Source organism: Marmota flaviventris, chromosome 16, assembly GCF_047511675.1.
Source record: "Marmota flaviventris isolate mMarFla1 chromosome 16, mMarFla1.hap1, whole genome shotgun sequence".
NCBI classification, from domain to species: domain Eukaryota; kingdom Metazoa; phylum Chordata; class Mammalia; order Rodentia; family Sciuridae; genus Marmota; species Marmota flaviventris.
In genome coordinates, this window is record NC_092513.1 from 39425545 (window position 1) to 39497633 (window position 72089).

Genomic DNA, 72089 nt, shown 5'->3' on the forward strand with positions numbered 1-72089 from the left:
GATAATTTACCACCTTCAAGATCTCTATGGGGGTTCTATACAAGCTGTACTTAAAGGGTAGACTAGCTGGGCACAGTGGCACACACCTGTAATCCCAGCTACTCCGGAGGCTGAGAAAAGAGGGTCTCAAATCTGAGGCCAACCTCAGCAACTTACGGAGACCCTGTCTCAAAATGAAAAAGGCTGGGGATGGAGCTCAGTGGTTGAATGTCCCTGGGTTCAATCTCCAATAAATACCACAAAAGAAAAAAAGTAGACAAGTTGTGCCATTTCCTACCCCTGAGATGCACCCAAGGCATCAAATGCATGGACCCAGAGCTAGACTTGAGTACAGTGCCCTCTCCCCCTGAAAAAGCCAGGTGCCCTTCTGCTCAGTGAGTGATCTGAGATCCCTGAAGTTAAAGAACTATCTATCTTGAGTGGTCTGTTTTCACCTCACAGGCTAGTTTGAAATAAAATCTCATGGGTGTTTAAATGACCAGTGATTAATTACATCTTTCCAAAACGATTTTCCCCTGCCATCTGAGAGCTCTAAAGAAAAAACTTCCTGTACTCAGTAACTCAAATGGCAGCAAGTCCCTATTCCTCCTGTGTAATACATCTCCACACCGCAGTCCACGTTACCGAGGCTGATGGATTTGGCACTCAGACTTCAGCAGTGAGATGTGATTTCATATTAAAATTCTTAATGCCAAAGGATAACCATCCTTCCTAAGCTGTCCTATTGTTATTTATTTTTATTGTTATTTTTGTTTTATTGTTATTTATTTTTATTGGTTCTTTTTAGTTACACACACCAGCAGACTCCATTATGATATAATTATACAAACATAGTATATCTTATTCTAATTATTCTATTCTACATCTTAGTAAAATGATTATATTCACATATAAGAAGTTGGACTTTTTTATTTGTTCATCCTAGAAATCAAAAATATAAAAATTTTTAAAACTTATCTTAATTTGAGAGCCTCTTATTATGAAGCAATTATAATCTTCCCAAAACCTGGTAGTGTTAATCCCCCAAGAACTTCACTATGGAAGACCAGCAGGGTTTGTGGCACGAATGATCAGGATTCTACATAGAAAATGAAGAGATCAAACTTCCAAGGGCTGAATCCCCCTTAACCAGGATTCTTCTTGTAAACCATCCAAACCGAATAAGGAAAGGTACGTAGGCAATTGCTTTTCTAATCAGATCTTATTTTTAAAACTACTTTTAACTATTCCTCCCCCAGTTCACTGAGAATAATCTCTTTTCATCTAATATTCCTCTCCTGTTTTCCTACCCTTCCTTTCTGCCATTCCCTTTGTGTTTTCTCTTCTGTCAGGTAGCAGTTCTTACATAATGCTTATGATGAATCTGCCAGTCACTTTGCATCTGTCATGCAATTTAAACACTATTATGAGGTAAGTGTATTTACTACTCATTATAGAGATGAGGAGATTAAGGCATAGAGAGATGAAGTAATGGGTCCAAACACACAACTGGTGAGTGTGTGGCTGGCACTTGAACTCAGGCCCCATAGCTCCAGAGTCTTTACTCTCAATTGCCAACACGTGGGCAACAATTTTGCTTCTGTTGCTCAAATGACTTACTACAGCTTCCTTTGATTAGAGTGGCCACACTTGCAGGTTTCCCTGGGAGAAGCAAAACCTGCTGTCCATAGTCATTTTTTTTTTTAGTTGTTGATGAACATTTATTTTATTCATTTATTTATATGCAGTGCTGAGAATTGAACCCAGTGCCTCACACATGCTAGGCAAGCGCTCTACTACTGAGCCACAACCCCAGCCCCTGTCCATAGTCATTTTTGATAGCTCTCTTTTCACTCTCAAAATTGTCCCTGTTAGGTAAAATTATATCACATTTTGAAAGCTACCTGCTATTTATAGCTACCATTTGTTGAGTGCCTACTGTTCACCAAAAAAATTATACTTATTATCTTATCATACTTAAGAATTCCATGAGGTCATGATTGTTGTCCCCAGTTTTATAGTGAAGAAAACTGAGATGTTAGGAAACTTGTCCAAAATTGTATAATAGTAATTACTGAACAAAGATTCAAGGCCAGCCAGGTCTGTCTGATGAAAAAGCTCAAGGTCTCAGCTGCTGCCCTATGTTTGACCCTTACAAATGACAAGCAGATAGAAAATCATGTGAAATGTCACTAAATGTCCAAATGTACCATTACTGCCTGCATAGAGTTCAGCTATAGCAGCTCTTCTCATAGGGTGGTCCAGACCCTTCGACCTTTGAGATCCATTCACAGGGTCATTAGATTACAAATATTTTCATAGTAATACTAAGATGTTACTTGTCTCTTTCACTGTGTTGACATTTGAATTTATATTTTTTATAGCCCAAGAGGAGATACCACTTCACACCAACCAAAATGGTTATAATTTTTTTAAAAATGGAAAATAATGAGATTTGGCAAGGAGATGGAGAAATGGGAAGCCTCATACATTGCTAGTGGGAGTATAAAATGGTGTGATTGCTGCGAAAAACAGCTGAAACATAGAGAAGCTAAATACAAAATTATTATATGATCCAGCAGTTCTGCATCTAGGTATATTAGGAACAATAATATATACAAAAATTTGACAATATATTTATTTATCAATTCCCTATAAATACAAACACTCCCCCAAAATATGAAATAGATACTTTAACCAGCCCTATAACTATTAAGGAAATTGAATTCACAATTTTAAAACTCCCCAAAGAGAAATTCCAGACCCAAAGGGTTTGACTGTGTATTCTATTAAACATTTAAACAATTACACCAATTCTACATAGTCTTTTCAAGAAAATAAAAGAGGAGGGACATTTCCCAATTCATTTTATGAAAATAATAGTACCCGTATTCCAAAGAAAGATGTTGATGTTACCAAAATAAAAATAAACAAAAAACTATAGACCAACATCCCTGAGGAATACACACGCGCGCACACACACAAAAAAAAACAAGTAGTGTGTAGCAACATATAAAAAGGATCATATACCATGTCCAGGTATGGTTTATTCCAGGGACAAAGGCTTCCTCAATATTCAGAATCAATCAATAGAATCCACAATATTAACAGACTAAAAAGGAAAAAATCACATAACCAGATAGATCAATACAGATGAAGCATTTGACAAAATTTTATATCCACCATGAAAAAAAAAACTTCCAGAAAAATAAAAATAGGGGGTTGCTTCTTCAACTTGTTGAAGAGAACATAGGAAAAAAACCTACAGAGAACATTATATCTAATGATGAAAGACTGAATGCTTTCTTCTTAAGATGGAACTAGCAAAAGTGTTCACTTTCATCCTCTATCCAATACAGTACAAGAAGGTCTAGCCAACCCAATAAGTCAAGAAAAAGAAATAAAAGGCATGCTGATTAGAAAAGAAAAAAATTGAGCCCCCTATTTGCCGATGGCATGATGGTATAGCAAGGCTGCAGCACTCATGAATTAGTGATTTCTATATACTAGTGACGAACACAGGGATATTAAAGTTAAAAATACAACACCATTCTCCCCAAAATGAGATACATAGGTGTGACTCTAATAAAATATTTATAAACTTGCATGCTGGAACTTACACAATGTTGATGATAGATGAAACAAAAAATCCTAAGAACAGAGAGACATACTATGTTCATAGATCAGAAGATTCAATATAAAAATAATGTTAATTCTCCTCAAGTTGATGAACAGATTTAACTAATTTCTTTTGGAAATCCCAACAATAATTTTTTGTAGATACAGATAAGATTATTCTAAAATTTATCTGTAAAGGTAAAAAAGAACTAGTATAACTAAAACCAGTCTGAAAAAGAAAGAAAAAGTGAGAGGAATCAGTTTACCAGATTTCAAAACCTACTATATAACTATAATATATAGAATCAAGACTATATGGTATTGACAGAGGAAGGCTGTATAATAATCAAGACCATATAGTAATCAAGTCTACCTATATGATATTGGCAGGGGAACAGACACCCAAATCAATAAAAGAGAAGGAAACTCAGAAATAGGTCCAAGAAAATATGTTCAATAAAAGTACAAAACAATATCTATGGAGGAAAGAACCTTTTCAACAAATAGTGCTGGTACAATTGTTCATTCATGAACCAAAAACATAAACCTCTACCTGAACCCCACAAAAACAAACTCAAAATAGATCACTGATTTAAATGTAAAACTGAAAAATTATAAATGGTTTTTAAAAATAGAAAATCTTCAGAATCTAGGACAGGACAAAGAATTCTTAAACTTGCCAACACAAATGTAAGACATTAATAGGAAAAATTGATAAACCTGTTAAGAAAATGCAAAGCTACAAAATAGAAAAATATGTTTCTAAACCACCTACGTGACAGAAGGATAATATCTAGAATATATAAAGGACTTTCAAAGCCCGACAGTATAAGAATGAAAAGTCTAATTGAAGCATAAGCAAAAGACATGAAGAGATATTTCACCTCAGGGGACATTCAGATGGCAAAAAAGCATATGAAAAAATGTTAGATAACAGGCTAGAGCTGTGGCTTAGTGGGAGAGTGCTTGGCCAGCATGCATGTGGCCCTGCATGCAACACACACACACACACACACACACACACACACACACACACGGATGTTAGTCCTCATTAACAATTAGTATTGCAAATTGAAGTCACAATGAGAAATCACTATACACATGAGAAGGGCTTAAAAAAAATAGTGACAGTAAGTCAAAGAAGACATTCAGGAAAGTCTACATACGCTATGATTTCAACAATATGATAGTATAGAAAAGGCAAAACTATGAAGACACTAAAAAAAAAGACAGTGTTTGCCAGGGAGTAGTGGGGAGGGAAGGATGAACAGGCAGAATACACTATAATAGCAGATAAATGTCATTTTGCATTTCTCAAAACCCATAGAATGTACAACACCAAAAGTATATCTAATGTGGACTTTAGTTGATATTGATGTGTCAACGAAGGTTTGATTGTAACACATGTACCACTCTGGTGTAGGTTGTTGACAGTAGAGAGGCTATGTGTAGGTAGGACAGGGGTATGTGAGAAGTCTCTGCACATTCTGTTCAAATTTGTTGTGAATCTAAAACTTCCTAACAAAATTAAATCTAGTTTTTTAAAATGACAACACTAAAAGTTGGCAAGGATGCAGAGAAACTCATACATTGCTGGTGAGAATACTGTGTAACCACTTTGCAAATCAATTTGTCGATTTCTTTAAAAATGAAAGGTACAACTACCCTAGGACCCAGCCATTTTTCTCCTGGCACATATTCCAGAGAAGTGAAGACATATTCACAGAAAAATCTGTACATACATTGATAGAAGTTTTGTTTGTAATAACCAAAAATTGGAAACAACCCAGATGTCTTTCAACAAAGGAACAATGAAGCAAACTGTGGCCTGTGAGGGTATGGGTGGTAGACACCCATACCATGGATGACTGTTCTCCAATAAAAAGGAACAGACTACTGATACACACAATATCCTTGGACGTGTTTACAAAGAATTATGCTGAGGGAGGGAAGCTATTCCCAAAAGTTTCTACACTATATGAATCTATGAATAGAACATTCTTTACATGACAAAATAATGGAATTAGAGAACATATTAGTGGTTTTTTCAGAAGATAAAAAGGAGGTGAGAACAAAGAGGAAGTAAAAATGGCTACATAAAGACAACTTTATATAGGTATAGGAACTTTATATAGGATATAGATATATATTTGTAACTTCACTATATCAATGTCACTGTCCTGATTGTGCTACTGTACTTCCTATACATCCTAGTTTTTTGTTTGTTTATTTGTTTTTGGCACTAGGAATTGAACTTAGGGGCACTCGGCCACTGAGCCACATCACCAGCCCTATTTAGTATTTTATTTAGAGACAGGGTCTCACTGAGTTGCTTAGCACCTTGCCATTGCTGAGGCTGGCTTTGAACTCAAGATCCTGCTGCCTCAACTGAGCTATTGGGATTATAGGCATGCACCACCACACCTCGCTCCTATACATAACTAGTTTTGCGGGATGTTACCAGTGGGGGAAACTGAGTAAAGCACACAAGAGATCTCTCTGTATTGTTTCTTACAACTGCATGTGAATCTACAATTATCTCAGAATAAAATTTGAATAAAAACAAAAACTAAGTGAAGTGAGCCTTTCGGTACAAGGAATATTGCATTTGCTACCAATGATAAAATTTAAGATGTCAAGCAAAAATGAGAATTTTGGAAATTTTGTTTCTGCCACCATAGCAGAACAACTTCCCAAGACTTAATGAAAGTTTTAAATGGATCACTAGTGCCATTAATTAATTTCTTTTAGTTTGTTTTTTGAGGTACTGGGAGTTGAGTCCAGAAGTACTCTACCACTGATCGGCATCCCTAGCTTTTTGTTATTTTTGAACCGGGTCTCACCAAGTTGCAGCAGCTAGCCTTGAACTTCCTATCCTTCTGCCTCAGTCTCCTGAATAGCTGAGATTACAGGTGTGCTAATTTGTTGTTATTGTTGTTTTTCCGGTACTGGGCATTGAACCCAGGTGTGCTTTACCACTGAGTTACATTCCCAGCCCTTTTTATTTTTTGAGACAGAGTCTCACTAATTTGCTCAATTGTTGAGTCTGGTCTTGAACTTGAAATCCGCCTGCCCCAGCCTCCCAAGCTGATGATCCCCTATTATCCACTAGGCATGCACAACCACGCCTGGCTGTGCTAATGGTTTTTTTTTTTATTAATTAATTAATTAATTTGTTCTGATTTGTTACACATGACAACAGAATGCATTTCAGTTCATAGTACACAAATGGAGCACAATTTTTCATTTCTCTGGTTGTACACAAAGTAGAGTCACACCATCCATGTCTTCATACATGTACCTAGGGTAATGATGTCCATCTCATTCCACCTTCTTTCCTATCCCTATACCCCCTTCCTTCTTCTCCCTCCCGTTTGCCCTAGCCAAAGTTTGTCCTAATGTTTTGATACTGTAAAATGAAATATATCAGTAATTGTAAGAGCTGCATAACTCCATGAACCAATATTTTCTAAATGATCAATCTAGAATACTAAAAAAATGATGCAAAATTGAAAACTCATTGAAAAATGCAAGATAAGCCAGTAGATTGTACTGGGTGGCATACAAAAGTATATCCATTTGACCATAGATTACAACTGCAACTAACTTTTGAGAAATTATCATTTTTAAGAAATTACAATTTCTAAACCGGGCACAGTGGCATACACCTATAATCCCAGCACTTTGGAGGCTGAGACAGGAGGACTGAGAGTTCAGAGCCAGCCTCAGCAATTTAGGCGCTAAGCAACTCAGTGAGACCCTGTCTGTAAATAAAATACAAAATAGGGCTGGGGATGTGGCTCAGTGGTGGGTGCCCCTGAGTTTAGTTCCCAGTACAAAAAAAAAATTACCATTGTCAGCTATCAACAAAGTATTAAAAACAATATCTGTTTTTACCTGAAATGCTACCCAGATATACTTTCTTCTTCCAACTACTTATCTTTGCAAATTTAGATTTCTTCCTATCCTTCAACCAACATAATACATCACAACAGATTAGGTACAGAAGCATGAGAAATCAGTTAAACTAGACATTAGATATTTGCAAATAAAGAATGTAAACCAACACCCATATTTTTGCTAAACTGTCTTTTATTTTTTAAAATATTTATTTAGTTGTAATGGACATGATATTATTATTATTATTTAATTCTGTGTGGTGCTAGGGAACAAACCCAGCCCCTCACAAGTGCGAGGCAAGCGCTCTACCACTGAGCTAGAATCCCAGCCCTAAACTTTCTTTTATTTTGTCAAATATAGTCATTGTTCAGGAAAAAAAAAATTATGTTAACATGTAATGGGCTTATTCTTTTTAATGACTAATAAATACATGGTTTTAGATTTTCCCACTTTGAATTTCTAGTAAGGCAAATATTGGTCAATGGAAAGCTGGCAAGCAAAATGTCTTTGGGGTCCTCAGTGAAAATGGTCCTTTCACCCAAAACTTTGAGAACTGCCGCATGAAGAATTGAAAGTTTCTTGTTCACTATACCGGTCTGTTCAAACAGGTGCTCAGCCAAGTGCAGGTACCCAAAGGATTATGTAAGAAAACAAGAAATTAACCAGTATTGGAGACAGGCATATATATCAGGGGACAAGACAGCATTGAAACTGCTGAGATTCCATATGGAGGATCATTCTCATGGAAATTCCTGCCGATTTCTGGAGAATCCTTTGTGAGACCACTGCACTCGACCCCCAGATAGAAGGATCAGTAACTTGGAAGCTGTCTCTAATTGTTGCTTTTCCTTTTATTGATAATATTATACTTTCAGAGGAGTCGGAATGGCTTCCTATGGGAGAGAGAGAGAAAGAGAGAGAGAGAGAGAGAGAGAGAGAGAGAGAGAGAGACTGACTTTGCCAATTCAACTTTTACCTAAATAATGATTTGGAGTACACTCAGCTATTTGCAGAGAAGAACCATTTGTAGAAGAATATAAAGGTTATAATGTCTCTTAGGTGAAATCCATGATGAAGAATCCTTTTTAATTTCATCTGCTGGCTGTATTGTTGAATTGATCTTCAAAAAGTATGGTGTTGCTAAAAGGGGAAAAAAAAGAATCGATGACTTAATTTCTAAATTTAAAATCTGTCAGTTAAATGAATCACAATGAAATGGTCTGATTTTTAAATGAAGTCCCCATCAGCAGTCTCCTGGCATCCCTCCCAGCTAAGCAAGCAGCTCCCACTTGAGTCTCCAGGAAGATGCCCGCCTCTCTGGCTCTCATTATTCAGATGCTAAGACATTAGGGTAAGTGCACAAGTGGCCTCAGAAGGGTCATTGTGATTCAACCTAGTTAAAACAGTTTATAGTTCTGGAGACTCCATCACCAGTGAATGAACTGGAGAAATGGGGAGACTAAGGGAAAGGCAACTTGGTTCCTTGTCCTTGGGAATGTGTTTAAACGATCCAGAGACGAAGCAGTTGTGTTATAACGTTATGGTGGTTGGATGTGTGTGTTTCCAGTCACTATACCTACCATGTCCCTGATGCCCTGATAGTTTCACCCCTCTTACTGACTTAGCCTCCTTTTTTCCTCTTTTTTTTCTGTGTTAAATCATTTTTTATTTAATTCCTTCCAATTTTTACTAGCTAAGTCAGAGCCCTTATAACTTTACATTGGCCACTATCTAGGGGAATACTTTGCAGTCTTATCTACCTAACCAATGGGTGCTCCTGTCTAGCCCCTCTCCTACCTCCCCTACACAGCCTGACTCACCCCTACTGGTCCAGGGGACCAGTCTACAAGCATAGCTTCGGTCAGCCCAGCCTACGCATCCTGTGTCCCTTTCATTTCAGGTCATTAAAAAAAAAAAAAATCTGGAAATAGCTGTTGGAAATAAAACAACCTGAATACATTTTAAGTACTTTCCTAATAAGTTTATGAAGTAACTGATCTATTGCTCTATGCTTAGCTTTAAACATCTTCCTGACACTGAAGAAATAAGACCATAGCAAATGAGAATAAAATGTTCAACATCTTCATCCACCTTTGGACTGACTTTGCAAAATAAAAATTAGCATCTTTTTTTTCTTTCTCTCTTTCTTTCTTTTTCATTTCTTTTTTTTTTTTTTAGTTGTAGATGGACACAATATCTTTATTTATTTATCTTTATGTGGTGCTGAGGATCAAACCCAGTGTCTCACATGTGCAAGGCAGGTGCTCTACCTCTGAGCTACAGCCCCAGCCCCAACCCCAACCCTCAAAATTAGCATCTTGACACAGGGTTTTTCACTTAAAAAAAAAATCCTAAACTTAAAATATAGCATGTTGTACAATAACTTTTTTTTTTTTTGGTACCGGGGATGGAACCCAGGGGCGCTTAATGGCTGAGCCATATCCCCAACCCTTTTTTATATTTTATTTTGAGACAGGGTCTCACTAAATTGCTTAGGGCCTCACTAGGTTGTTGAGGCTGGGTTTGAACTGGTAATCCTCCTGCCTCAGCCTTCTGAGCTGCTAGAATTACAGGCGTGAACCACTGTACTCTACCTGTCCAAATAATTGGTTTTTCTTAAGAAAACATACACTTTGCTAATTACAGTATTTTTATTTTCAGGGAGATTCTAATAGGAAGTGTTTTTCTTCATTTGTTTCACTACAATTTTCAGAGACTCTAATTTGAGTGCAATCGAATTGAAAGAATTTTAAAACTTCCCTCTTAGGTAATATTCAGATTTGATGCTGTTTTCTTCAAGCTCTTCTGTAAGAATATGCAAGTGCCTGTGGCTATCAGTGGCTCTACTGCCGGCGTATCTACTGGGTGCTAGAGCACATTGCTCTTGCCTGCCCCTTCCAAACAAAAGTTTTCCTGCAAAAATTGCCCCCCCCCCAAGGCTGCTGTATTGCTCAATTTCATGTCCCCACCTTGGAGGCAGCCCCAGTGCAATGGCTGCTGTGGTGAAGTACGAAGTCCTGGCCCCTTGCCTCAAGTCAGGCCTAGGCTAAGAAGCCCTCCCGGCTCCAGAGCTCCCTGGAGCCTGGGTCAAAGCCCAGCCATGCCTACATCACACCCCGTGCTTACCCCTGTTGTGCCAGCCGCCTTCACATCATCACACCTGTTCCCAGGAGTGTTCCCAATAAATCCCCTGCACCCAACCATCCATCTCAGGTTCTGCTGCCCAAGGGATGCTCCTGAGACAATAGTTTTGAGAACCTGTTGCCAATTTTAGAGCTTTCCTGGGGAAAAATGTCAAACCCTCTGCTTGAAGATCTTGTCTTCATGATTACTTATAGAGCATTAGCTAGAATCGTCTCATTGGAAAAGCTTCCCCAAACACAGCTGCACCCTTCCTGTAGGCCTTAATTTATCCCCCACTACTTTGGAATCAAAACACTTATAAGCCTTGTTTCTCCTCTTCCAGAAAGGTGGAAATATGCAGGAGAAATCAGTGTGTCTTTCAGAGGGTCACAGACCCCCCACACCCTAGGAAAATAAATGCATAACCATATTTAATTTTGAGCATAATGAACTATCCCAAGAAGAAGGGCCATGATATCAGAGCTGTTGATTTATATTGAAAGTAATCTGAATTTATAGTCTCAAATCCATTGTTCTCAGTATAGGAAACCAAAAGAAGGTTTAAAAAAAAAAAAAGTACATAAAAAAATGCCCTAATTCTCAGCTGGATGCAGTGACACAGGCTTATAATCCTAGTGGCTTGGGAGGCTGAGGCTCGAAGATCTCAAGTTCAAAGCCAGCCTCAGCAAAAGCAAGGTGCTAAGCAACTCAGTGAGACCCTGTCTCTAAATAAAATACAAAATAGGGCTGGGGATGTGGCTCAGTGGTGGAGTGCCCCTGAGTTCAATCCCTGATACCCTCTCCTCCAAAAACAAGTCCTAATTCTCCATATGATTTCATCAATAGATTTTGAATAACTCAATAGCCAACTCAACTTACATTTTCCAGAGTGATATTCGCAATATTTGAATTTGGCCTTTGGCGATATCTCCTCCGGGTACAGTAGACACTGATGAGGGTAACTATCAGCATCAGGACAAACACAGCAGCGGTGGAAGAAACAGCAATGACAATGGTGTCACGGGTTGAACCTCTCTTCTCACACCTTTCTCCCATGTACCACCAGTCTTCCCCAGAAGGACACCTATACATGGTGAAATGACTTGGAGTTATGCATTGATATTTGACTGTGGAAATCCTCCCCATTAAATATGTTGATCACCTTTAGTCTATTCGATCACCAATAAGTCACTGACATATGAGCTACTTCACCCACTCTGGACTTAGACCCGCACCAGGAGACCAGACAGGAACAATGAAAAGGAAAAACGGAATCATTCCTAATTCAATAGAAAAACAGCAGCTGAGATGTAGCAAAGGGAAGGAGCACAACCAATAAAGAAAGTTTGCCTCTCCAACTTCTAGTTTTACACCTTGGTCAAGGTCTTCTCAGAACTTTAGTATCCTCATCTAGAAAATGGGGATAAACATACTTAAAAGGACCAGACTGTCAAAAGGAGTTGACAAGCGAGGACTTAACAAGTAACTTGTAAAGAGTCCTTTTCTTTTTCTTTTTTTTTTTTTAAGGCAATTTGAATGTAATGTGTCATATTTTTTTCACTTTAAAAGATTTTTAAATTTTTTTTCCCCATGATACTGGAGCTGGAACCCACAGCCTTGAGCATGCTAAGCATTCATTCTTTTTTAAAAAAACATTTTTCTTGATTCTTTTTAGTTATATATATTCATAGGATTCATTTTGACATAATCATAAAAGCATGGAATAGAATTTGTAGGGTTTTTTTTTTTTTTCATTAAAAGTTTTATTGTCCTTATAGGTATCTGAAGTCCCAAATGGAATGCAAAAACACTGAATATTCTGTGAGTGGTTTTGAGAGGAGAATTGACAAATTTAATTCATATGAACTATCAGCATTTAATCCTACGTTCTAACAATAAGAATGGGGCTCTCTCCCAAGTGCCCCCTTACCAGCACTCGGCCTTGCCATCCTGGACGGAGCATATGCCACCATTTTCACATACGACTACTGAGCAGAGGTCATTGGGATCAGAGGTTGGGTTACTCTGATCCGGTGTTTGAGTGAGGTCAGATCGGTCTAAGAGGGGCAACAGGAGAGAGAAACGGTGATCAGCATGTGCCTGAGTAATCATTTGGCCCTTAAGTCTCAAAATAGATGTTCAGGCTTCAGCCTTGTGAGGAATTTAGATAATTTGATGCATGGTCCACCAAAATTCAGAGGCCGTGAAATAAGGAATCAACAGAGGCAGGGCTCTCGGAGCTGAGCTCTGAGGGATTCAAACCCTTGTCACCAACCCACTAAAGACAGGTGAGAAAACCAAAGCTCAGAAATGGAAAGTGGTTAAGGACCTCGCCCGAGGTCAGGGTCTCCTGCTTGGTAGAGTAAGAGGCAGAGACTTCAAGCAAGGTACGGTGCCCTGGTAGCCTGTGCCATGTTCTTTACACTGTAATTTGTTCTCTCACTGTAATGGGACTTCTTTTTCTCTGTACCCTAAAATGTCTTCTCTTTATTAGTGTTTTTTTTTCTCAATAGTTTTTTTTCCAAAAAATATAATCTAGATTTATTCTAGTAAAAAACGGTGGTTTGAATTTCATGGTTCTAGTTTGTACCACCTCTCGTTGCAATGCGGTCTGATTTACTGAGACACAAGTGAATCTTTAAGAGTAGATGAGTTAAAATCGTACTACATCAAACATGGAAACCACCTGCATTGCTGGAAAATGTTTTTATTGATTGCCATGGATAAAAAAATTTAACAGACAATTAACTAACATGATTACTGCCAGGATATATGTGTGTACATATGTTTTCATGTATGCGTGTGCATGTGTGTATCAGATAATAGCTTGGTTTGTTTACAGATGAATTTCATGTACTTGTCTATTTTTATTTTGTAAATTATAGAGTATAATCCTAGGGAATATTATCTGTATCCTAACTTATTTCTAAAAAAATCATCCAGTCTAAAGCTTTCTACTATTGTTCCATGTGATAGTAATTAAATTCTATACCCTAGAACTTTTGTTGTTTCAAATTTAATAATTTTCATGTTGTTAATGATTTGTACCCCCCCCAAAAAAAACCCTCATTTGTACCCATTTCCTCCTACATCCTATAATATGCCTAAAAATGAAACCAGAAGAACATCAGAAATAGCCAATGGCCATAACACACACAAAAAAATTAACTTAAATAAAACTACTTTTACTGACATACCATTCGTTGTCATTAGGATATAAACATCATTTCCTTTTATGAACTCTCTGCTGTGCAGCCTGCTATGGCTTATGAAGACACTGCTCCCATAGCCTTTGTTCATCATATACTCAGTTCCATTAGGGTAAACGGTCTGTGTTCCCACTTTAGAAGGCCTGTCCCAAAAATACTTTGTATCATCTGAAAAAGCAATTTATATTAATGGATTGTATTTAGCATCAGCATGGCTTTTGGTGGTAGGAAAGAACAGGCAATGTGAAACACAAATTAGGATGGGCCCCAAATAATACAATGATGCTGTTGACCTGTGATATATTCCCTGGCAAGCCACTGGAGCTTATTCATTTATACTGTCCTAAAGGAAATAAGATTGTCTGGCAGGAAGGGCCCTGCTTAGAGTGGAGAGGACCCAAAGTCCCCTAGATGAGGATAACACACCTTTGCTTACTAACTGGTACAGAAACCCTTCTGACACTTAGAACCATGCCCCAGTGGCCTTCTGAGTTACAGATCATCCTTTTAAATTGAGTTAAAGCAATAGGTTGCTGAGAGAGTTTTCAATATTAGCATAGAATAAATTATCTCATTAATCAAATTATTCACCTGAAAGAGCAAAGTCCTTCCAACATACAAGACAGCAAGAAGCACTGCTCCTGGGAAAAGGTGAGGATCCATCAAAAGTGAGCCATTTCTTTTTGGGGTATGTGGAGGGTACTGGGGATTGAACTCAGGGCCACTGGATCACTGAGCCACATCCCTAGCCCTATTTGTATTTTATTTAGAGACAAGGTCTCACTGAGTTGCTTAGCGCCTTGCTTTTGCTGAGGATGGTTTTGAACTGGCGATCCTCCTGCTTCAGTCTCCCAGCCACTAGGATTACAGGTGTGTGCCACCCACGCCTGGCAAAACTGAGCCATTTTCAATGTCATTCAGGGAGAAAAATTTAAGGAAAGAGTGAAAAAAAATTCTAAATGTTTATAAAATTCAAAATTTGGCAATAATAGTTAGCTTGCCATAATTCTATTTTTTCCTTTGTCAGGTTTCCAGAAACAAAAGAGTATTACAATTAGAAGAGTGATCATGGCTTTCTGGGCCCTGTTTCCTTTTGAGACTGGAAAAAATGAAGAATGATTTCACTATTAGCAAATCCTCCAGAACTCTTCAATAAGAGATCACAATTCTTTCCATACCCTTCCTACCAATATTCCAGTACAACCTCCCCCCACCCCACCCCCAAGATCTTCCTCCTGATCAAAACTACCCAAATTCCAAGAGCTGAATTGTTTTTGACAACCCCAGTGGCATGATCAAGGCATTATGGGTTAGAGAAACTCAACATCTGAGAATTGTGCGTACCAGGATGTTCCAACAGCCTTCCGTACTTGATCTGTATTTATCCTCATAACAATTTATGGGAGAATTACTGCCCTACTTTCACAGCTGAGGACACTGAGACTCCAAAACATTATTCGCTCACAGTCACATAACTAATGCAAAGCAAACCTTGGATTTGAACCCAGGCACATCATACTAAAAACAACATTGCTTGAACAACAAGTCAAGGATGATCATCAATTCCCAGGGACCCAGCTAATATCTTCCCTGTTTGTCAAAGTCCTTGCTGATATTCTTAGTAGTCTCCTGCTTCAGAGACTCTGTCCTCAATAAAGACTTGCCTGTAAGCATCCCCTATTCTTAAGATTTGGAGCTCAAATTCCAAAAGTAACCAATTGTGCAATCCAATTTGTCATTCCCAAATCATCTGTCCCTCCTGGAGCAATAATTGTGTATTAGTAATAAATAAAATGAGCCACGAACCAAGCAGAAATGGGTCTGTAGTTACACTCAGCTGGTTGGACATACGCCGTCGAATGTCAGAATTTTGATCCAAGAGTGTCATCGTGATTTGTTGCCAAGGACATGGCCACTTTAAATAATCATCATTGCCTCCAGAGACCAAGTGGAGATATATCTGTGCATCTGTCGAAGGTTTTAGACTGAATTGAATCTGAAAAGCATAACCTTTAGGAGAATAAAATGGAGGGCTTAATAGAATTCCATTTTCTTTGTCAATGGTCTCTTCGAAATTCCTTATGTGCCACACATGTTCAGGGCACTGTGTTTCCGAAAGATTGATGTCATCAATAGACAGACCACCTGATGATGCACCAGAGCCCCTGAGTCCTTCAAACACCACTCTAAATTTGTTGACCATTTTCAGTGGTATGTAGTAAAGTTTCCAGATCCCAATGGGTATTTCTGCAAAAAAAAAAAAGCCATTATTTCAAAGAAGACAAAGGACTATGCATCACAGGCAAATGAACATTAGAGCTCTAATCTTCCTAGATCATCCAAGAGGTATTGCTTCCTACAGATCAGAGGTATGATCTCACTTTTCCAGCCCAGGATTTCAAGGTATTTCGGTGGAAGTCACACTGTTCTCTAGAATATCTGAATGCATATATAGTTGTTTCTCAGGGAGGTCACCCTTTGCCAGAGGTAGGTAAGCAAGCAGTAGTGTGTGACTCATGAGTTCTCCATGCCCAACTTATGAATTACCTGCCATTCTCTGGTAGCTAACAGTCAAGCAAGCTCTATACTCAACACCTGTGCCCATGACTTTGTGATATTCGGCCAATGCTGCCTTTAATATTTTTATAGTTTGATTGGTATACCTTCTTTACGTGCACAATCACCTTTTCAGCAGTATTTAAAACAGAGATCTACCAAACCCTGGAAGGTCCACATCCTACTAGGTACTCCTCAGATCACTTACTAGTGACTTAAATTTGAATTCATACATGTATTGAAAATATTTCTCTGATATTTGGTATATCACTTCTTGTCTCCCTGTCTGCAATTCCTTCTCAACTCTCATCTTGTACCCCTAGCTAGTTTCTTAAGATCCCTTTGTGTTTGCTTATCAGCGAGTCACTCACAGTTGCTAAGGAGAAGGAGTTCCCTTCAAACCTGGACAGTGATGCATATATATATTAGTATGTAGATTCATATACATATATAATATATATTTGTAATGCATATATGAGACTTCTATACATGGTTTTCATATCTACAATTATATATTGTATTTAATTTCATACATGATGTGTGTGCATACTGTGTACGTATTCTTAGTGAGATTAAGAACCACACTGCTCATAGGTGTTCACAAAGAAAAATAGCCTCTGTATTTCAGATTGTTTCTATTGTTAAGCAGAGGGGAGGAAATGGCATAACACAGCATCATGTGGGTCTATTTCATAATAGGTTTTGCTCAGTTCATCAAACCAAGAGGTCAACCTGCAGAGCACACGGTCATCTGTTTGCCAGTCCACGTTCTGCCCTTCCCTTGCCTTCCCCAGGGAACCATCCTGGCCATCTGCTTTAACAGGTGGTCAACTCAGGGCTGGGTTGAAGGATGAGTACCCGCCTCTGTACTCAGGAAGTTGCATTTAGTCCAAGTCATAACACTCAGCATCCTTTGGTGGCATTTATTTTTTAAGCTGGAAATTAAAGGAGTCCCTTTTCTAGTCAAATGGCACATGGGGTATGAGGTAATATAGGAAACTAAACAGCCTAAGTCCCAGTGTATGAACAAGGCCATTCTGAGATCAAACACAAGGTCCCCAGCAATGTTCAGGGACAGGTCCAGGGGCCCCTGAGGCCAGCTCCTCCCTCATCCATTCCATAGTTCAGTTACAATGAGCTGGCAACCCTTCCCATTGTGCTTAAGCTAGTTCTCATTGCACGGTTATTACTTGCCAAGGACTGAACTGCACAATTCCAGAGACCAAGTTATATTTATTTTTTTTCTTTTTTCCTTTTAATTTTTTTTTATTACTTTCTAAGGACTGAACTGCACAATTCCAGAAACCAAGTTATATTTCTTTTTTTCTTTTTCCTTTTAATTTTCTTTAATTCTAATTTATTATATATGACAGAGAATGCATTACAATTCATACTACACATATAGAACACAATTTTTCGTATCTCTGGTTGTACACAAAGTAAATTCACACCATTTGTGTCTTCATACATGTATTTTGGATAATGATGTCCATCTCATTCCATCATCATTTCTAACCCCATGTCCCCTCCTTTCCCCTCCAACCCCTTTGTCCTATCTAGAGTTCATCTAATTCTCTCTTGTTCCCCTTCCCTACCCCAGTATGAATCAGCCTCCTTACATCAGAGAAAACATTCATCATTTGGTTTTTTGGGATTGGCTAACTTCACTTAGCATTATATTCTCAAACTCCATCCATTTACCTGAAAATGCCATGATTTTATTCTCTTTTATTGCTGAGTAATATTCCATTATATATATATATATATATATATATATATATATATATATATATATATATATATACCATAGGTGGGTTTTTTTTTTTTTTTTAGTTTTAGTGTTTGGTGGACACAATATCTTTATTTTACATTTATGTGGTGTTGAGGATGGAACCCAGTGCCCGGTGCATGCTAGACAAGCACTCAACCACTGGAACCACAATCCCAGCCCATATACCACAGTTTTTTATCCATTCATCTACTAAAGGGCATCTAGGTTGGTTCCACCATTTAGCTATTGTGAATTGTGCTGCTATAAACATGGATGTGGCCCAGTTTTATTTTTTGAGTGTCACACAGTACAGCAAAAGCACAGTGGCACATCTCTGTAATCCTAGCAATTCAGGATGCTGAAACAAGAGGATCATAGGTTCAAAATCAGCCTCAGCAACTTAGCGAGGCCTAAGCAACTTAATGAGAGCCTGCCTTAAAGTAAAATATAAAAAAGTGCTAGGGATGTGGCTCAGTGGTTAAGCACCCGTGGGTTCAATCCCCACTATCAAAATTGGTTTGTTTTTTTTTTTTTTTCGAGAGAGACAGAGAGAGAATTTTAATATTTATTTTTTAGTTTTTTGGCAGACACAACATCTTTGTTTGTATGTGGTGCTGAGGATCGAACCCAGGCTGCACGCATGCCAGGCGAGCGCGCTACCGCTTGAGCCACATCCCCAGCCCTCAAAATTGTTTTTAAAACTAAAAAATAAAACACAGCAAAGGAGCCTCCCTTTGGCTTCCTTAAGAAACAAAGATCAAGTTGTATTCACAAAGTAGTGAGTCAGAGAAATTAAGTGCTCCTGGGTTCAATCCCTGGTACCAAAAAAAAAAAAAAAAAAGATTAAGTAGTGAGTCAGTAACCTCTGCTATATTAAGTTGCTGCATCAAATAAACAAAGAACTCTGAACCCCCAAAATAAAAATATTAATATTTACCTTTTATTTGTTTCACAAGGATCCGATGACCACTTACATCATCTGCAGCATAATTCCTGACGTATATGTTCAGGTAGTCATTTGTACTTCCACTGTTATGCAAATAAAATTCCAAGCATTGAAATTCTCTTTTAGGGTACAGCATCCTAGTTTCCATCACTGCTGTGTCCCCCTCACTCACAGAGCTACTGTTAAAATGCATGAAGAAACCAGAACCTAGTATGAGGACAAAAGAATTGAGAAAAAAAACAGATGCTGGCTAGAGGAATGTGTGTTTGTTAATAGTGATGTTAGTTAGGTTAGGCCCAATTAGTACCAGGAGGTAAATCCCCAGGGAGAAACTTCAAGAGTCTAAGCTATATCTCTAGTACTGACTGACAGAACACAACCCCAATCTATTACTTATAAAAATATTAATTACAATAGTAGCAGTTTGCTTGTGGGCACTGATCTTCACTTATCTTCATTTGCTATGAGCTGTAAAGATAAAGCAAGCTTATGTATAAAATACTAATTTAAAAAAAAAAAAATCCAATATAAGCCTTCAGGTTATACCTAAGAAGCAGGATCAAAAGACAGATATTCTGCAAGGAGCATCTTTCAAACATTCCCATCCCTGGCCAAGCTGTAAGTGGGAGTAGTTACCATCAGTAAGACAGCATGGAGAGTTGTTCCCCCTCTGGGAATGTGCAAAAGGGGAATAGAAATTCAGCCCAATGTAGAAGCTTGATTCCTCAGAAAACTTGGAATGGAACCACCATTTGACCCAGTTATCCCACTCCTTGGCATATACCCCAAGGACTTAAAATCAGCATACTACAGCGATACAGCCACATCAATGTTTACAGCAGCTCAATTCACAATAGCTAAGCTATGGAACCAACCTAGGTGACCTTCAACAGAAGAATGGATAAAGAAAATGTGATATATATACACAATGGACTATTACTCAGCCTTAAAGAGGAATGAAATTATGACATTTGCTGGTAAACAGATGGAACTGGAAACGATCATGCTAAATGAAATAAGCCAATCCCAAACAAACAAAAGCCAAATGTTTTCTCTGATTAGTGGATGTTGAGTCACAGTAGGTGGGAGCAGGGAGAAGGGAAGGTTCACTGGCTTGTGGGGCGGGGGGAGTGAGGGGAAGTGTGGAAGGATGGGAATGGGAAAGACAGTAGAATGAATCAGACATAACTTTCCTATGTTCATATATGAATACATGACCATCATGTGCAACCACAAAAATGGGAAGTTATACTCCATGTATGTATGATCTGTCAAAATACATTCTACTGTGATGTATAACTAAAAAGAACAAATAAAAAAATTTTTTAAAGTAGGGCTTGAAATCCAGGTAGGTAGAAAGCCACAGTATCTGTGTGTCCCCAGGCTAACTCAAGGTGCAGCTGTAAGTGCTTTAGGAGAAGTGAGCCTACTATGTGGGCAGGAGAGAGAGGCAGCCCAGAAACTAGAAAGAAAAATGTTCTCAGAGTATAAAAGCAAAGATATCACCCATGTCCTTATAATGCACAAAGCTCATTCCTTTGTAGCAACCAAATGGATTATCATTGATAATTCTGACAGAAATGAAAGATAAGATCCCAGTGTTTCATAGTAAAAGGAAAACGGGGGGGCCACTGAACATAATATCTAGAAGTCCCTCAGTCCTGTTACCTTTACACTTTCCCATGTTGGAATAATCAGTCTTTGGACCCCCAGAAACATTTGAAACTCGCTTCCAGTCAGTCTTATCTTCTGAACTTTGTATCATTCCACATATGTTTTCCAGTTCAAAATTGCATGAGTCCATAAAACTCAAGGAAGAGGCTGCAAAAAAAAAAATTATTAACAAAGCATCATAATCTAAGTAATAAAAAAAAACTGAGCTTATCACAGAAGTCTGAGGAAGGTTTAGAAGGTCATCATTGAGGGGAACACCTAGCTGATCTGAGCTGGAGACCCCTCCTCTGTGGATCAGCATACATAGGCTGCACTGTCTTTTTTTTTTTTTTAAGATTTCTTTTTAAGGGGCTGGGGTTGTGGCTCAGTAGGAGAGCATTTGCCTCGCATGTGTGAGGCACTGGGTTCAATCCTCAGAACCACATAAAAATAAAGGTACTGTGTCCATCTGCAACTAAAAAATAAATAAATAAAAAAGATTTCTTTTTAAGATGGACACAATATTTATTTATTTATTTTATTTACTTTTATGTGGCGTTGAGGATCGAACCCAGTGCTTCACGCATGTGAGGCAAGTGATCTACTGCTAAGCTATAACCCCAGCCCTATATTGCCTTTTATTTTCTTCTAATTATCTATTTGTAGAAACTGAGTCTACACTCCCCTTGTTATTCAAGTCATTAAGCCACAACCCAGATTATTTGATCCTATTTATATTACAAATGTGTGTACCCCATTTTAGCTGAAAAGAGGTTTGAATATCAAATTGGGTCCATGTCTGAATTAGGAACAGCTTCAAAACCCTGCCTGAGGTGTATTCCTAAAAGGACTCAAGCTGTTTTTAAGAACTCAAAGGCAGAGCTGGGGTTGTGGCTCAGCGGTAGAGTGCTTGCCTAGCACAGGCAAGGCCCTGAGTTTGATCCTCAGCACCACATAAAAATAAATAAGCAAAATAAAGGTATTGTATCCAATTACAAATTAAAAAAAAAAAAAGAACTCAAAGACAGACCTTGAGAGACGAAAAATGCTACAACTGAGTGAGAAACTGGGATCTGGGTACTACTTTGTTTTTCTGAAAGTCAAACATAAATATTCTCAGAAACCCCCAATGGCACAGACCATCATTTTCTTCCACATAGCAGAGGGAAATACAGCACATTTCAAAGAACTTGTCACATACAGCAGTTATACAGTCGATTCAACTTTTGGAGATCATAGTCACTGAAATCCATGCGTTGACCAATCAGATCCTCAAAGCCTGCCATCTTTGTTATAATTGTAGGGTCTTGTCCACTTTTGAATGCAATTTTACTGTAGTGCATTACAGAAAAGTAATCGTAGGGAACATTCAGGAAATCTGATTCTTTGTCATTATGAATATTAAAATTGTGCTCTCGACCTAAGTGGTACATAAAAAAATCTTTGATTACTTGATGTTCATAAAACCAATGTATCTTCTCTACACACTGTTCACTTAGAGAAGGAGAATAAAATATAGCAAACTTTTATGCAAAGGATCTATTGTACCTTGAGTGTTTAACATCTTCCTATCTTAGAATATAATATTCACACTTGGAATTGTGATTCCAGCAATCACACTAAATATATCTAAGATTCCATGTCCCAAGTTGGAATATGCGGGCCTGATCCAAGGCTCTAAAAAGTGGTAACGAAACAGTCAGGATTATGGGCCAGCCAGGGCGGAAGTTTAAGTTTCATCTCCACAGCAAATGGAGATAAAATTAAGAGGACTTTGGGAAGGGTGGTTCAAATGGGACCTGGGAATAATATAGACAAGAATCATTAGAAAAAGGATTGACATGGTCAGAGACGTTTTCCAGGATTGCTGGAATATTTGTAGATACGTATAAATCATGGTGACAACAGTTAATAATAATTTATTTTACATTTCTAAATTGCTAAGAGTAGTTTTAAAATGTCTTATAAAAACACCAAGTGAGATGATAGACATGCTAATTAGTCTGTTTTAATCGTTCCTCATTGAGTACATATATCAAAATGACATTTTGTAGCTCATAGGTGTATTCAGTTACAATTTATCAATTAAAAATATTCATTTGGGAGGTGCTGGGGAGTGACATTTGTCAAGTTATATTATCATATTGCACACATGTATGAATATGCTATCAACATATCCCATCATTATGTACAACTCTAATGCACCGATAAAAAAATAAGGAAAGGAAAAAAATATTCATTTTTGGCCAGACACAGTGGCAGATGCTTGTAATACCAGCTATTCAGGAGGCTGAGGCAGGAGGATAACTAATTCAAGACCAGCCTAGGCAACTTAGGGAGACCCTATCTCAAAAATTAAAAAATAAAATAAAAATGGCTGAGGCTGTAGTACAGTGGTACAGCCTGCTGGATTCAACCCCTAGTACTGAAAGTAAATATTTTTTTAACTAAAATGAATATATTTAAAGAAGATACCACGCAACTCAGCATCACAGTCAAGGGCAATTGATCAGAACTTGAAATCAGGTGATTTTGTGGATATAATGAGGTGTGCCTGATTTCCAAAGATATATAGATGTCTTATCAAATATGGGCAGAAGTTCCTATCCAAAATAAAACTGTGAGAATACTAAAGAGTGAGGCCATAGATTAAAACACTTCGCTTGCTCTAGAAATCTCTTAGTTTGCAGCCAGGCAATCATATAACTAACTGCACTTTTAATTTCTTTTCACCTGAACTAGTTTGACTTCAGACTCCTTCCCATTGGACACGTGTAAGAATATGTGGGACTGTATCCCATAGAACATGTCTTGAGAAACACTAGTTTCTATGTTATATATAGCTCTAAATCACAGTTCTGTGATTCCTGTATGGTAGCACCCAACGACTTTTAAGGTACTTCAGATTACACTGAGTTAGAGGATAAATCAAGTAAGGCAGCAAGATGTCAGTTTTTCAATTATTAACCATTGGCATTAACATTTTTAGTCTAAAAATGTAAAGAGAGAGAGAGAGAGAGAGAGAGAGAGAGAGAGGAGAAATGTACCTGGTTTAATTCTGTTCCACATTATCTGGATATAGTCATCCCGATCAGAACGAGACTGCTCATGCCAGAATCCCAGCGCGTGCAAGAGCTCATGCTGCACGGTTCCTATCCTGTCACAATTGTTCCCAATGGAAAGTTGCTGCTTCCCCTCACGCCTGTTTCCTATCGAGGACCAGCAGCTTAGGAGAGTTTACAGGAGAGGGGGAAGTGTTACAGAGATGCACACTGAGGTCTCCAGGAGAATGCCCACCCCCTGGCCCTTCCCTAGATTGAGACACTGTGCATTTCTCTCACAATCCTGGTGAGGCATGAAAAACCTTGCAGGCCAGAGATCTTTAGAGAACTTGCCCTAATGCTACATATTAACATAGGAGCAAGTGATTCCCCAGGCAGCTTGGTCCTGATATTCCTGGAAGTTTCAGTCTATGAGATCATCCTAGGTATTCCTGTGCCCATTTACAAGGGCTTTCCCAGGCACAGCAACCACTCAGAATGCTGAGCTCCAAGCAAAGATGCTCCCACGTTCTTAGGTAAGAATAATTTTTAGGTTAAAATTAAGTTAAATACACACAGGCACACAAAAGTGTTTTTATTTAAGAGAGAATAAAGAGTATTCAATTACAAATGGGTGGAAATCCACAAGGTTGTGGAATAGATGACATTCAGTCACATTCATTTTAACATTGAAAGTCTGGTTGAATGTGTGAAAACATTATTTTTATGCCAGGGAAACTAGACCTAGCTGTCTTGCTCTGCAACCAACAGCAAAAGAAGCCATGGCCCTACCCTAATGGTCAGGGCCTTGGGCAGTTACTGTGAGGTGATTCCCTAGGTACAACAGTCTCTTCGGAACCCCTAGTAACCCTCCACTTACCCGGTGCCCTTGAAAAATGCTATATAGTTATCTTCCCCAGACCAAGGCTTGAAGTCAAGGCATGTTTTCAGGCGATAGCGATCAAATGCCTGGAGGATAACCGCTTTAGCATTCACACCTGAAGGAAAACCAAGGGAGAGGTTTAGAAGAAAGGGACCAGGGTATGAGAGGAAGGGGGAGGGGGAGTGCTGGGGAGTGACACTGGCCAAATTAGATTATTAAATCGTGTGCATGTACAAAGATGTAACAACAGATCCTATCACTAGGTACAACTCTAATGCACCCATAAAAAATGTAGAAAGAAAACAAATAAACAAGTAAAAAGAAAAATACACATATTAAAATAATCACCTTTGAATAATTCACCATGGAAATAGGCTATGTACTCTATGGACTATCATGAGTTAGTTCCTTCAAGAATTTCCAACATTTTGTTTTTATAAAATTTAGTATACAGTACCAATTAAGTACTCTATTCAAGTATTTGATTATTCTTCAGAATCCTTACTTTGCCTTATATTTTTCTGGAGTCCATTAGCAGTGCATTACTAAACAATAGGAAGGGTGTTTCTTTATCTCGGAGGATATACAACATAGATCAAAATCAACAGAGTCAACCAGCTGTCCCTCTCCTCAGTCTATACTCAAAGGACTTAAAAACAGCATACTACAGGGACACAGCAACATCCATGTTTACAGCAGCACAATTCACAATAGCTAAACTGTGGAACCAACCTAGATGCCCTTCAATAGATGAATGGATAAAGAAACTGTGGTATATATACATAGTAGAATATTACTCAGCAGTAAAAGAGAATAAAATCATGGCATTTGCAGGTAAATGGATGGAGTTAGAGAAGATAATGCTAAGTGAAGTTAGCCAATCCCCAAACACCAAATGCCAGATGTTTTCTTTGATATAAGGAGGCTGATTCGTAGTGGAATAGGGAGAGGGAGCCTGGGAGAAATAGATGAACTCTAGATTGGGCAGAGGGAGGGGGCATGGAGTAATTAATAATGGTGGAATGTGATGATCATTACTATCCAAAGTACATGTATGAAGACACAAATCAGTGTGAATATACTTTATATACAACCAGAGGTATGAAAAATGGTACTCTATACATGTAATATGAATTGCAATGCATTCTGCTGTCATATATAACAAAGTAGAATAAAAAATAAATTTGGGGCTGGGGATGTAGCTCAAGCGGTAACGCACTCGCCTGGCATGCACGGAGCACTGGGTTTGATCCTCAGCACCACATAAAAATAAAATAAAGATGTTGTGTCCACCGAAAACTAAAAATAAATATTAAAAAATTCTCTCTCTCTCTCTCTCAAAAAAAAAAAAAAAAAAGCAACAGTCAAGCCAGGCGCTGTGGCACATGCTTGTAATCCCAGCTGCTCGAAAGGCTGAGGCAGGAGGATTTTGAGTTCAAAGCCAACCTCAGCAAAAGCAAGGCACTAAGCAACTCAGCGAGACCCTGTCTCTAAATAAAATATAAAATAGGGCTGAGGATGTGGCTCAGTGACCAAGTGCCCCTGAATTCAATCCCCACTACCCGCCTCTTCCACAAAAAAATGAACAGTCAATGTTACTTGCTTTATCTAAGGAACTACCATTTATATTTAAAGGCCCCAGCAGAGTTTTTAATCCAAGGACCTTGAGAAGGGAAGGTCCATAAAATAGCAATGCAAAGTAAATGTATCTTTTCCTCTATCTATACCTGCAAACTATATTCTCTAAGGAGAGCTTTCGAGAGGTTTGCAACCAAGTCCATGACCAAAATGGAGTTAAGAACTATTAGGAAATAAAAATAGTGCTCATGGGTTAGAGAGATATGAAGCTCAAAGAAGGCAGACACATTAAAGCAACAAAATATAGAGGGAAAAAAAAACTTTGAGGGTGACCTGAAAGGAGGGTCTGACACAAATGGAGTCAGGCACTGCTTAAGTGAAGAATGGTGGCCTGCCTGGAAGTAGTAGTGGAGAATAGGAAATGCTAGGACCCCAGGGCCAGACATAACAAGTTCTCATGCATCTTCACCTAACTTCTGACCTATAACCTTTGCTAATTTAATTACTCTTAAGAGCTTTGCTGTTATCATCAGTTTAGTGAAGAAATAAAATCAACTTTGCAATGTTACTGTGAGCATAAGAAGAGAAAGAAAGATGAAGTTCCAAATAAAGGAAGTTCCTTCCTACATAACTTTTGTATACCCTGTCAAGGAGGATGACCTGCAACACCTCTGTCCAAGCTGAATTAAATACAAGTATATGATTGTCATTGGTAAGGCCTCAAAATCCATAAATCATAACAGGCCCTCAGAGATGAACCATTTACAATACCACGTAAGTAATGCACGTTTACTGTGAAAACATTGGAAAAGGCATTAAAAACAAAAAGAAGGGAATTTAAAATCCTATCACTGAGAAATAATCACCCTTACCATACTTTTTGCTTATGGTACATACAGAGCACACATGTATTTTTATAAAAAAATGAAAATTACAGTCTATATAATATTATATGAACTATTGTTTACTAAATAATATACCACTAAATCTTTATCATTATCTTAATGACTGCATTAATAGCTACAAAAGGTATAGTAATTTCTTGTCAAATGTTTAAATCATTTCAAAATATTCTGTACTATAGCTGGGTAGGGTGGCATACTCTTGTAATCCCAGCAGCTCAGGAGGCTGAGGCAGGAGGATCAAGAGTTCAAAGCTATATTCTCTAAGGAGAGCAATTTAGTGAGGTCCTAAGCAACTCAGCAAGACCCTGTCTCTAAATAATATACATATATATATATATATATATATATATAGAGAGAGAGAGAGAGAGAGAGAGAGAGAGAGAGAGAGAGAAGGGCTGGGGATATGTCTCAGTGGTTAAGCACCCCTGGGTTCAATTCCTGGTACCAAAAACTAACTAACTAACTAAATAAATAAATAAATAAATAAATAAATAAAATGTTCTGAACTAAAAATATCACATTTGTATCACTATTTCAAATCAAACTTTTTCTTAAAATAAGCCTGGATTAAACCAACCACAACATCACCATTTTAGAATAGAAAGTAAGCAGGACTTGCTAATCTAAGCCTTTCATCAAAATTGATAAGAATTTCCACCCATGTTGGACTGTTTTGAAAATGCAATATGTGAGTACACATGAGAGTAGTATTAGCAGGAAAGACCTCTACCACGATAAGATGTTCATTTGCCATATGCCTGTCCTACCGCAAGCCTTTATTGATTGCATCATGGATGTAGAAAAGCTCCACCAGGATCATGTCATAAAAGTCCCTTGGCTCCCAAAAAAGGAGGGAAAGGAAAGATACTGGGAAATGAAGTTGGCCAAATTATGTTTTGTGCATGTATGAATATGGCATAATGTATCACACTATTATATTTAATCATAATGTACCAATTTAAAAAAAACAACAGCCACCTTGGCTCCCAAGGAAAAGGGTAAGTCCCTGAAAATCCTAGGGTTTCAGCCAGCAATTATGCAGGATTATCATCCCCTCTTTGGTCTCTTCAGGTTCAGACCCCCTTCCACTTCATTTTCACACCCACTTAATTCACATCTAGCCTCCACCCCATAAGATTTTTCTCCAAAACTGAGCACTCAGGCAAGGAATTGTAACTTACTCACTAGAAGCTAGAAATGGATGCTCCAAGTGTTACCCCTTTCAAAGGGGCCACATCTACCAGCCAGACCACAGCTGAAGTTTCATCTACAGCCCTACGATACAATTTCTTAGGTAGGCCTATGAGAGCCTGAGAAAGAAGACTTTCCAGAAGTCATTCCTGAATACCTTTCACGGTGTTCATTTTTGCTTCATGTGAGAGTGGCCTTTCTCAATAATTTCCTTAGTCTGAGTTACTTGGAAATGTTTCACATTTCTGAAATGTGAGGAAACACTTCTCTTATTCTGAATGCAGAAAATAAATTTGATTTTACCATATTACATGGAGATAAAGTACTTCAAAATCACATAATTGAAAATAAAAATTGACCTACAAAAATTTGAAGTTTCATTCTGTTAAAAAGATTATGTAACATGAAAAAAATGCAATAATACAAAATGAAAAAAGCAGAACAAAAACCTTAAAACATCATGATTAGAACTATGTAAAATGTGCACATTTTGGATCTAGGCTGAATTTTCAACCTATTACATCCAATTCAGATAATATGTTTATTTATTTATTTTTAAAATATTTAACTGCCTATAATATGCCCTCAGATTCATAAGATGAAAAATAGCTCCTACCTGCAAGACATTTTTCATATTGTTTATAATGTTACTTAAAAATAGATATTTAGGCATGATTGGAATACATGCAAAAATAGACTAAGTGATATAATCAGATTAAAGTGCACTTGTCTTTCATTAATTTGAATATATTACGAAAATATTTTTAAAGATATATATAAAAATTAAATATAAAAGTTCTTCAAATTTTTTTTTAAAAAAATCCTTTAAGTGTTTCAGATTTTCCCCAACTCCAAAAGTCAACGAACATCTTTCTTTCCTCATATTCCATGAGTTCTGAGAGCTTCTAACACTGTTAATTATTCCTGCCTTGGCTTTCTCTAGCCCACTGCGTTTTTTATACACATTTAAGGCCAGTCCTCCTTTCTCAATAACTTTGATCAGGGGCTGGGGCTGGGGCTCAGTGGCAGAGCACTTGCCTAGCATGCGTGAGGCACTGGGTTCGATCCTCAGCACCACATAAAAAAAAACAAATAAATAAAATAAAGTCATTCTGTCCATATACAACTACAAAAGTAATTTAAAAAAATAAATAACTTTGATCAGATCTTGCTCCTGTAGCAATTCCAAAGTTGTTCTCCCAGGTTGAGTTCCATCTTTGGCTCTCCTTTCACTCAACATAATCTTTCTGGATCGCTCAGTATAATCCAGTTATCTGTGAAGTGTCAGTTATTGACAAGACACTGTGAGAGACACTCATTCACACCCATGGCTTCAACTATCTCTTACATCCTAATGATTCCCAAATATTTCTGTATCTTTAATGATCAGACCACACATCAACACTTTGATATCACTACCACAAGTTAGAGATGCAATTTAAATTCTGTATGCCGACAAATAACTTCCAGAAAACTAACCTACCCTCTTTAAGATATATTCTCTAGTCTTGGAATGAAGGGAAGGGAGGGGGAATGGGCGTGGGAAAGGCAGTAGAATGAATTGGATGTGACTTTCCTATGTTCGTCTATGAATACATGACCAGTGTAACTCCACATCATGTACAGCCACAAGAATGGGATTCTAATTAGAATCAGTTATACTCCCTGTATGGATAATATGTCAAAATACACTCTACTGTCATGTATATCTAAAAAGAATAAGTAAATAGATATTTTTAAAAGAATTTTTTAAAAGATATATTCCCCATTCTTGTTAAAGGCACTACCCAGTTGACTAAGATCCAATCTTTACTAACCATCTTCTTGACTCTCGTAGTCAATCACCAAAGCTGACAGTAACCTCCTAAGTCTCTTCTAGATTTATCCCCTCTTTTCTATCTCCTGGAGATAGTTTTGGTTCAGAATCTCTTCATTTCTTCCCTGAATTTCTTTGATAGTATTCTAAATGATCTCCTACTGTCTTTTTTGCCCCCCTAATAACATCTTTATACTGTAACCACAGTAATTATTATAAAATGAAAGGATGAGTCTCTTACCTTCACAATAAAAAAATTGGTTTTTTTGCTCTACCTTACCATCAGTATACACACCAAGGTGTCTTATACCAAGATTCAAGTTCTTCCTAATCTGTGTCACAACTATTTGCTGTCATTAGTTTTACAATCCCAATTTGAATTCCAAGTAGGAGTTTTCTCCCATCTCCATCAATTTCTTCCAGAATTTTTGGAATTAATACAGAAGAAAGATCTAATCCCTTTGCACATACTGGGCCACCTGCCTAAAGTACCCTTCTCTTGTTATCAGAGGCCCTACTAGCCCAGATGGGGTCAATTGGAAAGGGACTCTTCATCTGGACAGATGCGGTGCTGCAAGTGCTGGATGGCCAGGTGGGTGAACAACCTGTTCATTCAAAGAAACAAATGTCTCCTGGTGAACAGAACACAAACCTGGCTCCATCCCACCTCTCCCTCTTCCAAGCACAAATGTATGGGGTACGATCTGCAGGACCTTCACCACAGCCCTGCTACATACTGTCATCTTCTCCTGACTGCAGATGCCTTTATGTCTAGGTTGAGTGAAATTTCCTCCAATGTGCCCTCAGAGCTCTTTGAACATATCACTAACCATAATGCTTTTTCTATTTTAATTAAATTTTGATTTATCTGAATCTCAACTGAAATGTGTTTAAGGAAACATCATTTTTTTTCTCCCCAACGTTTTCTCAAAGAGCAATATCTAAACTGATCCTGGTCAATTACATCACAGTCACCAGTCCACAGGTAAAATGAGGACAATGTGTGGTGGTTTTTTTTTTTTAAATCACAACTGGATACAAAAAGCTGTCCATAGCTGGTCACCGGGTGTGCACACCTGTAATCCCAGCAGCTCGGGAAGATGAGGCAAGAGTTTCGCAAGTTCAAAGCCAGCCTCAGCAACTTGGTGAGGCCCTAAGCAACTTAGCAAGACCTTGTCTCTAAATAAAATATAAAAAGGGTTGGAGATGTGGCTCAGTGGTTAAGCATCCCTGGATTGTTCCATCCCAGGTACCCTAAATAAATAAATACATAAAAGCTGTCCTTAGTTTTGCAGTAGGTTTTTCTGACTTTTTAGTGACCTAACACTGAACTAATAATGTTATTTGTTTTATGGAAACACAACGATAAAAGATAGTGTGTTCTTGTTAATCCCTGTCTTGGCAAAATAAAATGTTGGTAAAACAATGTCGTCGTTAAAGTTTTGTTTGGTTGGTTATTTATGCTTTTTACTCATATTTAAAACTTGAACATATGAGAAACTAATGCCTTAAAATACAGAGTATGTTCCTAATCTTTATGCCCCTAGTATCCAATAACATTTAAGCTCTGCATAAATGTTGGTTGAATTGATCCCAATATTAATCAAAACACATCAAATTTCAGGCTGAATCACATGGGATTTTTTCAGTGTTCATTTGCTTCCTTTTTAAAGCAAATGTACACAGCTCACAGACAAACAAAGACACAAAACCTTGAATGCCACACGAGCCTACCCTTATATAGGTTGTCATCGTGTTCTGTGAGGAACATGGATTAGCTATGGACACTCTGAGGTGCATACTAACCCAAGCTATCCTCTAGAACATATGGAATGACGTGAGGCCATCTGTATGTATCTCCAATAATAGAATTTCTGTCCTGTGCCTGTCAGAAATAAATGTGAAAGGATTAGTTAAATGAATTAGGGGAAAAAATGATCAATAATTAATCTAGAAATAAATGACGTTTAAAGCTCTCCCAGCTAGCCCAAACAAATTGTGTGTGTACCCCTACTTTTATCATAATATAATAAAGTTCGTAGGAAAAAAATAACTAATTCCTATCATTTTGTTCATAAAGTTGACAGAGAAATATCACTGCCCAGCATGGTGGTGCATGCCTGTGATCACAGCGACTGGGGACGCTGAGGTAGAAGGATCATAAGTTTGAGGCCAGCCTTAGCAACTTAGTGGGACACTAACACAAAATAAATAAATAAATAAAAAGGGCTAGGGATGTAGGTCAGTGGTAAAGTGCTCCTGGATTAAATCCCCAAGTCCCAGTGAAAGAAGGAAGGAAGGAAGGAAGGAAGGAGAAAAGAAAGTTTTTAAAAAGAAATATATAAGAATGAAGTGAGAACAAAACCTCAAAAAACCTTAATTTTACAACATCAGAAAAAGTCACATGTGAGCTGAGCCAAAGTCTTCAAAATTTTGTAATGATTTTAAATTTTATAATATAAAACAAAAATATTTTCTTCATGAATCCATCCAGCCAATACATCAAATATTATTCTAGAGAAAAGGAATCCCTTTGTAAGAAGTACACCAAGGTCTCCAACTTCATGGAGCTTACACCCAGAGGGGAAGACAGTATTCGAGAGCTGAGCAGGTGACACAGATGTGTAACCCCAGCTGCAGGTGAGCAGTGTTTCTGGGGTGCAGGAGGTGATGGAGTAGGTCTGAAGGAAGAGCAGAATTTTCCTGAAAAAATCTACTGGATAATTTCTAGGTCAAAGGGTACAAGTATTCTAAATCATGATGGCTCTTGTCAAGTTGTCCGTCTTTTTGTTAGGGTTGTGCATTCTCCTATATAAAAACATTTGATAAAACCAGTCATAAATAAGCATCTCTTTTTCTATCATCACCAAATGGATAGTAAGGTAAAAAAAAAATCTCTATGAATCTGGTGGACAATAAATTATATCATTTTTTAAAATTTTCTTTTTTTTAAATTGTTGATGGACCTAATTTTATTTATTTATATGTTATGCTGAGAATCAAACCTATTGCCTCACATATGCCAGGCAAGCGCTCTAGAATTGAGCTACAACCTCAGCCTGATAAATTGTATCTTGTCTTTAAAAAATAGTGCTTGTAGGTTCATACAGATATAGGTAGCATGGATTCAAAACTGGAAATATTTTTTAAAAAAGAGTGGGGGAAAGGAGGTATTAAATTCTCTGAGCAGAAAACATGCACACATTTCAAAATAAAATGTTTATGCATTAAAAAACAGTACTATTGGGCAGGGGTTGTGGCTCAGCTGTACAGGGCTTGAATAGCACATGCGAGGCCCTAGGTTCAGTCCTCATTACCACATAAAAATAGATAAATAAAATAAAGATTTTTTTTAAAACTACTATTAAAATAAGATGTTTATATCTTCATGAAAAAAATAGTGCTTGTAATAGGGAACTTTGAAGTCCCCATAAATCTGGATAAAATCTACATATGTGTCATGATAGCTAGATAAGAATCAGCAGTGCTCTGTGTGAACAGGTTTGGGACAACTTTTACTTGGGAACATTATTTTTAGCTGAGAGGTCATCAAGTCTATTTCTTATGGCAAAAAGCCCAACTCATTGAAGAGGTTTACAAATATACTTAATTTGCTTCAACTAGATTGAATCAATGGAGTTCTACATCAAAATGAAAATCTCCCATATTGCTCCAAAAATGAAAAGCAGTCAGATCAATAAGATCAAGACATCCATGGTGGAGTGATGGTGGCTTTAACCACACAGAAATCTGAGGAATGGAAGATGAAGACATTGTTATATGAGTCCCTTCAAGGACAATGCATTCATTAAGTAAATGTGTCTCCAAGGTTCTGTGCCCTTAGTCAGGAAAGAGCAAAACCCATGCTACCCTTCATCCTCAGACATTGTATATATAGCTTTCTGCATCAACAGAAGAGTCTTCCTTGTTCTTTGGCAACTCACCCCATCAAGTTTGATGTCTCCCTCAAAAAGATCCAGATGCAAATCTAAGAGAAGAGTGAAGAAGAAAAATTCATGTTAGTAAATTGGGTTCAAACTCTCTACATAATAGATGATGTTAGGGCTGGGGTGGTGGCTCAGTGGTAGAGTGCTCGCCTAGTGTGTGCAAGGTGCTGGGTTCGATCCTCAGCACCACATAAAAATAAATAAATGAAATAAAGGTATTGTGTCCAACTACAACTAAAAAAATAAAAGAAAAGATGTGGTTAAAAAAATAGAGATGTACAAACCTTCATTGATATTGAAAATGTCCTGCTCAGTTCCACCATCTATATCTTTGACCAAAATAACAAAGAAAGAGTAAGTTGAACATTGTGTTTAGGGTAGGAGAAAATATTTATCAATTATATAATCAAAAGTAAACAAGTTTATTTTGCCTCAGATAAGTGACTAATAGATTCTGATTCAACATCAATTGATTATTCTAGTTGATTGATTCAGTGTCTTAATCAAATAGTTAATTGATTATGGCCTCCCATCAGCCAGACAGGGAACTAAAGAAAGGGCTTTTGATATTTACTCTGTCCTGTCCAATGACTCAGGAATAAGAAATTGGTCATTCCATATATTATTAACCTTCAAAGACCAGATTGAATGACTAGATGAAATAGGAAACAAATGTTTAGAATACAGCCTGTATTATCAGGTTCATCTGATTTAACTCAAAATAACAAAAACAAAGGCAAGCATTTATGGAGTGGCTGTCTGTCACTGTATTTGGCCTTCCCTGGGCCACCATCTCTTTCTCTGATGAGCATATGGACCCTGGAAGGAGGACAATATATACAAACATTCCCTTGCTAATTCAAGAGGCCAGTGTTGAATCAAAGTTCACTGCAATTACACATCAGTGCTACATAAGCGATTATGCATTAGGCTTAGGAGTAAACACATCCTAGGTTATTCAGTCATTTCACTATCCACATTACCTTCTTTTACTGTAATCTAGAGGAAAACTCAAAATAGACTCACCAAAGTTTTCTTGAACTGGCTGGGAAACAAACATAAATATATAAAAAAAGATATTATTGGGATGCCACGATATATATGGTCTTCTTGTTTCCAATTTATAACCAGACGTTCACTGTTGTTCTTTCTTCATTATCATTATGTATTCGTTTCTGGCATGTAACTGAGATAGCTAAGTTGGAAATCTAAGATGTTTTTGTTTTGTTTTGTTTTTGCAAAACTTCTTGCTTCCAATAGAAACTGAAACTGCTTGTTAAAAGAATTTGAAGGTAAAAGAAACAAGGAAATCAACTTCAAAAGCTGAAAAGAAAGCAGAACATACAACTCTGGCCCTCAAATCACTGTTTACCTTAAACATGATCTTCTAAAGGATTCATGCAGCAATACTTGAAAAGCCTAAAAATGCATTCCCAATATTGAAATATTGTCATTTATAACAAGGCTTTTATTTTTTTTCCTTTAATTTTTATTGTTGGTTGTTCAAAACATTACATAGTTCTTGACATATCATATTTCACACTTTGATTCAAGTGGGTTATGAACTCCCATTTTTACCCCGAATACAGATTGCAGCATCACATCAGTTACACATCCACTGTTTTACATATTGCTATACTAGTGTCTGTTGTATTCTGCTGCCTTTCCTATCCTCTACTATCCCCCATCCCCTCCCCTCCCATCTTCTCTCTCTACCCCATCTACTGTAATTCATTTCTCCCCCTTGTTTTCCCCCCCTTTCCCCTCACTTCCTCTTGTATGTAATTTTGTATAACCCTGAGGGTCTCCTTCCATTTCCATGCAATTTCCCTTCTCTTTCCTTTTCCCTCCCACCTCTCACCCCTGTTTAATGTTAATCTTCTTCTCATGCTCTTCCTCCCAACTCTGTTCTTAGTTACTCTCCTTATATCAAAGAAAACATTTGGCATTTGTTTTTTAGGGATTGGCTAGCTTCACTTAGCATAATCTGTTCTAATGCCATCCATTTCCCTGCAAATTCTATGATTTTGTCATTTTTAATGCAGAGTAATACTCCATTGTGTATAAATGCCACATTTTTTTTTATCCATTCGTCTATTGAAGGACATCTAGGTTGGTTCCACAGTCTTGCTATTCCTCAATAGGACACCCATAGCACAAGAGTTAATAACTAGAATCAACAAATGGGACTTACTCAAACTAAAAAGTTTTTTCTCAGCAAAAGAAACAATAAGAGAGGTAAATAGGGAGCCTACATCCTGGGAACAAATCTTTACTCCTCACATTTCAGATAGAGCCCTAATATCCAGAGTATACAAAGAACTCAAAAAATTAAACAATAAGAAAACAAATAACCCAATCAACAAATGGGCCAAGGACCTGAACAGACACTTCTCAGAGGAGGACATACAATCAATCAACAAGTACATGAAAAAATGCTCACCATCACTAGCAGTCAGAGAAATGCAAATCAAAACCACCCTAAGATACCATCTAACTCCAGTAAGATTGGCAGCCATTATGAAGTCAAACAACAACAAGTGCTGGCGAGGATGTTGGGAAAGAGGTACTCTTGTACATTGCTGGTGGGACTGCAAATTGGTACGGCCAATTTGGAAAGCAGTATGGAGATTTCTTGGAAAGTTGGGAATGGCACCACCATTTGACCCAGCTTTTTCCCTTCTCGGTCTATTCCCTAAAGACCTAAAAAGAGCATGCTACAGGGACACTGCTACATCGATGTTCATAGCAGCACAATTCACAATAGCGAGACTGTGGAACCAACCTATAACAAGGCTTTTAAAGGAAATTTTCCTCAAGACTTCATGTCTCTCCTAAGATTCTGCCTTCAACAATAATACAAATACCTGAGGAAAAAATAAATGGGCATACTTTTTGATATGAAAAGTCTTTTTTTCCCCCTGAAAATGGGAAATGACCACTGGAACTCAGACTACATGCCCAGTGGAAAAAAACTGAATCAACCTAGAAAATTTTTAGTTGGTGTGATCTAGTATAAAAGGTGAAGAAACTGGTACACGGTAGACGTGGATTGTCTTACTGGCTTTATCAACTAACAGTAATTTAGTTTACCCTCCTGGTACTAGACTCTCTGTAAAATATGGTCGATATCTGCTTTGCATGAGTATTGCAAGAGTTATGTGAAACTTGCATTATAAAATGTGATAAATTGTCACCCAAGTGTAAAGACAATTATATTCAGACACAGCTTTTATGTCTAAATAGAGTCATAAGGATGCTAACATGATGGAGAACGACCTGATTAGGTTACCACATTTTTTACATCAGCAAGTGCCTTGAGTGTCTCCTACTATGACCACACGCAGCCATACACCCAGAAGAATGCCGGTGAGCCTACAGAATAAAGTTAAAGTACTTATTCCTAATTACAGCTTTAACCTGTATTAAATGTATCTCTTATTTGCAGTTCTAGTTCTTACTCATTGACTGCCAGCTCAACATAATAACTGTTATTTTAAATCACAGCCAAAGGTTTTCCCCCACCCGTTTGAAAGTTCATTTAAACCTTGGGCTGGCCTCTGTTTCTATAGGAAAATTAGTCTAAATGGATAAAGATGCAGGAGAGAAATGCCATGCTATAAAACTTTATAAGTGTTCACAGACCAGGCATGGTGGCACACTCCCGTAATCCCAGTAGCTTGGGAGGCTGAGGTGGGAGGATCATAAGTTTGAGGCCAGCTTTATAGCAACTTACTGAGACCCTGATCCAAAATTTAAAAATTGAAATGGCTGGATTTAGCTCAGTGATAAAGTAAGTGCTCCTGGGTTAAATCCCCAGGTCCCAGTTCCAAAAAAATAAAGAAAAGAAAAAAGAAATAATAATACAAACAAATGATTGTTGGAAACTGAACTCTAAATACTGGTAAATTTTTAGAGATTAAAAATATGTAAGAAGGAAGTGGTAGTAAAACCTCAAAAATCTAAATTTCACGTCACAAAAAGTCACATGTGAGCTGGGCCAAAGTTTCAAAAAATTTGTAAAGGTTTTAAAATTTATAATAGAAACAAAAAAAAAATTCATTCATGAATCCATCCGGTCAACACATCAAATGTTATTTAAAAGGAGGAATCCCTTGGTAAGAAGTGTACCAAGGTCTCAGCCTTCATGGAGCTTACATCTAGAGGAGAAGACAGTACGGGAGAGCTGGGTGTGGTGGCACACACATGTAACCCCAGATGCAGGTGAGAGCAGTCTTTCTGGTGTGCAGGAGGTGATGGAGTGGGTTTAAAGGAAGAGCGAAATTTTCCTGAAAAAGTCTAGTGGATAATTTCTAAGTCAAAGGGTACGAGTATTCTAAATCATGATGGCTCTTGTCAAGTTGTCTGTCTTTTTTTTATTTTAGGGTTGTGCATTCTCCTATATGACAAGATTTGATAAAACCAGTTATAAACAAGCAAGTCTTTTTCTATCATCACCAAGCAGATAGTAGGTTCCAAAATCACTTCAATCTGATGGACAATAAATTATATCTTGTCTTTAAAAAAATAGTCCTTGTAATCCATACAGATATAATTAGCATGGATTCAAAACTGGAAATCACAAAAAAAAAGAATGGGGAAAAGGAGGTATTAAATTCTCCGAGCAGAAAACTTGCACACATTTCAAAATAAAATGCTTATACATTAAAAAACAGTACTATCAAAATAAAATGTTAATATCCTCATGAAAAAGTATAGTGCTTATAATAGGGAACTTTGAAGTCCCTATAAATCTGGATAAAATCTACACGTGCGTCATGATGGCTAGATAAGAATCAGCAGTGCTCTGTGTGAACAGGTTTGGGACAACTTTTACTTGGGAACATTATTTTTAGCTGAAAGGTCATCAAATCTATTTCTTATGGCAAAAAGCCCGACTCATTGAAGAGGTTTACAAATATACTTAATTTGCTTCAACTAGACTGAATCAATGGAGTTCTACATCAAAATGAAAATCTCCCACATTGCTCCAAAAATGAAAAGCAGTCAGACCAAAAAGACCAAGACATCTATGGTAGAGTGATGGTGGCTTTAACCACACAGAAATCTGAGGAATGGAAGATGAAGACACTGTTATGAGTCCCTTCAAGGACAATGCATTCATTGAGTAATGTGTCTCCAAGGTTCTGTGCCCTTAGGCAGGAATGAGCAAAACCCATGCTGCCCTTCATCCTCAGACACTGTGTATAGAGTTTTCTGCAATCAATAGAAGAGTCTTCCTTGATCTTTGGCAACTCACCCCATCAAGTTTGATGTCTCCCTCAAAAAGATCCAGATGCAAATCTAAGAGAAGAATGAAGAAGAAAAATTCATGTTAGTAAATTGAGTTCAAACTCTCTACATAATAGATGATGTTAGGGCTGGGGTTGTGGCTCAGTGGTAGAGTGCTTGCCTAGTTAGTGTGTGCAAGGTTCTGGGTTTGATCCTCAGCACCATATAAAAATAAATAAATGAAATAAAGGTATTGTGTCCAACTACAACTAAAAAAATAAAAGAAAAGATGCGGTTAAAAAAAAACAGAGATGTACAAACCTTCATTGATATTGAAAATGTCCTGCTCAGTTCCACCATCTATATCTTTGACCAAAATAACAAAGAAAGAGTAAGTTGAACATTGTGTTTAGGGTAGGAGAAAATATTTATCAATTATATAATCAAAAGTAAACAAGTTTATTTTGCCTCAGATAAGTGACTAATAGATTCTGATTTAACATAAATTGATTGATTCAGTGTCTTAATCAATTAGTTAATTGATTATGGCCTCCCATCAGCCAGACAGGGAACTAAAGAAAGGGCTTTTGATATTTACTCTGTCCTGTCCAATGACTCAGGAATAAGAAATTGGTCATTCCATATATTATTAACCTTCAAAGACCAGATTGAATGACTACATTAAATAGGAAACAAATGTTTAAAATACAGCCTGTATTATCAGGTTTATCTGATTTAACTCAAAATAACAAAAACAAAGGCAAGCATTTATGGAGTGGCTGTCTGTCACTGTATTTGGCCTTCCCTGGGCCACCATCTCTTTCTCTGATGAGCATATGGACCCTGGAAGGAGGACAATATAACATTCCCTTGCTAATTCAAGAGGCCAGTGTTGAATCAAAGTTCACTGCAATTACACATCAGTGCTACATAAGCGATTATGCATTAGGCTTAGGAGTAAACACATCCTAGGTTATTCAGTCATTTCACTATCCACATTACCTTCTTTTACTGTAATCTAGAGGAAAACTCAAAATAGACTCACCAAAGTTTTCTTGAACTGGCTGGGAAACAAACATAAATATATAAAAAAAGATATTATTGGGATGCCACGATATATATGGTCTTCTTGTTTCCAATTTATAACCAGACGTTCACTGTTGTTCTTTCTTCATTATCATTATGTATTCGTTTCTGGCATGCAACTGAGATAGCTAAGTTGGAAATCTAAGATTTTTTTTTTTTGCAAATAGACTTCTTGCTTTCAATAGAAACTGAAACTGCTTGTTAAATGAATTTAAAGGTAATAGAAACAAAGAACCAACTTCAAAAGCTGAAAAGAAAGCAGAACATACAACTCTGGCCCTCAAATCACTGTTTACCTTAAACATGATCTTCTAAAGGATTCATGCAGCAATACTTGAAAAGCCTAAAAATGCATTCCCAATATTGAAATTTGTCATTTATAACAAGGCTTTTAAAGGAAATTTTCCTCAAGACTTCATGTCTCTCCTAAGATTCTGCCTTCAACAATAATACAAATACCTGAGGAAAAAATAAATGGGCATATTTTTTTGATATGAAAAGCCTTTTTTTCCCTGAAAATAGGTTTTCCACAAATGACCACTAGAATTCAGACTACATGCCCAGTGGAAAAAAACTGAGTCAACCTAGAAAATTTTTAGTTGGTGTGATCTAGTATAAAAGGTGAAGAAACTAGTACACGGTAGATGTGGATTGTCTTACTGGCTTTATCAGCTAACAGTAATTTAGTTTACCTTCCTGGTACTATACTCTCTGTAAAATATGGTCGATACCTGCTTTGCATGAGTATTACAAGAGTTACGTGAAACATGCATAGTAAAATGTAATAAATTGTCACCCAAGTGTAAGGTCCAATTTTATTCAGATACAGCCTTTATGTCTAAACAGAATCATACGAATGCTAACATGTTGGAGAATGACCTGATTAGGTTACCATCATTTTTTACATCAGCAAGTGCCTTGAGTGTCTCCTACTATGACCACACGCAGCCATACACCCAGAAGAATGCCGGTGAGCCTACAGAATAAAGTTAAAGTACTTGTTCCTAACTACAGCTTTAACCTGTATTAAATGTATCTCTTATTTGCAGTTCTAGCTCTTACTCATTGACTGCCAGCTCAACATAATAACTGTTATTTTAAACCACAGCCAAAGGTTTTCCCCCACCCATTTGAAAGTTCATTTAAACCTTGGGCTGGCCTGTGTTTCTATAGGAAAATTAGTCTAAATTGATAAAGATGTAGGAGAGAAATGCCATGCTATAAAACTTTATAAGTGTTCACAGGCCAGGCATGGTGGCACACTCCCGTAATCCCAGGAGCTTGGGAGGCTGAGGCAGGAAGATCACAAATTCAGAGTCAGTCTCAGCATCTTAGTGAGACCCTGTCTCAAAAATAAAAATTAAAACAGAAAGTTTTGACTATGCCTATGCCATTTTTCATACTTCATTCCTGTGTCAAGTTACTCTAGCATCAATCCATATTTCTTCAACAGTAAAAATAGAATGATTTTCAAAATTCATATTTCCCATCTTATCAAAAGAAAACTTGTTACATGACATTGAAACTGAAAAAAAAAATAATAATTTTATGTCAATGTCTCTGATTCTCTGCCTGGTAAAAGTGCTTCCCTAAATCCTTCTAGCCCCTGCCTACAAGTAAAAATAAAAATTAAAAAATTCAATTGAGATTAACATTTGAAACATATAATAAACATAAAAAGGACAAATTTTCCTTAATGATTGATGTCAAATGCCCCCCAATTTTTCTAATTGTTTTCTATACATTGTTTTCTTACCCAGCCAGCAACCATGAGAAGGTTGCCCAGGAACAAAAACCAAGACAGAGACCATGAATCCATGTTGTAGCTTCCAGTTGAAAGTTGCAAACTATGACGTTCAGAGTAGAGTTGACTTTTTCAAAAGCAAACATCATAACTTATAGCCTTTGATCTCAATGATCCATCTTGCAGGTTAGTTTGCTGCGGTAGTAACCTCTAATCAAGGAGGTAAAGTCCAGTATCTCTAGCACACCTCTGTGGAGGCTCCCCCCACCCCCACCAACATTTAATAGCTAAGTGCCTGGATAAGGCCTATTAATAAAACACATTCTCTAACATATATGTTCTGATTCCTAAGACTACTGCTTGAAAACAAGAAAATATCAAATTTTCAATTTTGCTTTTTCAAATAATAAACATATATGAAACTTCTTTCTGTCTGTGTAGCCCTGTGATGCTTTAACGTACACAGTTATGTCTGATATTCTTTATCATTCTTTTGTTTCTTAAAAATCTATTGAGCTGAGGATGTAACTCAATGGCAGAGCACTTTGCCTGGAAAGTGTAAAACCCTGGATTAGGTCCCCAGCATCAGAAAAAAAAATTGTGGATTGCCTATAATTTATTGCGTTATTAAAACTATTAATGTGTCTAGAAAATGGGCATAGTTGATATTCATATATAAAGTAGAAAATAGTGACATATCTCACTTCTGAACGTTCTTACCAAGTAAATATACATGAGAATTAGGGTTAAAAGGGTAGGAATTGTCACTGATTTTCTAATAAAATGATGTTTCCAATCCGCTTCATTTTTTTTTCTTCTTATCTTGGAATAACTCCTCTTTAGAAACAACATTCTGACTCAATCTCCACGGTTTCACTTACTGACAGAATCATAATTTTGAAATACTAAATTTTTTCAGTTTTTCCTTCCCCTCTCTTGCTTGGTCTTTGCCCTATTTGGGGCTACTAGAAAGGACATGGAAAAACATGTAGTATAGGCAAAGGATTTGAGAAGATGCTTCTTTTGTTTTTCTTTTAATTATTTTATTTGTTCTCTTTAGATATACATGACAATAGGATGTATTTTGACATATTATACATACATGAAGTATAACCTATTCTACTTAGGATCCCATTCTGTGGTTGTGCATGATGTGGAGTTACAATGGTTGTGTATTCACACATGAACATCGAAAGTTAGGGCTGATTCATTCTATTGTCTTTCCTATTTCCATCTCCCCTCCCTTCCCTTCATTTCCCTTTGTCTAATCCAACAAACTTCAATCTTCCCCCACCTTATTGTGTGTTAGAATTCACATATCAGAGAGAACATTCAGTCTGTGGTTTGGGGGGGATTGGCTTATTTTACTTAGCATGATTGATTCCAGTTCCATCCATTTACCAACAAATGCCATAATTTCATGGAAGATGCTTCTTGTATACAAGCAAACTATTCCCACCCTGAGAGGGTAGGTGGAGGGTTAAAAAGAAAAGTTTAAGATGGTAGGTATTGGTCAATCCCTCCAGCCTGGCAGGGTGGCGCACGCCTGTGATCCCAACAGATCGGGAAGCTGAGACAGGATGATCACAAGTTCAAAACCAGCCTCAGCAATTAAGTGAGGCTCTAAGCAATTTAGCAAGACCCTGTCTCTAAGGAAAATATTTTTTTTAAATGGCTAAGAATGTGGCTTAATGGTTAAGTGTCACTGGGTTCAATCTCCACTACCAAAAAAAAAAATCTAGATCTATCCCTCACTATTGAGTCTCTGAGACTTCCCCAGTAGTTGGTATAATCCAAAGGCAAATAGGTCAATTTCCTGGGTAGAGTCCCAGGGAAACAATATAACAGAAGAAAGGATGTCTTATGAAAAGGAAGATAGGTCCTGTGAGGGCAAGCCTGGCACCACAGTACAGGGAAGGTCACCAGCCCTGAAGGACTATGTGAGTGGGAATAAGGCTGTCCTCACGGCAGACTACACAGGATGATAGCCAAGGGCCAGACAGAGGGACTATTCCAAAGGATGTCTGTGAATTTATGGCACCTGGAATCAGATGAGACCCTCCCAAAGCCTTGGGTCAATTAAGCTTAGACACAATCCAAAGGCTACAAAATTTTATGTGAATGGCTACGGTTAAATCTCTATCACCTACATGGATGGGCACCTCAACTGATAATTACTGCTACAGAAAAAAATATTTATGCATATCTGTTTTGGTGAACTGATGTTTGGAACTGAAAGATGTGACTACACTGTGTGTATTGGGACAGGCAGCTCTTATCACCTGAAGTTAGGAAAAGCGGAAGCAGGATGAGCAGCACCAACAGTTTCTAGGATCTCAAAAGCTATTTTAAGCCCTGATGATAGCATATTAACAGCGCCTGATGCAGAGTCTCATGGGAAGTCACTGAGGCATTGCTGACGCCAACTCCAAAAAATGTATTTTGCCTATAATAAATGTGGTGTTGTCTTTTACATTTCCTTCTTTTCTGGGTTGTCGATGCAATTCTACTGCAGAAGATACTCTTGACAGTTCTAGCAAACCTCCATCTTCCATCACTTGTATTCTGCCCCTTGGAGGCTTCTACAAGCTTCACAATGACCTTTGGAGTCTAATCCCAGGAAACTGTCTCTGACTCTGTGAGTCTCCCAGGCAACAACATCAACAGGAAACCCAGGGCTTGAGACATTAGGACTTATACATTGCACAGAAATCCACTGGAATCACCAGGAAAGCATGTTTCTTTTAGAAAACTGATTCTCAAAATCCCCAAAGAATATAGTACACTCTAGACCTGAGGGTAATACATGATGACCATAGAAAAATTTCTTTTCTTTTTTTTTTGTTCTGTATTTTTTTATTGGTTGTTCAAAACATTACAAAACTCTTGACATATCATATTTCATACATTAGATTCAAGTGGGTTATGAACTCCCATTTTTACCCCAAATACAGATTGCAGAATCACATCAGTTACACATCCATGTTTTTACATAATGCCATATTAGTGACTGTTGTATTCTACTACCTTTCCTATCCTCTACTATCCCCCCTCCCCTCCCCTCCCATCTTCTCTCTCTACCCCATCTACTGTAATTCATTTCTCTCCTTGTTTTTTTTTCCCATTCCCCTCATAACCTCTTATATGTAATTTTGTATAACAATGAGGGTCTCCTTCCATTTCCATGCAATTTCCCTTTTCTCTACCTTTCCTTCCCACCTCATGTCTCTGTTTAATGTTAATCTTTTCCTCCTGCTCTTCCTCCCTGCTCTGTTCTTAGTTGCTCTCATTATATCAAAGAAGACATTTGGCATTTGTTTTTTTAGGGATTGGCTAGCTTCACTTAGCATAATCTGCTCTAGTGCCATCCATTTCCCTGAAAATTCCATGATTTTGTCATTTTTTAATGCTGCGTAATACTCCATTGTGTATAAATGCCACATTTTTTTTATCCATTCATCTATTGAAGGGCATCTGGGTTGGTTCCACAGTCTAGCTATTGTGAATTGTGCTGCTATGAACATCGATGTGGTACACTCTTTTACGGGTTGACCATAGAAAAATTTCTAACAAGAAATAGCATAGCAAGTACAATGAAAGATCCCAAAGACTTAATGTTTTTCTTCTCTCAAAGCCCATATTATTGGGGCAGAGGATGGGGGGCTCTACTAGGGATTGAACCCAGAGCCTTACGTAACTGAATAGAATACTTAAGGTTATAGTTGAGAAATAAGAGTTGGCATTTTCTGATTTTGTTTTTCATTTTCTTTTCTTCTTTTTTAGGGGGACAGGATTGAACCCAGAAGTGCTTTACCACTAAGCCACATCCCCAGCTCTTTTTATTTTCTGTTTTGAGATCGGGTCTTCAAGTTGGTGAGGCTGGCCTCAAACTTGATCCTCTTCAGCCTCCCAACTTTCTGGCATTACAGGCCAGTGCCATCATGCCTGGCTACAAAGTCTGTTTTCTTTACCTGATTCTCTCTCCCTAAAAAAAAAAAAAAAAAAAAAAAAAGTGTAAGTTAGGTCATGAGTTTCTCAATACTAGCTCTTCATGGAATCTGATAAATGCTTCTATAAAATATTGAGAAGGTACGTATATTTGAACTTAAATGAAACTAAATAGATCTAGAAAAAAGGTAAAGGATAAATGTGGAGTGATTGTAGAAATCCCTGGGAACACAAATTACCAACCAACTAAAGAACAAAAGAGCTCAAAGACACCTGCCCAAGACCTCTGCATTGTTTGGTGCTGTACAGACTAAACACATTTTTTCACAGAGATCTTGTGAATTCCTCCCCTCAAATTAAATTGCTCACCCCATGTTTCAAAATTGTTATGTTACTTATTAATCAGGGTTTTCCAGATCAACAGAACCATAGGATGTGTATATAGTGACTGTAAGTGACTATAAAGGCTGGCAAGACCACACTGTGCAAAGGGTGGCCAGCAGACTGGAGACCCAGGTAGGAAATGAAGTTGCCGATAGAGGCTCAAGAGTATTGGCTGGCAGAGAATCCTCCTCCCCCTCTGTCTTTTTTTCTCTTGAGGCCCACCCACATTATAGAAGATAACCTGCTTTACTCAAAGTCTACTGAATTGAATATTAATCTTATCTATAATAAAACACCTTCACAATAATATTTAAATTGGTGTTTGACCAAATATCTGGATACTATTGACTGGCTATAGCCTAGCCAAGTTGACACAAGATTAACCACCACAGTTCCTTCCTTAACTTGGTCACCTGTTCATAGGGTACCTATCGGTCAGACTGTAGGTCATATTTTCATCTCATAAAACTATTGACTTCATTGCCAGTCACAACCCAGGCTGAAGGCAAAGATACTATCCACTGTTGTCATGATAATTGAGACCAACAACACAGTCCCATCTTCAATGACCAAAAGTAACACTTCACATTTTAAGAAATCAATTTGAGCCAGGCACAGTGGATGCCTGTAACCCCAGTGGCTCAGGAGGCTGAGACAGGAGGATCATGAGTTCAAAGCCAGTCTCAGCAAAAAACAAGGCACTAAGCAACTCAGTAAGATCCTATCTCTAAATAAAATACAAAAAATTAGGGCTGGGGAGGTCGCTTAGTGGTCTAGTGCCCCTGAGTTAAATTCCTGGTACCTGACACCCACCCACCCCCCCCAAAAAAAGAAAGAAATTTGACTGAGGCAGTGAGGAAAAGTTCTACCCCTACTTAGGAAGATCCTACTCCAACCGCCTGGACCCCATTTAAAAATCTTCTGCTGGGAACCAACACACAAAGGAACAGTGGGGAGAAACCCCTGTAATGTGACTAGGTAAACAGCTTCCTCCTACTACAATAAGAACACCAGGTGACTTATAAAATTTGACAAGCCTAATCTAGTTCAGCCAGCTTCATGCTGTTACGAATTTAGCCCAAGCTGAAATGGTCTAATAGTGGGCATTAGCTGACTTTGTGATGGAAAGAGTGACATCAGAGGCCACTCCTAATTTAACAGGGGGACTGTGAAAGGAATTCAACTACCTCAAACTCAGTTCCAATTAACTGCAAACACCCACAAGGAGAGATGAATCATTTCCATTTTGATTGCCTTTATGTATGGCAATCATAAAATCTGGCATTTATTACCAGATTTATTTTTTTATTTGTTTGTTTGTTTGTTTGCTTTTCCCAAGTAAATAGGAACCAAAGCCATTGAGTTGGCACGTGGTATTTGTTAATGTTTGCTGAGAAAAATGAGAATAAGCTATTGAAGATCAATGTCCTTCTATGAATTGTCTTCATAGCCTCCCTCATCTCTGCTAGGCACATAAGTCCAACAGCCAATAAAATCACATATTATTGTCCCATATACTTTTGTCCTGTACGAACTAGTACTTCCCACTGTGAAATAATGCAAGGCTTTGTCATGATATATTATTATGGACTTCCTTTATACACATTTGCTGAGAGCTGTATATGAATTATGGGTTTATTTGAGCCAACATAAAGCAAGGAAGCTGCTTTTCTGGGAACTCGGGGGTGACATTCCCTGGTTCAAGAAAGCCTGGATTGTGCTGGCACCCTGCCTTAGCTCACAGGTTTAGGCTCAAACACAGTCACCTGGAGATGGGCGTAACCTGCCAAGCACCAAACAACCTGTTTACTGCAAGATCCCTGCCACACTGAAACCTCATCCCTGCCTTTGATGTACTTCCCCTTAAATGTCTTTTTCATTTCAGTTGTTTAGTTCCAGTTCCTATCAGGGCTGGAAGGCCCATCCAGCACCTCACTTTTAAATCTATTCTCTGGCTTTGTCTTTATTTCTTACTGATTATTTCAGACTTTTTTCCTCCAAATGGCTCACACCTCCTAGCAGGAATCTATTCTTCTGGGGTGCTGGCTACTCTGGCACACATTCCTGCTTGATAATTTTGTTGGGCTGAATCACTCTTATGTGCAAAGTCAAAAAAAAAAAAAAAGAAAAAGAAAAGAAAAGAATGCTTCCTGAGGGTGGAAGTACAGTGCAACAATAGCATAGTTTTAAAAGCCACTCGTGGGACCTCCAGTTTCCACTCCAGCATGTAAGAAGTTGCCACTCCTCCTAACAAATGAAAAGTTGAACAAACTGCAAAGTTGCCAACTTCTCTTAGATCTCTAAAAGAGGCGAGATTACAGGGCAAATTGCTGTTCCTCAAATTGGAGGGACCACAGGTGAACAGAGAGTCACAACAGAGCAAAGACCACTGCAAGGAATCAGTAGTGGGGGGCGGAAAGTTTGAAATGTTGTCAATAAATTGCTGGAGGGCCAGTGTGGACAAGTCTGAGCCATCAAAAACTCCAGGGGAGGACCAGGGAGTAGAACTCTCAGAGGTAGAGCACTAGCCTAGTATAGGAGAGCTCCTGGGTTCCGGTGCCCCACCCCTGAAAAATCTGCCAGGAAAACCAGTCCCAAAGTAGTGGTGAGAAGCATGAGGAGTTTTACCTCCATGAACTCTTCTAGGTTCTCACAGTGAATATTGGAGAAAAGTCCCCTCATGATTACTGCAGGGGCAGAGAAAAGAAACCATTTTGAAAACCCCCAAAGCACTATGTTCTTCTTAACAAGGTCAGCCCTCAGAAGAAAGTGCTTCACCAGAACCTAATCTGCTGGAGAAACTTCCCTAACTCCCCTGAGAGAAGGAAAACACCCAACTCCAGCTGCCTCTAGCCTTCCACGTGAGGGAGAGAAAATACCCAACTCCACTTCATTCTGGCCATCCTGTCCCAACTAAGTGATTGGAGGTGAGAAGTCTGAAAGCACATGGGAAGTTCAAGTCTAGAGATACAGGATTGCCAAAATGCTGAAACCTAATCTCAGGACTGCAGCGGGCTTCCCTTCCCCAACACTTTACCACCAGTACACACATTTTACCCAGTGCATGGTGTTCAGCTATCCAGAAAAAAAAAAAAAAAGACAAGTGTACTCAAACGCCAAAAAAGTTGAAGAGCTAGAGCTGGTATTAGAATCAGGATCCAATGTGGCAGAAGTGTTGGGATTATTAGACCAGGGGTTTAAAACGACTATATTTAATATGTTAAGGGCTCTAATGGATAAAGTAGTCAGCATGCAAGAACAGGTGGGTACTGTAAGCAGAGAGATGGAAATTCTAAGAAAATCAAAAGTCGATGCTAATGATAAAAAACAAAATCACTGTAACAGAAAAATGCCTTTGATGAGGGCTGGATTGTAGCTCAGTGGTAGAGCACTCGTTTAGCTTGTGAAGGCATGTGTTCAATCCAATCCTCAGCACCACATAGAAATAAATAAAAGTATCATGCCCATCTATAACTAAAAAATAAAGAAAGAATGCCTTTGATGGCCTTGTTAGTAAGCTGGATACTGCTGAAGAAATCAGAAAGAATCTTTGAGCTTAAGAAGACCTCAATGGAAACCTCCAAAACTAAAAACCAAAAAAAAAAAAAAAGACTGGGACAGAATATTCAGTAATGGTAGAACAATTCCAAAAGGTGTTATTCCCACATAATGAGAATTCTAAATGAAGAAAAAAAAGAGAAACAAGAAATATTTGAACGATGACTCAATTTCCCCAAAATTACTGTCATACGCCAAACCAGAGATCCAGAAAGCTCATTGAATACCAAGTAGGATACATTCCAAAAATCTATATCCAGGTATGTCATTTTCAAACTATAGAAAATAAAAGATGAAGAAAAAAATCCTGAAAGATGCCAGAGGGGAAAACACCTTACCCATAAAGAAAAAAGACAGGAATTGCATCAGAATTCTCCTCAGAAATCATGCAAGCATGAAGACAGTGGAGAAATATTTAAAGTGTTTAGAGATAAAAACTACCAACCAAGAATTCTATATCCTACATTATCTTTCAAAAAGTGAAGGAGAAGCAAAGATTTTCTTGGACAAATCAAAATTGATGGACAATTTCTGTCAGTAGGCCTACCTTGCAAGAAATATTATAAGAAGTCCTTTAGGGCAAAAGAAAATGATTTAAGTCAGAAACTTGGATTGACATAATGAAAGACATAGCACCAAAGAAGGAATATTTTAATTGAGTTAATAGACAACAGTTTGTTCAAAATAATAATAGCAATTATTATTTGTTATTTTCATATTTATGTATATTTGCATATAAGCTTAGTGATGACATCAATGACATAAAGATAGGAGGGAGGAATTGGGATTCTTTTGTTTGGGCTGAAGGTTTTGCTTAGTGGTAGAGTGCTTTCCTCGCATGTGGTAGGCCCCAGGTTCAGGTTCAATCCCCAGCACTGTCAAAAACAAAAGTGGGATTATTTTATTATAAGGAACTCATGCTATCCAAGAAGCAGTATTATTTAAAAGTGGACTTAGATTAGTTTTAAACATATATTACAAAATTCCAGAGCAACCACTTAAAAGAAGCAAAAGGCAGCATAACGGATATACTATCAAGCAGCACTGGTCAGGGGGTTGGGGGTAAGGCTTCTAATGTAGGGTGCCTCTGGAGCTAAATGGGGGATATTTGGAGAGCACAATTCAGTCATGGCTCTGACTTTGAACAGAAGATTAAAAATCAGGGTTATACAAAAGAACATACAAGAGGAAATGAGGGGAAAGGGAAAAATAATACAAGGGGGAGAAATGAAGGTCAATAGAGGGGGTAGAGAGAGAAGAGGGGAGGGGAGGGGAGGGGAGGGGGGATAGTAGAGGATAAGAAAGGTAGCAGAACACGTCAGTCACTAGTATGGCAATATGTAAATCAATGGATGTGTAATTGATGTGATTCTGCAATATGTATATGGGCTAAAAGTGGGAGTTCATAACCCACTTGAAGCAAAGTGTGAAAGATGATATATCAAGAACTATGTAATGTTTTGAACAACCAACAATAAACAAAAAAAAAAATCAACTGTGAGCCGGGTCCAGTAGCACACTCCTGTAATCCCGGCAGCTCAGGAGGATAAGGCAGGAAGACTGAATTCAAAGCCAGCCTCAGCAACAGGGAGATGCTAAGCAACTCCTACCTCTAAATAAAATACAAAAGAGGGCTGGGGATGTGGCTCATTGTTTGAGTGTCCTGATTTCAATACCTGGTACCCCACCCACTTCCCCTGACCAAAAAAAAAAACCCAACTGTGAACATCTCAGATATTCTACCAGTGAAGGGCACTTACTTTCCATAGAAGAAAGCAGTAGAATGGAGGACAGTGGTCCTGGGGCTGAAAGATCTGTAGATTCAGCTTCAGAATCAATCTCTAAGACTCCAGAGTCATTTTGTGTTTGTAATCCTCTCACCATAATGATTCATGATGGTAGAGGCATCCCTCAGCCTCCATGGATCATAACTTGGGGTCCACAAGCTATGGATAAAAGTCACAGATTCTGTCAACAGGATAAAAAAAAATCACACCTTACTTTTACTCGCCTGTCATTAAAATGTAAACTTATTCTTCATTGTGAAAATAGGCAACAAGCCACAGTAGAGGTGTAAGTACTTTGTCCTCCATACAAATAACAAATATGGGGGGGAAATATTGGGGAGACATAATGGCCAAATCATATTGTTATATTGTGAGCATGTACAAATATGTAACAACAGATCCCATCAATATGTACAACAATACCGCACTGATTAAAAAATGTGAGAGGAAAAAAAGAAATAACAGATATTTTCATAGCAGGTCCCATAGGTGCTGATATCTCAAAGTATTACTTATACTCTTTGCTACTTTGAAATTATGGTAGTTATTAGGCCTACAGCAAGAGCTTGTCATTTAATCCATTAATAAAGAAATACATTTAATCCATTAATAAAGAAAATTACTACATCAAAACTCTGTCCTTTTTGCCAACAGTATTTCAACTTAATTGGTTTCCTCTGTATTTTATTTTGTGCATTTAAAACATTATTCTGGGAAGAAATCAGAATAATGAGCTTCATTAGACTAACAAAGAAGTCTATGGCTCAGAACTGTTGGGGTGAGAACAGCCTCTTTGCATTGTGCTCTTCTTCTCTAGTTGGACATTGCAGTGAATTCTCATGAAGGGATAGGCTGTGTTTTCATGACAGTTCCAGGAAGCAGCCCAAACCATCAAGTTAGAGGACTGTAAGCAAGCTGTTTTATCCATTAGGCACCATAGAAACAGGGCCCAAGGCCAATGAGCATGAACAATTGCTGTCTACAAAAATGCTTGAGACAGACCTAGGGGGAAAAAATCATTTGCTTTAGACTAAAAATAAAGCTACAGATGTGAAATCAATAAATGTCTAATTAAACATTCTACCAAATATCATATGTCAAATCCATCTGTCATTAGATTTAATATTCTTAAATATTTTTTTCATTTGAAAAAAAATTATAGATCAGATTTTTCTCACTCTGCAAAAAATCTCCAGTAAACATAATCATGAAGAAAGGCAATAAAATGTTAAAATGACTCATAGCCAAATATTTTTAAAAGCAGAATTGTAAAAATATGCCCAATCTTTTATGGGGGGACCATATGTATGTAATGTGGAATGTCTCTGCATTTTGGTATTTTTGAAAGGGTATGATGGGGTGGGGCGCCCAAGTCTTCAAAGGTCTCATAAGCACACTGACCAAAGTTGGAACTTACTCTCTGGGCTCCCATAAGCAGCACAGCCTTGGAGTTTATTTAGGCTTTGGAACGATTTCCCATATTGACGTCCCTCTCTTTTCTCTCATGGCCTTCCCAATCCTCCTGCCATCTTTTCTCAGCCTCCTCTTTCAGATTCATTCCCTTTTCCATGGCATTTCACCCTAGAAAGGTAAAGGTGTCCGGTTTGACTATTCTTTCAGGGTGTTTGATATTGGCCATTTAAACTTCCTCCTTGGAAGGTTGGCTGGGATTTCTCAGCCCAGATCTCTGAACCTCTAACGGAGGATATCTGGTCCACTGCAAGTTGGGATTCTTTTCTGTCCTCTCTCTTGGCTTTCTTTTCTCCTGGTTTCCTGAAAAACCTCCAGACAAACCTACCTTGGTCACCTTGAGTAGGGACAAGTTATACCCAAGAAAGAAATTGTCATCGCTTTCTTTCTTCCATTTCTTGTTCCCTATTGCTAGATTCTTGCTCTCCTCTTTCTGACTTTATAATAATAACAAAATAACACTCTTTAAAATCATTTATAATTGTACTACAATTTCAATTAAATTTTCTTTTTTGGAGGAGAAACTTGGGGAAAATGATCCTGGAGCTCACCAGGGAACATAAAATCTGAAAATAGTCAAGAAAATTTTTTAAAATAATTGACACAAGAGTGGGGTGTCAGTGGTACATAGGAAGAGAGTGGCAAGACCCTTCTCTGACATTAGATGTTAAAAGTCATTTGAGCAGGGCACAGTGGTACACACCTGTAATCCCAGCAACTCAGGAGGCTGAGGCAGGAAGATCACAAATTCAAAGCCAGTCTCAGCAATTTAGCAAGACCCTAAGCCTGCAAGACCCTGTCTCAAAGAATAAAAAGGGCTGGGGATGTGGCTCAGTGGTTAAGCATCCCTGGATTTGATCTCCGGTACCCACAATTTGAAATTTATACTAAAAACTGTAGCAGCACAGGGATAGATTAATAAAACAATATAAATCCCCAAGCCAGACCCAAATATAAGAAATCTACTAAATGCTCAAGATGATATTTTAAACCAGTGGATAAATAATGAATTAGCAAGATGTCTAATAACTAGATGCATACTTTTAAAAAATGTTAAAAGAACAGAACAGTAAAACATCAGCTGGAATTAGCTAGACAGAGGTGGGGGAAGGGGCTTAGTTATTTTAGATAGAGAGCCACCAGAGCAAAGGAACTAAAGAAAAGAGTATGGAGCATGCACAGATAAAGCCGGAGTCCCAGAGGAGAATCAGAGCCCAGGGGAGACTAGTAGGAGACGGAGTGGGAGAGCAGCCAACAGCCAGCCGCGTGGGGCAGAGGACGCCTTGCTAGGCAGGCTTGGACTTGATCCCGAAGTGGACGGGAAGCCATTAAAGATTTTAAGCAGGAAATTGTCATGATCAGCTTTTTACTTTAGATAGATTACTCTGCTGTCTGTTTAAAGGATGAATTCAAAAAGGTTAAGATTAGAATCAAAGAGACCTTTTAAGATTTAGTTGCATAAAGAGAAAATTCCAGAAATACTTAGGAATAGAATCCGGTCATAAAAGTTTAAGGGAGAAATAGAGTAGTCACGTATTACCCATGGGCGATCATTCCAATAACCCCAGTGGATACCTAAAACAACACATGTACTGAACCTAAAACAACACATGTACTGAACCCTACATATACTCTCTCTCTCTCTCTCTCTCTCTCTCTCTCTCTCTCTCTCTCTATATATATATATATATATATATATATATATATATATATATAAATTTAACATACACATATTTAACACCATTTCCATCTGAACAAAGCACTTATCATGAGCTCTGGCCATAATTTTTGCAGTTTGAGGTAGGACAGCAAGGCTAGCATAATTTTTTTTCTTCCTTTTTCAAGATTTCACAGGTAAATTTGTTCTTATTATAAATCTTAGCAACCTCAGCAGACATATTTTTTCCTTTTCATATTAGGTCAAGCACTTTACGGCTTCTCTTTGGCAGATCTGAACTGTCAGCATAATTACTCTTGCACATTGGAGTAAAATAAGGGTTATTTGAACAAAGACAAGTAATACCATGACAGTTGATTTAATAACTAAGACAGCTAAGTGACTAACAGGCAGGTAGCAAATACAATGTGGATACTCTAGACAAAGGGATGATCCACACCAGGGACAGGATTGGGCAGGACAGCACGAGATATCTTCATACTACTCAGAACAATGTATCATTTAAAACATGGATTTTTTTATTTTTTGAATTTTTCATTTAATATTTTCAGACCAGTTTGACAATGGGTCAACTAAAACTTTTTTTTTTTTTTTTTGGTCAACTGAAACTTTATAAAATAAACAGGACTACTGTAGATGGAAAAGAAATGTTATGTTACCAGTATGATTGTGATGTTTGAGGATTTAAGTGGTGAGAGAAAGGGAAAAAATAAGACAGATTCTTAAAGGAGCAGCAGGTATACCAAAAACTTCACTGAAAGAGAAAGCCTTGGGTTTATTGGCAGCAAAGCTGGAGCCAGAGAAGATGGAGAGGAGGACACAAGAGGGAAAGCCTGGGAGGAGTGGGGAAGAGTGGGGAAGCAAAAGATCACATCTCTATAAATAGAGAAGGAGGAGACTGCTAACTCATAGAGCAGGCAGTACCCTGCCTCATACGGTCCTCACGCTCAGCTCTCGTGTTCTTGTCTTCATCAGTTTCAAACTCTTTCTGAAGAGATCCTACACCTGGCAGAAAGGACAAGTCCATGTATTGCTCTAAAGGACTCCTAACCCCTGTAATCCTAGTGACTGGGGAGGCTGAGGCAGGAGGATTGTGAATTCCAAGCCAGCCTCAGCAAAAGTGAGGCGCTAAGCAACTTGGTGAGACCCTGTCTCTAAACAAAATACAAAATAGGGCTGGGGATGTGGCTCAGTGGCCCAGTGCTCCTGAGTTCAATCCCCGGTACTCCCCCAGCCCCCCCAAAAAAAACAAGGCTCCTAACCTTTCATTCAACATTTCCTGTACCCACTTCCTGTATCCACTGTTCTCAGTGCTGGGGCAGGACAGAGAATGAAACAGATTAGGTCCCTGTCTTCCTGGGAGAGAAAATAATTATCTAATAAATAACCATAGAAATGCAATGTCAGGAAGTGACAAGTACCATGAAGAAACCGGAATAAACTGAGACACAAAAGAAGGATGTTATTCTTTATCAGTAGTCAAGGGAGGAACCTCTATGCAGATGACATTTTTCTAAAACCAGAAGAGACTAGGGAATGGTGAATTAAAGTCTCAGGGTTAGACTTTAAACACAATTATTTAGGAAATGAATAAATAAAAGTACACTAGTCTAGGAACATCACCCACCAGCCCCTGGTTACCACCATATACTGTCTGTTTCTAAGTGATCAACTTTTTACTTTCCATATGTAAGTTAGAACATGTGGAATTTGATTTTCTGTGGTTTGTTTATATCACTTAACAATGTCCTCCAGTTCCATCCACATTCCTACCAATGACAGAATTTCATTCTTTTTTATGACTGAATAACTTTCCCCTGTGTAAGTATACTAGATTTTCTTTTCCCATTCATACACTGGTGGACACTGAGGTTGATTTCATATCTTGGGTATGGTGAAGAATGCCACAATAAACATGGGAATGCAAATGTCTTTTTGATATACTGATTTAATTTCGGTTTTTTGAATTTTTTTTAATTGTTCTAATTAGTTGTACATGACAACAGAATGCATTTCAACTCATTGTACACAAATGGAGCACAATTTCTCATTTTTCTGGCTGTACATGATGCAGAGTGCAATCATACATGTACATAGGGTAATAACGTCCATCTCATTCCACCATCCTTCCCACCCCCGCACCCCCTTCTCTCTCCTCACTCCCCTCTGCCCAATCTAAAATACCTCCATTCTTCCCTAGCCCCAACCCCCCATTATGGGTCAGCATCCACATATCAGACAAAAAATTTGGCCTTTGGTTCTTGGGAATTGGCTTATTTTGCTTAACATGATATTCTCCAACTCCATCCATTTACCTGCAAATGCCATAATTTCATTCTTCTTTAAAGCTGAGTATTAATTTCCTTTTGATATATACTCACTAGTGGGATTACAGGATTATATGATAGTTCTATTTCTTTTTTTCTATTTCTAGTGTTTTTTTTTTTTTGTTGTTGTTTGTTTGTTTGTTTTCTTTGAGGCACCTTTATGCTGTTGTTCATAATGACCTTCCTAATTTACATTCCCACCAATAGCATATGAGTTCTCCTTTCTCTGCATCCTTGCCAGTATTTGTTATTTTTTTAAATCTTTGATTATAGCTATTTTAACAGCTCTGGGTTTATATCTCACTGTGTGTTGAGAGCCACAGCCGAGTCGGAATGGCCCCTGGCATTTTGCCAGAAGTAATGGTTGAGAGGCAAGCCATTAAGATGATGCTGGATTGATTCAATTGTATTTAGACCCCTGCTGTCCGCCTGGGGCGCCCGCTACTTTGGAGTTCTCACGGGGATTTCCTGGGGAGTTCGCCGTTGGTTGGTGAAGTTCAGGTGGAGGGAGTTCTGGTTGGTGTGGTGCCGGAGAGGGGCTGCGTGGGTGGCGTTGGGAGAGTTCCCGGGGAGTGTGCATGGAGTTCTGTTGGAGTTCAGGCAATAAAGTTTCCTGTTTGAACATACAAGTGCTTTGTGGCGGCTCCGTGATTTGTGCCCAGCCAGACTGCGGCAACTGTGGTTTTAATTTATATTTCTCTAATGATTAATGAGGTTGGAAATTTTTTAATATACTTGTTGGCCATTTGCATGTCTTCTTTTGAAAGATGTCTATTCAGAAAACTTTGCTCATTTTTTAATCAGATTGTTTTCTTGCTATTGAGTTGTTTGAGCACCTTATATATACATTTTTTATGTTAATCACTATCAGGCTATAGTTTGCAAGTATTTTCTCCAAGAGCACATATTTTTAACAACAGGCTTCTCCTCTAAGCTTTCACTGCCAAAAAGGATGGCTGTCATAGAAACAAATTAATGACATTACATTGCTACAACAGAACATGGCCATTGTGCTTTGGTGACATAATATCCAGAGATATTCTCAGACCTTGTTGCATCCCACCAAATTAACAAACATGCCTTATTTTTTTATGTGCCCCTGCAGCTGACAAAATATCTATCATATGATAGGCACACTATTTATTGAACTGAACCAAACCAGATGACATCTGGACAAAGTTCTAATAGTTCTTGCTCATATTCCTCCTCTGCAGGAGCCAAACATTCTTCCTCCTGTGCTATGTTCATTCAATCAACCAGTAAATATATATGGAACAACTACTAAGTGCCAGGACCTGTTCTGAGAACCAAAGTTAAAACAGGCAGAAATTCCTTTCACAAAAGAGTTTACATTCCAAGATAGGGAACAGATAGCTAAAATATGTGTTATGTTAGAAGATGCTAAGAGCTATGAAGGAAAATAAATAGATCTATTAAACAGAATTCAAAAACCAGGCTCAGTAGGAGATATTCATGGAGGTGTGCTGGAGTCAGCTACACTGACCCAAGAGAACTCATTATTAGCATCATTTCTCCACTCCCCATTCAGTTATGTCACATTAGTGGCCTAAAATTGATGATGGTGGGAACATTTATACCGGGAAATTGGCTGTTTTCTTCCCCCAGAAAGTTGATAATTAAATGTTTATCAGCATAACATGGCCACACAAACACACATATACATTTGCACACATGTGTGTGCACATGGGCACACGTGTGAGCGTGCATGCGCACACACACACACACACACACACACACAAAGGATTTATTGTAATGGATTTGCCCTTAGAAGTTGTGGGGCCAGTTAAACCGTCTGTATGAGGCTGTTGTTTCTGTTTGGTGCTGTTATCTGAAGTCAGCAAGGCAGGTAGTCAGAAAAATTAAGATGGATGTTATGTAAGAAAAGCAAGATGGAACCTGTGCAGGGGAGCGGGAGACCAAGAGGGTGGACTGGAACTCTCATTGATCTCTTACCAACATCAAGCCTCCAACTTCAGAATTGCAGAGGGTGGGTACAGAGCCCCATGGGAGAAGCTGGCATCCTTCATCATGGAGCTAAACACAACCCTGACCTAGAAGCCTAAGAAAAAAAAGGAGGGTCCAGCTAGAACTAGAGGAATTGTGGGTTCAGCCTCTGCCCTATACCAACCAGGTGAGCCACTATATGAACCAGCGGGTAGGCAACACCATACTTAGCTGACCAACACCTTGTGACCTATACGGGTCTCTTGGTGCACAAACAATATGGCAGATCCTTCACTTCTGCCTCCATTGCAAACCCACAATGGTTAAGAAATGGAATACAGAGACATTCTCAACAGGACTCCCAAGGAAGAACTTACTAATAGTGAGAGCTGAATAATCTGAGGGAAGCAAGGGAGCAAACTTTGGGGATTTTTATGGGCAGAGTTTCAGGCAGAGGAAATAGCAAATGAAAAGCTCTGGGTTGAGGACAAAATTGACCTGTTCAGAGAAAAGCAAGGATAACTGTGTGGATGAGAGAGAAAATGAGGAAGACTACAACAAAAGCAAAGGTCAAACTGTGTGTGTGGTTGGGGTGGGGGTGGTAGCACATTGCCAGAACAGTGGCTTCTGAGTAGAATAAGGATCCATGAATGGATTTTAAACAGGGGAGTAACAAAGCGTAGCAAAATTGTTCTGACTGACATATTAGGAATACACTGGAAGATCAGCAAATGCAGATTTTGATGCTATTGAAAAAATTCACAGGAGAACTGTTGCTGGCTTGGACCAAGGGTGTATTAATGGGAGTGATGCAAGAAGATTGGATTTGGGGGAACTTTTGTAGGCAACGTTAATGGGATTTGGGCCTGATATAGGGCATGGAAAAAAAAGAGGAATCAAAGATGAGTCCAAGTTTTGGAGCTGAGCATGTAGAACAAAAGAGTTGATGTTAACTACAATTGGAAAAATTGAAAGATGACCAAGCTTACATGGGGTGAGAGGAGATCAGGAGTTCAATTTAGACTAAATTTGGTTTATCACTTTGACACCATTAGAGATGACAGTTAGATCTATGATGTTTAGGAATTAGTATAGGCCAGGGGTTAGTATAAGTACAGATTTGGGAGTAACAATGTGGAAAGAGTACTAATGTCGTGAGATCACTAAGGTGAAAATAGGCAAGAGAAGAGGTACCAGGACTGGTCCCGAAGGCCTTATCCACGAAAAGCTTAAAAATAAGAGGAATAAGCACAACTCAAAGATACAAGGAGGAACAAGCCAAAGAAACCAAGAGGACGTGAGTAGAGAGTAAAGTAAGAGAAGAACTAGGAACACAGAGCCACCAAAAGCAAGTAATGAAAAGAGAGAGGAGATGATCGAGTGGATCAGGTGCTGAAGGTAAGTCATGATAAGAGAACTGAGAGCTAATTGTTGGAGTTACAAAATGGAGGTCTTTGGCCACCTTGTTAAGGACAAATGTGGCAGACTAGAAGCAATACCAGAATGAGTTCAGATGAAAATAAAGTAGAGATATGAGAGCCAATGAGTATAAACTCCATTGAGCTGCAAAAGGAAGAAAAAAAATAAGTTATGAACTAGAAGGCAAAATGGTGAGAGAGTTTTGCTTGTGTTTGATCGGGACAAATAATAGTATGTCTGTATGTTGATAGAAATGATCTTGGTAAGAAAGGGGGACAGTGTTTTTTTGAGATGCTGGGAATAGAACCCAAATGAACCGCACATGCGAAGCAAGCAGGCCCACTACTGAGCTACATCCCAGTCCTTTGGTTTTAGACAGGGTCTCATCAAGTTGCCCAGGCTGACCTTAAATTTGTGATCTTTCATCCATCCAAGTGACCTGGAATTATAGGTGGGTGCCACCAGACCCAGCTAAGAGAGAAAATTTTATGATGGACAAAAAGAGAGAGGACAAGTGCTGAAGCAAGACCCTTTAGCAGGAGAGAGAGGATGACATCTAGCCCAAAGGTGGAGGGATTGCACACTGAGAAAAGTGACTTTTTGTTCACAGTAGGCCAAGTCCTTGAGGTCAGGAGACTGAGCACCCAAGGCAAATAGGTAGAGGATGAGTAGAGAGGTTGAGAGTTCTCTTCCCACCTGTTATCTCACTTCTATACAAATGGGCTAAAGGTATCAAAGGAGTAGATTTGTTGAGAGAACTGAATAAGTTAATACATGTAAACAACTAGGAGAGGTGTAACATTATGACATAAAGACTGGGTGATCTGACCTCTTCTCCTGGTTGTACTGACCTCCTATCCTGAAACTTCAGATCCAAAATCCAGTTCCTGCTGGACAGCTCTCAAAAACAACAGGTCTACAACTCAACTCATTTTGTTCCTCTCAGGGCAGATCTCATCCCAGCAAACTTCTCTGGGTTACTACCTCCTCCATCTACCTAGCATATCAACAGGAAGCCTTCGTTTTCTGGAGCCCCTCTCCCTCCCTCATACTCACACGAAGCTGTACCACGTTTGGCTCATCTTTCCTCTACAACATTTGGAAAGCCCTTCCCTCTGCTCTACCCATCCTCCCTACCACTCTAGCCTTTGAGACTCAGCATCTTTCCCTTCTGGACTTCGGCCTCCTCATTTACCTGCTCTGCCAGCTCGGCCTCCTCTTAAGCACATAAATGATCCTGTCCATATTGCAAAATTCTGTGCCACTTTTGGGGGTAAACCATTCACTGGTGTCCTAGAACATGCAAGATTAAGTTCAACCTATGCTTCAAGGCACTTGAGGTCTTCTCTGCTGCGTTTAGCTAGATCTCTGCCCCCTTCCAGCCTTGTACTCTATATGCCAATCATACCAAGCATTTACAGTTTCCCTGCACAACCTCTCTCCAAAACAACATCTCCTGGCTATTTAATACCTCCATCCTGATGCCAGGGGCCATCCATGAAATGTGTGTGAATTAAAAATGACCTGGAAGCCATTTGGCAGGAAAGTCTGGTGTCTGGGAACTCCCAGCAACAATCCTGCTGGTTTGAAACTGCCCAAGACATGTGACTTCCTACCTAGCTCTGTCTTAAGTTCAGCCCAGCACTGGAGATGGGGTGACCCACTGGAACTACATCGCCTCTAGGAGATGGGGGTGGTTTGCCAAGATGCCAATCAACTTGTTTACCGCAAGACCCCTGCCATACCGAGAAGCAAGACTCCTCCTGCTGAAACCTTATCATGTCCTCCCTCTTAAATAAAGAACCAGGAGCCATTTGTAGTTGTTCAGTTCCAGCTCCTATGTGGACTGGAGGACCTATCAGAAGATCTGATTTCGGGGTCTGGCTCTTATTTCTTTACTAATTATTTCATATTTTCTTTTTCTCAGATGGCTCACACCTTCTGAGCAGGAAACTACACTGGTGGGGTGCTGGCTGCCCCTGCTGTATGCTAAGGCCTTCAACTCTTGGCTTAGGCAACAGGGAACTCTCCTTGAATTTCTGCTTGAGCCAAGTGTCTTTACTCAAGGTTCTCACAGTATCATGTTCAACCATCCAGCATGTAACAAGTGCTTAACAATTTTGTTGACATTATATTAAATTAACTACATTCAATTAATTAAACTACATTAGATGACATATTAAAGTCCTTGCTTGTATTATACTACAGCAGGCACTTTCTTTCTAGTAACAGTTTTACTAAGATATAATTTATATACCATGTAATTCACCCTTTTCAAGTGTGCCATGTACAATGATTTTTACTGTATTCAGAGTTGTGTAACCATCACCACAATCAATTTTAGAATATTTCATTATCCTCCAAATGGATGGAACTGGAGAACTATGGAACTATGCCATATGGCTGTCTCTCTGCAGTTCCAAACAACCTCCTGGCCCTATGCAATCCAAATATACTGCCTGTCTCTGTGGATATGCCTCCTGTGGACTTTTCATTATCAAAGGAATCCCATAACTTATGGTCTTCTGCATCCCATTTATTTCAAATAACATAATGTTTTCAGGGTCTGCCCATGTTGTAACATATATCAGTACTTCATTTATTTTTATTGCCAGATAATATTCCATTGAAAAGATGTGCCACATTGTATTTATCTACTCTTCAGTTGATGGACAGTTGAGCTGTTTCCAATTTGGAGCTATTATACATAATGCTGCTATGAATATTTTTGTGCAAGTTTTTACATGGATATATGTTTTCATTTCTTTTGGGTATAATATACCTTGGAATAGAATTGCTGAGTCATATGATAACTCTACGATTAGCCTTTTGAGGAATTTATTGCACATTGCATATGGTAGCACATATAAAGGATTATTTAAGTGAATCTGTATTTTGTATTTGGAGTATGTCAGAGGAGTTTTTTCTTTGTGTGTGTTTGCTTGTTTGGTTTGTTTGTTCCTTTCTTCCAGTGCTGGGGTTCAAACCCAGGGCCTCATGCATGCTAGGCAAGCCCTCTGCCACTGAACTACATCCCCAGACCTACCCAAGTGAAACTGTGGATACCATTTGTCATTACAGAAGATTTATGCCTTAATTGGCTGGATATTCTGAGTGAATAAACTTTTGATTCAAGCTAGCAGACTCTTTGAAGTACCGTTGTGCATAGCAAACTATGGCCAGGCTGACCATACAGAGCCCCTTTCAAAAGCAAGACTGCCACTGGCACTTTAGGCAGCATTTGGAATGCCACTTCTAAATATAATCATCTTCTTTTTCATCCTCTCTCATCACTTACTCCCCAACTACATATCGATTAAAAAATAGTGTATCTAAAATATGTCTTTTTGTAGTACATATATACAATAGAATATTACTCAGCCATAAAAAAGAATGAAATTATGACATTTTTTGGTAAATGGATGGTACTGGAGACTGTCATAAAGTGAAATAAGCCAATCCCCACCCAAAAAAGGCTGACTGTTCTCTCTGATATGTGGATGATGACTCACAATAGGTAGGGGTGGAGAGGTGGAGAAGTGGGAGATTCACAGGATTGAACAAGGGGAATGGAGAGAAGGAGGGGAGGATGGGATGGGAAAGACAATAGAATGAATTGGTCATAACTTTTCTATGTTAATATATGAATACATGACCAATGTAACTCCACATCACGTACAACCACAAGAATGGGAAAGTATATTCCATTTATGTATGATAGGTCAAAATACATTCTACTATCATGTATAACTAAAAACATAAAACCAAAAAAATAAAAATTTCTATTCTTTATTTAAAAAAAATATGACTTTGCAGTGCTGGAGATCAAACCCAGGGCTTCGCACATGCTATGCAAGCACATGACTTTCAAATTTATCTTGTCATCCAATTTTAAGTATACAATAAATCTATTGGCTATAATATATTTGAACATTTGTATGTGCATGGTAGCAACAGATTTTATTTTTATGGTGTTTGGGTGATAATTTTAAAACAAAATACTAAGACCCAGACCAATATATCCTGCTTTATTCCAAAGTGTATCCTCCACCAGGCCATTATCCTGATCGAAGATTCGGTGCCTCAGGGGTAAAGAACAGACTCTTTGAGATTGGCTTCCAAGATATCAGCCCCATCTGAATCTCCATCTTATCTCCCCCACCACACCCTCCATGAACTTCTTATCCTGTCCACTTATTTTACTCACCCTCTCCTGAACACACCTTCCTGACTCTCTCTCATGGTCCTCTGAACTAAGACTATTTCTCCATCCTGCTATTATCTAGCATGTTTCACCTTCCAAAGTCCAGGTCAATGCCAATCCCCTCTGTGAAGGCTTCCTCCCTCTTCTGAGGATCCAAAGCATTTATTTTTACCATATGTTGTTGGATATATATCCACGGACATATTATCTTTTTATCCTAAGTTATAAGTTCTTTGAAGATGGAATGATACCATACCCTGTGCCTTATATCCATAGTTTTTAGCCTGATGCTGGACTGAGAAAACATAATTTTGCTAATGTATGATTTTGATTTGTTAGATACTTAACAAAAACTGTTTTAAGTAGTATGCATTTGGTAACATTTCCTTTCAATTATTACTTCAGTAAGTCCCTACATTCACTTGAGTGCCATTTATGAACTCCTTTTTAAGGAGGGAGTGATGGTAGCTTTTGTACTTTTTATTGGGTAGGTTGAGTTTATAATAAATTTTTATTGAGGTAGCTGTGTTAGTCCTTAAAAAGTTTGCCTTCTAGTAATCTAAACTTTCATGATCGTCTTATAAAAATTGACGTTCAGATCACTAGAAGGACAAGTGGGTCTGGCAAAAGTCTGGATTAAAACTGAGAAAAGGACCCTGAATTTCATGAATTCCTGGATACAGCATGTTTTCTCTGAGCAGTGGGTATTTCTCGTCCCCTCTGCCCCACTATGACCCTCTACACTTATTGAATTTTCACTCTGCTACAATCTTCACACCTTCCATTTTCCAGACACTATTTCTGTATTTCCATTCAGTTCAGTTCAGCAAACTTACCTTGAACACCTATTATGTGTGAGGCATGATGGAAAGTAATGGCTCACTGATTTATCGATAAATATTATAGATTATTATAACACAAAATATATGTAATATATAACATACGAAAAACAGATAAATTTACATATGCATGGCTTAAATTTAGCGTGCTTGAGGCCCTGGGTTTGAACCCCTGCACTAGAAGAAAGGAGCAAACAAACCAAACAAGCAAACAAACAAATAAACAAAAAGTGGTTTTATAAGCAGAGTAGCCATTTATAAGAGTGTGAGGTTCTAAAGTAAATAGATTAGATGAAATCCAAATAAAAGTAAAATTACCCTTGGGAATTCCTGAACTGTCCTATAAAAGCATACCGGAAGAGGTTCAAAGGAAGTGAAACCTCAAGATGAAACAGCCAACTCCTGCTTAGGATGGCAGATTCACTTTGAGGCTGACACTTCTTAAGAGCAAGATTAGTTAATTGTGTGTCTGAAAAGACTTTTCTGTGTGTTTTTGCCTGTCCTTTTTTTTAGGGGAAAACAAAATTCATAAAGATATGTGCAGCAAGTACTATAAATCAGACTTTTTCTCCCTTTTCCCCAATTTCATTTCCCCAATATACCTATTTAGCTGTTGGGTCTTTGAGTGGTCTCTCCATAATGTCATAGTTCTAAGCTGCCACCTTGTGGCTCTTAGATGTATGTGTTTTAATCAGGCTCCAGTGATTGTTGCCTAGCTACACTTGTCATTTGATGCCATTCCTTTTGCTTTTTGCATTTTCTTCACTACCACTAACTCCAAATATTCCCTGGCTTTAAGGAACAATGTGTTACAAAGGTAACAGGTAAAGAGTAAAAATTTGTGCTTCCTTCCCCCAACATTGTTTCGGTCACAGAATCATGAAAGTGGGTTGCAATACATTACATCCTTCAGGACAACAAGTGACCCAGGAGCGGGGTTAGACATTGCTTTGGAGTCTAGATGCAATTTGCTTCCAAATTATTTTGTAATTTTTTTTTTTTTGATACTGGGGATTAAACCTAGGGGTGTTTAACCACTGAGCCACATCCTCAGGTCCTATTTTGTATTTTACTTAGAGACAGGGTCTCATTGAGTTGTTAAGTGCCTCGCTAAATTGCTGAGGCTTGCTTTGAATTTGAGATCCTCCTGCCTCAGCCTCCCAAATTGCTGGGATTACAGGTGTGCACAATCATGCCTGCTTACCTTGTTATTTTTAACGCCCTGGTATTCCATAGCAATTGCTGATGCCTTCCACATGCATTTATTGAGCACCTTTCAGCCAATGCTATCAGGAGCTCCTGGCTTCATGAGAATTGTTATAACGCAGGTGGATTTTATACATTAAGAGCCTCCATTCTTGAGGCTCTGCCATCATTCCACCATGCTCACACCACCTGCCTCCAGTTACCACTCAGTTAATCCCATCAGGGACTAATGTACTGATTAGGTTAAGGCTATAACCCAGTCATTTCTCTTCCAAACCTTTACATTGTCTCACATGTGAGCTTTGGGGGGACACCACATCTGAACCATAACACCAACAAATAGATGAAAAAAAGGTTCAACATCATTAGCAATTAGGGAAACAAAAATAAAATCTAAACTGAGATTTCATCTCACTCCAGTCAGAATGGCAGTCATTAAGAATACAAATAATAATAAATGCTGGAGAGGTTGTTTAGAAAAAGGTCACTTTTATATTGTTGGTGGAATCATATATTAGTACGCTATGGAAATTCCTCAAAAACCTAGAAATAGAACCATCATATGAGCCAGCTATACTACTCCTGGTTATTTATCCTGAAGAATTAAAGTCATTGTATTATAATGCTACATGCATAACCATGTTAATAGCAGCAAATTCACAATAGCCAAAATATGGAACCTGTCTATGTGTCCATCAACAGATAAATGGATAAAGAAAATGTTGCAAATATACACCATGAAGTTTTATTCATCCTCAAAGAAGAATGAAATTATGTCATTTGCAGGAAAATGAATGGAATTTCAGAACATTATGTTAAGCAAAATAAGCCAAACTGAGGAAGTCAAGGGCCATATGTTTTTTCTAATATGTGGGAACTAAAGAAAAAAATAAATAAATTAAATGAAGGTATTGTGTCCATCTACAACTAAAAAAAAAAAAAAAATTTAAATCACAATGGGATAGCATTTCCCCCTAGTCAAATGGCTACCATCAAATTCTGGTGAGGATACACAGAAAGGGAAACTCTCATCCACTGTTGGTGGAAATCAAATCAATATAGCCATTATTTATTGTGGCTGTGTCCTCATGGAGCTTACATGGACACTGACAAGGAGCTATTTGCATATGTAGTTACGAATGGAGTAAGTGCTAGGAAGCAGGAAATGGTGCTCTGGGAGGGTGTAGCAGGACCAGAACAGAACTTGACCATCAGAACTGCTTTGAACAAGTAAGCTAAGAACTGAGATTTCAGATGAACTGATCATAGCCAGATGGGGAAGGCAGTGAAGGTGTTCTACATGGAGAAAACAGCATGTGTGAGGCCCCTCTGCTGGGAAAGGGGATGGCAAAACTACAGAAACAGAACCTATGACTAATAGTGCCATGGACTCCAGTAAGAAAGTGAAGAAAAATTGGGAAGTTGGAAAGGTTAAGCAAGAAGCAGATCCTAATTTTGTAGGACAAGTTAAGAACTTTCCTTTTGCCTTTCCAGTCTTGGCCTTGGAACCTGAAGCCTCCACAATGTTGATGCCTAAGAAGAATCGGATTGCCATTTATGAACTCCTTTTTAAGGAGAAAATAATGATAGCCAAGAATATTCACATGGCCAAGCACCCAGAGCAGGCAGATAAGAATGTGCCCAACCTTCATGTCATGAAGGCCATACAGTTTTTCAAGTCTCAAGGCTATGTGAAGGAAGTTTGCCCGGAGACTTTCTACCTTACTGAGAGGGCATCTAGTAAAAATATCTCCATAATTACCTGCATCTGCCACCTGAGATTGTGCCTGCACTCTACGCCTTAACTGATAAGAAACTAGCAGGCCTCGGCCCAAAGGTCTGGAGGGTGAGCATCCTGCAAGACCCACAAGAGGGGAAGCCAACAGAGACGCCTACAGACAGAATGCTATGCCCCCTGGTGCTGATAAGAAAGCAGAGGCTGGGGTTGGGTTGGCAACCAAATTCCAGTTTAGAGGAAGATTTGGTCATCTATGTGGTCAGCCACCTTAGTGAAGTTGGAGGGCATTATTTTGTTTTGAATGAACTTGTAGTGAGAAAAAAATAAAAAAGAACTTTCCTTTTCTCCCAAGAATAATGGAAGTCGATGGATGCTTTTGGCCAGAAGAATGATTTAAGAAATTTGAGGACACATACTTAGGGAGTAAACATAGACTTAGGAAGACTGACAGTAGTCCAAAAATAGGGATGATATTTTGGGGTAGAAGAATGAAAGTAAATAGTAAGAAACACAAAAAGATTTAAGAGATAGGAGGTAAAGTCAACAGAACTTGTTAATGAATTGCATGTGTGATGTAAGGAAAAAGAATGTGCCAAGTACGAACGACTCCCAGACTTTGGCTTAAGAAAGTGCTGGAAGGCATGACGATTCCTGAGTTTTACAACATGAAGTGAAGATAAATTTGGTCTCAGACATGATGTATTTAAGATGCCTGTGAGATAATCAGAGATGCTGAATAAAGAGTTCCTGGAAAATACATGTCTGGTACTCCAAGGAGAGATTCAGGTGAGAATCTAAGATTGGTTCATATAAAGATGGTACTTGAGCAAGTAATATTTTCTCTTCAGTACTGGGGATTGAACCCAGGGGCACTTTACCACTGAGCCACACTCCCGGTCCTTTTTAGTTTGAGTCATAGTCTCGCTAAATCTAGCCTAGCACCTGCCAACCTCCTGCCTCAGTCTCCCGAGTTCCTGGGATTACAGGAGTGCACTATCATGCCGTTCTCAAAGATGCTCCTTGACACTTGTATGAATATGATCACTGATGGATCTGAGGAATGATAGGACTGAGCCTGGAAGATCTCTTGACTCTTAAATGCCTGATCCTAGAAGATGGGCCAGCAAAGAAAGAATAGAGAAATCTGAGAACCGGGAAAGAAGGATGTCACATATGCCAACAGAAATCAGTACCTGGACCCTATAAAGTGAAACAAGTACTATGAGAACTCGAGCTAGAAAATAAAGGGATTTTCAGCATTAAGTTTCTTAGGATACAAACCTTGGCTTTCATCTTTCCTAAGAAATATATTGTAAGATTTAACTAGAAAGAGTGGCCCAAACATTGTTAATTGGAAATAGAAGATCAAGATATACGAATTAAAATAAACAGCTGTTTCAGATGATTCCTATCTATAGGTCCAGGTAAGTTGCATTCTAGGGATGAAAATGAAAACATCACAATTATAATAATAATAGCTGTTTGTTGAAAACCTTTCACTGAAAATCTTTATGTCCAACCTGTAGGCAGCATGAAATGAACAAAAGGGATATCTGTCTTCCAAGATTTGCCTAAACCAAGCCACACCCTGGCACACTGGCTTCATGTCTCCTTTTCCTGCTCTGTGTCTATTTCTGTTGACCTGCATCCCCATCCCCAAAACCAGTTCACTGTAGTTTCTCTCTTCCCTTTTGACTCAGTGCATTTGAACTGGGCACATATGAATCAGTCTCTGGCTTCACCTCCCGAAGTCTTCTGGACCAGAGCTCACAGGTAACTCAAAATCTACAGACCAGGAGACCCATGCCTGCCACATTCCCAAGGTGGGTTGAATATCAATTTCCTTCCTTCCTTCCTTCCTTCCCTCCTTCCTTCCTTCCATCCTTTATTTCTTTTTGTGGTACTGGAGATTGAACTCAGGGGCACTCGACCACGGAACTGCATCCCCAGCCTTGTTTTGTATTTTAATTAGAGATAGCCTCTCAACTGGGTTGCTTAGGGCCTCACTAAATTGCTGAGGCTGGCTTTGAACTCATGATCCTCCTGTCTCATCCTCCTAAGCCACTGGGGTTACAGGTGTGCCCACCACACCCGGCTAAATATCAATTCTTGATTATGATGGTAATCACTTACAAATTAGATGTGCAACAATATCAAAGAACATCAGCAAATAGTACTTGAGCAATGATGAAGGCAGACACAGAGAGAAATAAATGTTCCATCAAGAAATCCCAGGTTTAGAATAATGTAGACACAAACTATGTTGATTTCATCTAAACATGTCCAACACGAGATTAAGTGATGTGATGCCTCAAAGGCAATTCTAAACTGTTTTAAAATAAATAGATCCTTTCCTGTATTACAATTTTTACAAACCTCAAATCAATTTGCGTCCTCATCATATTAGGACACATCACATAATAATCACCATGGTATTTATCAGGAATATGCAAGAAAGAAGACTTACAAATGCAATCTTCACTTTGATGTAGACATGTTTGCACTGAGGAGTCTCACTCATGACATCATGGGCCTTCAATAAGCACTAGCCACTCAGTATTTAGGACAATGGATTGTGATCAAACTTCTAATTTTTTGGTGAAAGGAATACTTTCAGGACTACAAATGTCCTCCCCAATAAAAACTTCTAGCTCTATTGAAATAGTACACCCATCACTAGACAACATTCTATATGTAGTCCCTTTTGATAAAGCATCTACAATAGACCTCTTTTTCCAAAGATAGTGCACACTCTGGAAATTAACAGTGAGAATCATGTAGCCTGATAAAATTCTAAAATATCTGAATTGTAAGCAATTAAAAAAGGAATCAGCAATTAAAGGATCCAGGATATATTCACTAAGTCAAATTGAACTCGATACACTTCCTATTTTTAATATATTTAATGTGATAGAAGACTAAGAATTGTTAGTTCTGTGAACAACATGCTGGAGCCCAGAATATTTAAGCATAAATATAAGCAATAGTTCATCAAATAGATGGATGTCAGCCTAAAGCAGCACACAACGGTTTATTACTAGGTTGTCCTGACCCTCTACAATAAGATGAAGGTCTTTCTCATAAATCTAAAAATGAATCGTGGAGTGGTAGTTAATATGTTATAAACCAAAATCAAAATTCAAATGTCTTCATAAGGTGGGGACGAAAGATGAGAGTCATAATGTAATACCTTAAATTGAGGCTGGCCTCAAACTTGTGATTCTCCTGTCTTAGCCTCCCAAATCACTGGCATTACAGGTAGGCACCACCACCCCCTTCTAAAAACATGGTTTCTAATACATATGTACATAATGGTACCAAATTATTCTTTGCTTATCAGAAAAAAAATTTAAACCACTGGATTGGGATCAAGGAGCCAACAATTTAG

General features: G+C 38.3%; 1 protein-coding gene and 1 pseudogene across 1 annotated transcript; one reads left to right on the forward strand and one right to left on the reverse strand.

Annotated features, from left to right (window-relative positions):
- Nucleotides 1-8518: 8518 nt before the first annotated feature.
- Mep1b (meprin A subunit beta) lies at nt 8519-56030 on the reverse strand. The gene is made up of 14 exons (XM_071602595.1): nt 55940-56030; nt 34401-34445; nt 34114-34157; nt 31976-32054; nt 24677-24794; nt 23803-23981; nt 21957-22175; nt 20771-20923; nt 19094-19309; nt 15636-16076; nt 13818-13997; nt 12551-12677; nt 11500-11704; nt 8519-8637 (listed from the first exon to the last, which is right to left on the reverse strand). The coding sequence occupies exons 1-14, from the start codon at nt 56028-56030 to the stop codon at nt 8620-8622; spliced, it is 2115 nt and encodes a 704-aa protein (XP_071458696.1). The 3' UTR covers nt 8519-8619.
- A 12456-nt stretch (nt 56031-68486) lies between these two features.
- LOC114092930 (small ribosomal subunit protein eS10-like) lies at nt 68487-68973 on the forward strand (annotated as a pseudogene).
- The last annotated feature ends 3116 nt before the right edge of the window (nt 68974-72089 follow it).

What these genes read in the sequence shown, in the direction of transcription:
- Mep1b (XM_071602595.1), bottom strand. Translation starts at nt 56,030, where the DNA reads ATGGACTTGTCCTTTCTGCCAGGTGTAGGATCTCTTCAGAAAGAGTTT. An exon ending in GAATCGACTGTATAACTGCT is followed by an intron (nt 20,924 to 21,956) that starts GTATGTGACAAG and finishes TTTTTTTTGCAG; the next exon opens with CCTCTTCCTTGAGTTTTATG. An exon ending in CCTTGTGAAACAAATAAAAG is followed by an intron (nt 16,077 to 19,093) that starts GTAAATATTAAT and finishes TTTTTTTTGCAG; the next exon opens with AAATACCCATTGGGATCTGG.